Source organism: Capsicum annuum, chromosome 7 (genome assembly GCF_002878395.1).
Source record: "Capsicum annuum cultivar UCD-10X-F1 chromosome 7, UCD10Xv1.1, whole genome shotgun sequence".
NCBI classification, from domain to species: domain Eukaryota; kingdom Viridiplantae; phylum Streptophyta; class Magnoliopsida; order Solanales; family Solanaceae; genus Capsicum; species Capsicum annuum.
This window is the reverse complement of record NC_061117.1, coordinates 223,674,982-223,747,070: the sequence shown is the minus strand read 5'-3', so window position 1 is coordinate 223,747,070 and position 72,089 is coordinate 223,674,982. Positions and strand designations below refer to the sequence as shown.

The following is a 72,089-nucleotide window of genomic DNA, read 5'->3' as shown; positions in this document are numbered from 1 at the left end:
GCAAGTATTATATCATGACTGCTGGGTCTATAGAATGATAAAGTGTATCTCAGAAGATAGTATTATGTAATGCCCCGCATTTTGGGCTACAATATAGACCATGATTCCAATGCATTGATAATCCCGAAGACATAAATCCTATGCCAATATGGCATGTTAATTATTTGCGTAGTATGTGAATCCATTTAAGCTTGAATTTAGACCATAGAGGTCCTTCAACTTAAGGACGAGTTGAAACTATTTCAATCAATTAAGTTTTAGTGGACGTTATAATTTGTGTCAACTTCCATCGACCATAAATCTCTGTATATGTTGAATTAGAGAGCCTACTATGTGTCAAATGATAGGTCTTTGAGTTAGCTTTCCAACGATACCAATTTTGCTAAAATACAGCACCCAAGCAAGAAGTTATGGCCTTTCGAAGTAGTAGGCGGAGCCTATGTAAACATAGGCGATAGCATAGGCGGCGCCTATGTAAACATAGACGATAGCATAGGCGGCGCCTATGAACATAGGCGATAGCATAGGCAGCGCCTATATAAACATAGGTGATAGCATAGGCAATGCCTATGTAAAGGTTTCAAGTGACTTAAACACTTCATTTTTGGGGCAAAATGGTCCTTTTCCACCCTTACTTAGCCCTAAACACGAAATTCAGTTTCCAAAGACCCCAAAATACACCTTCATTAATCAAAATTGTTCAAGAACTCTCTCTAGGGTTTCAAAATAAAAATCCAAGCAACTCAAGATTGAACCGTGAGTTTTAGAAACTAATTGCATATTTGGAATCCTCTCAACGTAGGCTTCAAGAAGCACCTAATATTCGTAGCAATCGAGGTACGTGGGGTTATCCAAAAATATCAGGGGTGTAGTTTTATGAACATGCATGCTTTTAAATGGGGTTTTCAAAAAATACTAATAACTTGCTCTTATTATGATTTCTAAGTCATTTTTTTAAGTTCATGGGAATTGTTTCCTATATACTTCAATGGTTGAAACCATGCATATGAGATTTGATATTTTCCATGGAATTTTGATAAATATGAATGATAAATTGCTTTCAAATTCCCATGATAATGTTTCGATACCCCATATTATATTGCGACCAACAAAAGAGAGCATGAATTTGAAATAATTATTGTCCACTACTTGTAAATGATGAAATCATCTTGATTTTTACATGATTATGCATATGTTGATGTGATATTGATGACTTCCAAGTTGGGTATGACGATGCCCTACAAATAAGATATGTGATTGAATCAGATGAAATTTGAATGCATTGATTTTACATGAGATAGGTGAATGCCCAAAGAAGGCATTTGAGTGTAAGGGCTTATCGCTGGAAACCATGTTGGCCGACATGGGAATTTGGTACCCTGCTTTGTGATCTTGTGTACCTGACTTTATGTCATTCCCAAATTGGGACTATGGTTAGAAGCCCTTCTTTGTGATCTTGTGCACTACCATTGGGTCAAGACACCCTACTATGTGATCTTGTGTGTCTGCCCCTCACGTATACTCTAATCTCGGCGGCAACCGAGGTTTGACAGTTGGTGTAAATGTGATATGTACGGTATTCCACCTAGCTCAACTGCATTACATTGTTGTTGAAAACAATTACATTATTCCCATGTGTTTTCAAATGACTTGATGTGAAACTGCTTTATAATGGCTCTCAACTATATTTTGTAAAAATATTATGTTTTGTTTTGATATCTCTGCGTACCAGTACTTTTGTATTGACCCCCTTCCTTCCAGGTTCGGAGGCGCAGTCTAGGGGTCTAGAAAATCAGTAGATTCCTCGAAAAGATTTGCAGAGTCACTTGGTGAGCCTTCTATATTTTGGAAGGACTGATTATCTGGTAGTGTCATTTATCACTTATTAGTTTTGGGTCTACTGGGGGCCTTGTCCCAGTTCTTAGATAGACATTTGTTTCAATCATGTAGTAGAGATTTCGCAGACGTTATAGAGGTGTTGATTTGAGATTTTGGGACATTATTCTCTATTATTTCTTGCATATGACTCTTGATCATGTTTTTCATAATGTTATTATCTTCCGCATCTCTTTATCATTTGAATTATGTGCATGATTACCAGACAGATAGGGGTGTTTTGGGCATTCATGATTTTGAATACTCGTCATGGCCAGGGCCCCAGTTTGGGTCATGACAAACTTGATATCAGAGCATGGTTCATGGTCCCAGGGTGTCTGCGAAATCGCGTTGGGTAGAGTCTTATTTATGGGTATGTAGCGTGCCATACTTATAAGCAGGAGACTACAAGGCATTTAGGAATGTCTCTCTTTCTTCATGTTCTAGTTCGTGCAACAGATAATTCGTGCTATGGTGACGTCCATACTAAAGTAAAATCATCCCAAATTCTTTTCTTACTCGGATGTTCTCAGACCCTTCACATTCCTGGGGTGATTTAAGTCCAGAAGTTTATAGTCTAAATGGTATTGTCCCTTCGGATCGCATCATATAAGATCTTAAAATTGTGCAAGGACTTGAGAAGAGTCCATTATTGCTTCAGAGTGTATGGGTTCTAGTGTGAACCTTGATCTTGACAAAATCGTGCTTTTCAACCTTTTGTATTGAGTATATTCGGCCTTTTTCAGAAATTTATAATGAATATGTCATGCTTAAGGAAAAAGATGTGTAGTAGAAGTGTTGGAATTGTATTTCCATGCAAATAGTAGTATAAGTTAAAGTGTCAGTGTCATGACCTGTTGGTAACTAGTAGCGTGTGTGGATTGTATGATAATCTGTGAGGGAAATATTTGACTCAGATTTTTATCTATACAAAGTAAGATGTGTATTCTCAGCTTATGGAATATTGTGTGACAAGTTTCTATCTCTTGAAAATATTTTATCATTGTGTTGATGAAACTAAAAAGTCTAGTGAAGCCGTGTGGGGCTCTTTTGATTCACTAGCATAGTTGACTTTTCACTCATCCCATTTTCGTGTTCAAAAAAAAAATCAAAGTCTAGCGAAGCCGTGTGAGGCCTATTTCGATTCACTAGCAATTTGTCGTTCAATGTGTTGTTCTTGTGTTGGTTGAATATATGTATAGCTGAATCTTTTTGCATGAGATAGAGTTGGTAATGAAGTGATTCGTCCTTGGGTGTTATTAGTAGAAGGTAGAGAAGGAGTTGTTGGTCAGGGTGATTTGTTGGTTGCTTGAATGTGAAAATGGCTATATTAGCGAGTAAGTTATGATTATAGACTCATGGTTGTTTGAGGAATTTGAAGGTAGTGTAAATGTACGCTTGGGTAAGTAATTGTGATGTGAGAAAGCAGTATAAGTAGATACGATTGTACAGGGTTATAATATAAGGATAAGGTTGACCATGTCTATTATGAGGCTTTAACCCTCTTGACCCTCTTTTCATTGGTAGTTGTAAACTAGTGCTACTTATGAGAAGGTATGTAGTAGATTTTTGAGATATTTGGGTAGAATGTCCCAATTTGATGGATTAGTATATTTATATTATGTTGCATTCTTCATTGATGGTAAATGATTGATACTAAACTATAGTCTTTAATTTAAATGGTGTGGTGGTAAATAGTGGCAAGAGTTTGATGATGCATGTTTTGTGGGATTAAATTAGAAGGCTTGAAGTAATGAAATAGTACATGCTAATGGATTATGATAAGGAAAACTATTAGGTCATGATCGATTATTGTGGTTATGAAGTTCTAGTCCACTAGTGTTTTGTGATGTTTATTTATAGTTTCCAAGAGAAAATTTTGTGTAAGGTTGGGTTGTAAATCATGCATAGCACTAGATATTAAGTTTGAATAGTTGATGTCCATGAAGGTGGATGTGATGATTTCTTGGTTAATGATACTAGTTATATGGTAATGGAAGTGATCTAATAGGCTTGAACGGTGTATGAAATGGCTTAAGTTTAAGTTGATTCGTAATGAAGTATAACATTGTAAGTATGGTGGGTAAATATGCCCAAGGCGATATGGAGTTGTGGCATTTCTCTAAGACTATTACATGTTGCGTGACTAGTGGTAAAGTTGAGTTGCTAGTTGGAAAAAGACTAGTTAGATGGTATATGGTGTTCTAGATAGCCAAGTTAAGGAGCCTTGATGGATAGTGTTGAGCCTTTTAATGTGATCTTGATTCTCATAGTAGAGGGATATAAATTTGGAGTCGCAATAGTGGTAGGCTGTTTCGAAAGTGATATAGTTCATCAAAGGCTTGGTGATATCCATGTTAAGAGTTAGAATCTAAGTTTGAGTTTTGAAGGTTGAACCGATAGAAATAAGTGTGCAAGCATTATACTATGACTATTGGTGGCTATGGAAAGATAGAGTGTATCCCAGAAGGTAGTCATTCGGGTTAAGTTCTATGATATGCATACATTGTCATTTTTTTCAGACCCTAGAGCGCAGTAAGTATAGTTTAGTTAGAATCTAGTAAAGGATCTCCCAAACTTTAGATGATGACGTGAAGCTGAGGGGGAGATGATAGAACGAATGACCAAGTAAGGCTCTCAGATTATAGTAGTGATGCACTATGATTTAGAACATCAGAAAGTGAGGGTGGATCTTAACCCATTCCTACCTCAGTATTTTTTTTAGTTATCTGGATGCTTACTCATGCCTTACGATTCAGTTCTGTGATCATAGTTCATGATTCCGGTATATGATAGAGAGTCGCGTACTCTTCCAGTTCCAAGATAATGAGTTCTAGTTTATTCAAGTAGTCAGAATCACATTCATTATGTTATGAACTCTAGTTGAGGTCATGCAACTCATGATGCATGTACTCACTCTTTATAGTGTGCTCAGTCCCGTATAAAGATCTTTTCACGCTTGAGGGTCTTATGTTTTTACTTTTTAGTGACCCTTCCTATGCAATGATAGTGGTGATGATGTAAATGTTCTTGTTGATGGAAGATCATAGTATGCTTGTTTAGATAAGGCCATAAGTGTGAAGTAAGATTTAGGGTCAAGTTTTTGATACATGTGATGGTTAGTGGAAAAATTTTTGTACGTATGTCTTAGGGTAGCGCGTGGGAGTTATATTGACAATAGTTTAGAAACTATGTGAAGTATGTATTTATGGGTGGTTGCCTTGAAGTTAACATGTGGCTATAAATTAGTCTTGAATGACATTTTGGGATTGTAGTGGAAGGTCGCAATATGCATTAGCGACTTCATATTAAGAGTTCAGAGTAGTCTTTGAAGTGGTAAGGCATGTTATACTTAGGATGTGATCTTTAAAAGGAGATATAGAAGGTAGCATCATATGGTTTAGAATAATAGCGTGGTCTGGCATGCTGTATTTTTTTTTTTGACTTAGAGTTAGGCTTGATCACGGCGAAGGTATTAAGTTATTTCTGACATTAGTAGAAAGATTTGTCAATGCTCATATGAGAATTTTAAGCTGAGTTGAATGGATATGATATTTATAGGGAATAGTATAGTTAAGGGATATTCGGGAAGTGCTCTAAGCCTGAAAGTAAGAAGTTGTATTGCCAAAGGTCTAAAAATTCTATCCTAATTTAAGAGTTATATGTCTATATTCCAAATTGTAGAGTAGTGTCAATGTTGTGATTTCCTCAGTTGGATGTCTTGTGTAATCCATACCCAAGATTCATGGCTCCCTATTACCGCTAAAATTTCTTTAGAGAATTGTTCTGAAGAGATACTCCAGTTAAGTATGAGGATGTAGTATAATTCAGTCTATATGGCCAATAAGTCAGTTTAGTAGTCAGATTCGCATGACTTGTTTTCTCGTCTTTGCACTTATTCATGCTACTCGAAATCACAGACATGCTACTATTCCAAGATAGATTATACCAGTAGTTACGAGTATAGCCTAGTTTATGCATCGTGCATTAAATTCAGATTTTAGATGTTCAGTTATGATTCAATTCATAGGTGCCCTGCGCATCGCCTCAGTTTTCCGAGTGTCTTAGTGAATTGGGCATTCATAGAGGGACATAGGGTCCCAAGGGGGAGATACCCCATTCAGCTGCATGCATAGATTCTTATTACAAGCTCCGCACCAGTTATCATTGTGTATTAAGTCATACGTTCATACGTCAGTTCAGTCAGATATGCATGTATTAGAAATGTATGTCCAATAGAAAAAGTTCAGCTTAGCAATGTATTCAGTTCTGCGTTCATGAGAACAACTCAGTAACAAATCTATGCATCAGGTATGCATGTTCATTATGATAATTCAGCTTATGAGTAGCTTCAGTCGTGTATTCCATGCATCAGATCTGCATGTCTGGTATAAGAATTCGGAACATCAGTAGTTCCATCCATATGGTCATGTTTCAGATCAGTGTATTATTTATTAGAGGACATGTCATGTCCGCGTTATTCCATACCTCTAAGCTTCAATATGTTCCTACCCATCATTCGAGGACGAATGATCCCAAGGGGGAGATAATGTAATGCCCCGCATTTCGGGCTACAATATAGACCATGATTCCGATGCGTTGATAATCCCAAAGCCATAAATCCTATACCAATATGGCATGTTAATTATTTGCGTAGTATGTGAATCCATTCAAGCTTGAATTTAGACCATAGTGGTCCTTCAACTCAAGGACGAGTTGAAACTATTTCGATCGATTAAGTTTTAGTGAACGTTGTAATTTGTGTTAGCTTTCATCGACCATAACTCTCTGTATATGTCCAATTAGAGAGCCTACTATGTGTCAAATGATAGGTCTTTGAGTTATCTTTCCAACGATACCAATTTTGCTAAAATCTGGCACCTGAGCAAGAAGTTATGGCCTTTCAAATTAGTAGGCGGCGCCTATGTAAACATAGGCGATAGCGTAGGCGGCGCCTATGTAAACATAGGCGATAGCGTAGGCGGCGCCTACGTAAACATAGGCGATAGCATAGGCAACGCTATGTAAAGGTTTCAAGTGACTTAAACACTCTGTTTTTGGGGCAAAATGGTCCTTTTCCACCCTTACTTAGCCCTAAACACGAAATTCAGTTCCCAAAGACCCTAAAATACACCTTCATTCATCAAAATTGTTCAAGAACTCTCTCTAGGGTTTCAAAATAAAAACCCATGCAACTCAAAATTCAACTGTGGGTTTTAGAAACTAATTGCATATTTGGAATCCTCTCAACGTAGGCTTCAAGAAGCACCTAATGTTCGTAGCAATCGAGGTACGTGGGGTTATCCAAAAATCTCATAGGTGTAGTTTTATGAACATGCATGCTTTTAAATGGAGGTTTTCAATAAATACTAATAACTTGCTCTTATTATGATTTCTAAGTCATTTTTTTAAGGTCATGGGAATTGTTTGCCTATATACTTCAATGGTTGAAACCATGCATATGTGATTTGAGAATTTCCATGGAAGTTTGATAAATATGAATGATAAATTGCTTTCAAATTCCCATGATAATGTTTTGATACCCCATATTATATTGTGACCAATAAAAGAGAGCATGAATTTGAAATAATTATTGTCCACTACTTGTAAATGATGAAAACATCTTGATTTTTAAATGATTATGCATATGTTGATGTGATATTGATGACTTGCAAGTCGGGTATGACGATTCCCTACAAATAAGATATGTGATTGAATCAGATGAAATTTGAATGCATTGATTTTACATGAGATAGGTGGATGCCCGAAGAAGGCGTTTGAGTGTAAGGGCTTATCGCTGGAAACTGTGTTTGCCGATATGGGAATTTGGTACCCTGCTTTGTGATCTTGCGTACCTGACTTTATGTTATTCTCAAATTGGGACTATGGTTAGGAGCCCTACTTTGTGATCTTGTGCACTACCATTGGGTCAAGACACCCTACTATGTGATCTTGTGTGTCTGCCCCTCATGTATACTCTAATCTCGGCGGCAACCGAGGTTTGACAGTTGGTGTAAATGTGATATGTACGATATTCCACCTAGCTCAGCTGTATTACATTGTTGTTGAAAACAATTACATTATTCCCATGTGTTTTCAAATGACTTGATATGAAACTGCTTTATAATGGCTCTCAACTATATTTTGTAAAAATATTATGTTTTGTTTTGATATCTCTGCGTACCAGTACTTTTGTATTGACCCCCTTCCTTCCAGGTTCGGAGGCGCAGTCTAGGGGTCTAGAAAATCAGTAGATTCCTCGGAAAGATTTGCAGAGTCACTTGGTGAGCCTTCTATATTTCCGAAGGCCTGATTATTTGGAAGTGTCATTTATCACTTATTAGTTTTGGGTCTACTGGGGGCCTTGTCCCAATATTTAGATAAACTTTGTTTTAGTCATGTAGTAGAGATTTCGCAGACATTATAGAGGTGTTGATTTGAGATTTTGGGACATTATTCCCTATTATTACTTTCATATGACTCTTGACCATGTTTTCCATAATGTTATTGTCTTCCGCATCTCTTTATCTTTTGAATTATGCGTATGATTACCAGATAGATATGGGTGTTTCGGGCCTTCATGGTTTGGGATACTCGTCACGGCCAGGGACCCGGTTCGGGTCGTGACATATTAACAGTGGGTTTTCCACTTTCAGGTGTAGTCATTTGGGTTAAGTGCCATGATATGCGTGTATAGTAGTTTTCCAGACCCCAGAGTGCAGTGAGTGTACTTCAGTTTAGATTTTAGTAAGGGATCTCCCAAACTTAATATGATGGCTTGAAGCTAAGGGGGAGATGATAGAGCGAATAACCAAGTCAGGCTTTCAGATTCTAGCCGTGATGTCATGATGATATAGAACGTAAGAAAGTAAGGGTGAGACTCAACCCATTCTTATCTCAGTATTTTTTTCCAGTTATCCCAATATCTACTCATGCCTTACGCTTCAGTCCAATGATCAAAATTCATGTTCATTCTTATGATAGAGAACCATGTACTCTTCAAGTTCCAAAATGAGAAGTTTCAGTTCATTCAGTAGTCGGAATCCCATTCCATAAGTTATGAACTCCAAATTGAGGTTATGTAGCTCATGACTCATGTACTCACGCTTTATAGTATGCTTGTTTTAGATAAGACCATAAGTGTGAAGTAAGATCTGGGGCCAAGTTTTTGATATATGTGATGGTTAGTGAAAATTTGTGTGTGTATGTTCTTGGGGTAGCGCGTGGGAGTTATATTAATAGTGGTTTAGAGAATATGTGAAGTGTGTCTTCATGGGTGTTTGCCTTGAAGTTCATATGAGCTTGTAAAGATAGGCTTGAATGAAATGTTGGGATTGTAGTGAAGGGACGCAATATGCGCTAGTGAATCTATAGTAAGAGTTTAGAGTTAGTCATTAATATGGGAAGGCATGATATGCTTAGGGTGTGAACTTTAAAAAGATATGGAAGATTGAATCATATTGTTTAGACTAGTATCATGGTATGACATGTTGTATTTTTGTGACTTGGAGTTAGGCTTGATCGCAGTGAAAGGATTTAAGCTACTATAGACATTGTAGAAAGAGCTATCAATGCCCATATGAGAATTATAAGTTGAATGGTATGAATATGGTATTTAAGGGAAATAGTATAGTTAAGGGAGTACTAAAGAAGTGTGCTAAGCTTGAAAAACAAGAAGTTGCATTGTCCAAGATCTTTTGCTCCATAATGATACTAGAATTTCTTTAGACAGAGTGTTGAAGAGATACTCTCGTTGAATATAAGTATCATGCGTATGACCATCCCAAGAGATAATATATTTCATCCTAAGTTGCGAATTCAGTTCAGTCAAAGCATCATGTTTCAGATTCAGCTATTTAGTCGTGACTCAGTTCATAAGTGTTCAGTGCATAATCTCAAATACTTCCAAGTATTTTAGCCCAGTTAGTATAATACCCTGGTACGATCTAAGTCTTGATGCCTCATGATTCGTAATTGCATAAGTTATCACTTCTCAATTCAATATGTATTATTGGATCATGAACACTTCAAGGGAATCCTAAACTCTTAGCATGAATCAGCTTCTTGAAGCAAGTAAGGGCAAGTCAACTCAGAATTCAGTTTCGTGATAGAAGTTTAAATGTTTCAGATCAGTTATATACTTTCTTAGAAGACACATCATGTCAGCGTCATTCTATACCTTTGAGCTTCAACATTTCCAATCCATCATTCGGGGACGAATGATCCCAAGGAGGAGATAATGTAACACCCCGTAAAAGTCGTGTATGGATTAGCCTTTAATAGAGTGCTCTTAGACTTAAAACTTTGAAAAATTTTCCAAGTGTAATGGGGAATTAGAGTCATTTTAGCTGTCAATCTTCGGGATACAACTTTTCAACCTTTACGACCTCCATTTTTTTATTTTGAAGTTGCATTACGATCGGACAAGCTCATAGTACATCTCGGATAAGTTTCGAAATCTTTCGGAACGCATAAGGCTGCGTTTGGATTTCAAAACAGTAGCAAAACGCATAGCCTATTGCCAGTTTTCAGCATTTCAGGGTCAACTTCAAACGATCATAACACTCTGAATATAGTGAACTGGGAGAGATTCTACCTATCAAATGAAAGCCCTTTGAGTTTTATTTCCAATGCAACTAGTTTCATTTAAATGCAACATCTGAGTAAGGAGTTATACCCGTTTTACTTCAGCCTGTCAATTTGTCAACAGAGGGACAGTTTCAACTTTGTTTTCTTAGGGGCATTTTAGTCATTTCGACATAAGAAAGGCTGCCCATAGACAACCTGCTGAGGGTGTCGGCTACAACATTTGCTTTTCCCGAATGGTAATATAGGCTCGTATCATAGTCTTTCAAGAACTCCATCCAACGCCTCTGCCTGAGGTTCAATTCTTTCTGCGAGAAAACATACTGCAAACTCTTGTGGTCAGTAGAAATATCAATATGCACTCCATAGAGATAATGCCTCCAAATTCTGAATGCAAACACCACAGCTGCTAACTCCAAGTCATGAGTGGGGTAATTTCGCTTGTGCACCTTCAAATTCCTAGATGCATAAGCTATCACCTTACCACGCTGCATCAGTACACAACCAAGTCCCACATGGGACATATCACAGTAAACCATAAAACCATCTACACCCTCGGGAAGGGTCAAAATAGGAGTAGTAGTCAGCTTGTCTTTCAACTTCTCGAAACTATTTTCACACAGATCAGACCACACAAACTTTGCCTTTTTCTGGGTCAATTTAGTAAGCGGAGCAGCTATGGAGGAAAAACTCTCTATGAATCTTCTGTACTAACCTGCCAGGCCCAAGAAGCTTCGAATATCGGTTGGAGTCGTGGGTCTGGGCTATTTTCTCACTGCCTTAATCTTTTGGGGATCTACTTTAATACCGTCACTAGATATAATATGCCCAAAGAAGCAATAGCACTCATCCAGAATTCACATTTGGAGAACTTAGCATACAACTGACTATCCTTAAGGGTCTGAAGGATAATTCGGAGATGATTGGCATGGTCCTCCTCACTTTTGGAATAGATCAGAATATCATCAATGAACACTATGACGAACAAGTCTGGAAACTGACGGAACAACCTATTCATAAGATCCATGAAGGCTGCAAGGGCATTAGTCAACCCGAAGGACATAACTGAGAACTAATAGTGACCATATCGGGTTCGAAAGGCTGTTTTGGGAATGTCTAACTCCCTAACTTTCAACTGATGATAACCCGAACGAAGGTCTATTTTCGAAAAACACTTAGCACCCTGAAGCTGGTCAAAAAGATCATCAATCCTAGGAAGAGGATATTTGTTTTTAATAGTGACTTTATTCAACTGGCCGTAGTCTATGCACATACGAAGGGACCCACCCTTCTTTCGCACGAAAAGTACGGGTGCACCCCATGGGGAAACACTAGGACGAATAAAGCCTTTGTCTAGGAGGTCTGCGAGCTGTTCTTTTAACTCTTATAGTTCTGCGGGAGCCATTCTATATGGCAGAATGGAAATAGGATGAGTGTCTGGCAACACATCAATGCCAAAATCTATCTCCCTATCAGGGGGTATCCCTGGGAGATCTTCGGGAAAGACTTTTATAAACTCATTCACTACAGGGACTGACTGAAGAGGAAGATTTTCAACTCTTGAATCTTTTACTCGGATTAGATGGTACATATAGCCTTTGGAGATGAGTTTTTGAGCTCTAAGATAAGGGATAAAGTGACCTCTAGGTTCCACAGAACTCCCTACCCATACAATTGGTGTCTCATTCGGGAAACAAAAAGTAACCTTTCGGGTTCTGCAATCAAGTGTGGCATAGTACGAATGGAGCCAGTCCATCCCAAGGATAGCATTAAAATCTACCATATCAAGTTCTATAAGGTATGCCACAGTATCCCTACTAAGAATAGACACAACACAATTTCTATAAACCCTTCTAGCAATAATAGGATCACCTACAGGAGTGGAAACAGTGAAGGGTTCTACAATAACTTCGGGCTCAAACCCAAAACCAACAGCCACATAGGGGGTCGCATAAGATAAAGTAGACCCGGAATCAAGCAATACATAAACATCACGAAAAAAGATTCGTAACGTACCTTTGACAATATCTGGTGAAGCTTCCGCCTCCTGGCGTTTAGTCAAAGAATATAACCGATTAGGACCGCTCTCGGCAGCTGAAGGGGCACCCTTAGGAGGAGGAGCCATAGACGCAGCTTGGGGCTTAGTCCCCCCCCCCCTACACATTTCCTCCAGCAAAAGGGCAATCTTTCTGAAGGTGACCCACCTTGCCATATGTATAACAATTTTCTCCCCTCAAAATAACACCTTCCTGGGTGATTCTTTCCGTAAGTCTCGCACCGTGGATGGGTATGATGCTTCTGGGCCTCACTATCTTGTGACTGAGTATCTGGGGCTCTGGATCCATGATGAGTCTGAAAACTCTGAGATCGTCTGTCTGCCGGTGGTCTGGGTGCTGGGGCGCTGGCAGTAGACTGTGCATTACCCCAATTCTTCTTCTTCTGCCATTTATTTCCCCACTTACCATTTTGAGGATGGTTGTGACCCTGGTCGGCAGATTTTTCTCTTTTTTCCTATCTTTCTATCTCCCTAGCTTCAGAAATCTTCTTCTTTTTATCCTCTACCTGTTGCATATGAATGGCCAGCCTAGCAAACTCCTACTCCTTATTCAACATAGCTCCCTGGCACTCAAGTACCAAATTATCTGAAAGGCCGGATGTAAACTTCCTCATTCGGGCCCTCATACTACCCGTCATCTCAGGAGCATAACGGGCCAGCTGATTGAATTTTAAAGTGTACTCCTGCACGTTCATCTTACCCTGCTTGAGGTTTATGAACTCTTCTGCTTTAGCTTTCCTCAGCTCCAGAGGAAAAAAACTATCAAGGAAAGCTTCAACGAACTCGCCCCAAACCGCGGGCTCAGCACTATCACCCTTCGCATCTTCCCAATCGTTATACCACTGATTCGCCACCTCTTTCAGCTGGTAAGCTGCCAATTCTACCCCTTCTACCCCATTAACATGCATCACTTTGAAAATCTTTTCCATTTCATCTACGAATTTCTGCGGATCCTCTTCTACCTTAGTACCTGAGAATTTGGGAGGATTCATCCTCATGAATTGGCTCACCTGAGTAGCTCCAGAAGTAGCAGATGCAGACCCGGTATCCTCTGACCGTTGATTCTGTGCAGCCACCACTGTGTCAACATATGAATAGATTGCCTGAACTCTGCATTTGAAATATCTCTCTGATTAGTCGGGGAACGGTTAACATTTATCCATGGAACCCGAGGTGGATTGGTCGGGAATGGAGGGACTCCTGGAGTAGGGACGGGCTCTGGAGTGGGAACTCTGTTACGGGTCTGCATCCCATGGGTGGGACGGACCTCATCTGTCTGAGCATTCTGATCAATGTTGCGACGGGGAGGCATAACCGTGTTTCTGAAATGCAATAGATCATTGATTAGGGAACAATTCAGACTCTTAAGCACGAACTAAATCACAAAGAAGGGAAATATTTCCTAAATGCCCAGTAGCCTCCTACTTATAAGTGTGGCATGCTACACACCCATAAATAAGACTCTACGCGTTGCGATTTTGCAGACACCCTGGGACCATGAACTGTGCTTTAATACCAAGTTTGTCACGACCCGAACCGAGGCCCTGGCCGTGATGAGTATTCCGAACCATAAAGGCCTAAAGCACCCCTATCTTTCTGTAAATCATGCACATAATTCATATGATAAAAGAATTGCAGAAGATAAACAGTATTACGGAAACATGGTCAAAATTCACTGGAAAACAATAATGGGGAATAATGTTCCACAATCTCAATCAACATCTTAAAAACCGTCTGCAAAATCTCCACTACATGACTGAAACAATGTCTATCTGAAAACTGGGACAAGGCCCCCAGTAGACCCAAAACTAACAAATGATAAATGAAGTAGAAGACATCAGGCCTTCCGAAATATAGAAGGCTCACCACTTGATTCTGCGATCTGTCGGGAGCAATCTACTGGTTATCTGGACCCCTAGACTGTGCCTCCGAACCTGGGAGGGAAGGGGGTCAATACAAAAGTACTAGTACGCAGAGAAATCAAAACAAAATATAATATTTTTACCAAATATAGGTGAGAGCCATTATAAAAGCAGTTTCATATCAAATCATTTGAAAACACATGGGCATAATGTAATAGTTTTTCAACAACAATGTAATGCACCTGAGCTAGGTGGAATACCCTACATATCACATTTACACCAACTGTCGAACCTCGGTTGCCGCCGAGATTAGAGTATACGGGAAGGGAAGACACACAAGATCACACAGCAGGGTGTCTCGACCCAATGGTAGTGCACAAGATCACAAAGCAGGGCTCCTAACCATCGTCCCAACTTGGGAATGACATAAAGTCAGGTAAGCAAGATCACAAAGCAAGGTACCAAATTTCCATGTCGGCAAACACGGTTTCTAGCGATGAGCCCTTACACTCAAACGCCTTCTTCGGGCATCCACCTATCTCATGTAAAATCAATGCATTCAAATTTCATCTGATTCAATCACATATCATATTTTGTAGGGTATCATCATACCCGACTTGCAAGTCATCAATATCACATCATTTTTCTCATTTAACCATTGTATTCAACATGTTACAACATAATAGCCCTCTCGTTTTCAAGTCAAAATCATATCAATTATCACAACATTTTATGTCATGCTTTTCAAGATGTTTTCAATCAATTTACATCATATGAACATTTAAAACAAATTCACATCAAGAGAGGGATTCCATATAATTCATGCTCTCAAATTAACACTCTTTCGAAACACATGTGTATACATATATAATATGTCAAATCACTTCAGAAATAGGCCTGAAGACCAAATCAATATTATAGAAACGTTCAAAATATTATTGTATTCGTAGTTTCAAAACCCACATTGTAAAACATGAATTTAAAGGCCCATGAGATTTTAGGATAACCCCACGTACCTCTATATGAGAATATGATATGTGCTTCTTGAAGCCTACGTTCTGGGTATTCCAAATATGTAATTGGTTTCAAAAACCCACGGCTGAATCTTGAGTTGCTTGGGTTTTTATTTTGGAACCCTAAGGAGTGTTCTTGAGATAATTTGATGAATATGATAATATTTTGGTGTTTGAGGGATTAAATCCCGTGTTTAAGTTGATAGAGTAGGGGAAAATGACCAAAACACCCTCAAATGCTCGGAGGTTGAAAGCTGAAAACTGGGCATCCCCCGTGACTGGCAGGGCAGCGCCCTGCTTAGAGAGGCTCTCTAAGCTGGGCGGCGCCTCCTTATCACGGAGAGCTACTGTTTTGCCAACCTAAACACGACCTTAGGCTCGTCTAAAAATTCCAAAACTCCTCCGAGACGTATTACAACCTTGTTCCATCGCAACGCAATAAGAAAATCCAAAAACGGATGTCAGGAAGGGTGAAAAGTTGTATCCCGAATATTGCCAGCTAAAATGACTCTAAGTCATCATTACACTTAGAAAATTTCAAGTTTATTACTCTTAGCGCTAGCCATTGCAAGGTAACACACACACGGCTTTTACGGGGTGTTACAGTCAGACATTGGGATCTGCAGCTGAGCTCCTTACCTGAAGGTTGCACTAGTAAAGATCTGAAGAACTATGCAAAAACTAATCAAAAGAGAGTGTAAAGAGAAAATTGAAATAGCTATACCAAGCAACAACTCTGGAGCAAGTAAACTACATATAAGGAAAATAAACAGACAATAGAAATCGTACTAGGTTAAGTCTAGCATCTCGTGCGTGAGGCAGCTGATCTCTCGAGCTCACGAAGATAAAGTTCTATATCCTCTATAAACTCATCACAGATTGTTCTTTCCCCTCCTCCCTGCTCGACGACAACAAGATTGTGGACTGTACAGTTATTCTCAGTTCTATCGTGTTCACAGTCGGTGTGCTTCTCTGTTGAACCAGGAGGCGCAACATTGCGAGCTTCTGGTTGACAAACTTCCTTGGATGAATTCTCCTTGCCATATTCCACAATGCAGTTGGGAGGAACTACTCTGCTACTGTCATGTGCCTCAATGGATTTTTGAATTCCTTTTCCTGCATTATGCTTCTCCCTTAAACCAGGAGGCACAATGTCACAAGCCAGTGTTTGCGAAACCACCACAGACAAATTCTTCTTGTCATTTTTCCCACCAAACTTGGGAGGAAAACCAGGAGGAGCATCAGGGTACTTGGGAGGAAAACGAGGAGGAGCAGCAGGGTACTTTGGAGGAAAACCAGGAGGAGCATCAGGGTACTTGGGAGGAAAACCGGGAGGAGCATTAGGGTACTTTGGAGGAACATCAGTGTACTTTGGAGGTAAGCCAGGAGGAACCTCAGGGTAATTCTCCACTTGTTTCAGTTGACAGTCAGTGGATAGACTAGGAGAATCACAATGGTTAGAAAGCAGCTTCAATGTTGTTTTACTCCTTTGTTCCTTCGACAAGCCTTCGAATGCATCAACTAGCGGTAATACTTCTTTTCTCCACCATTTCAAATACTTGGTAGACACATGCGGCTCAAACAACCTAGATGGATAGCATAACCTCAAATCAGAATCAGAGGGTCTGCTATAGTTGTTCCATGAAAGTTGAGGAATTGAAGGCGAGCGAGGAATCCATTTTGGGAAGTCCTGATCAAATCCAAACTGCATTGCTACATGATTTGGTCGATAGGGCTCTTGACAATCAATACCTACAAGCTCCGACACCCGCAAGCATCGAATGTAGGACTCCAATTCTTGGTCAGAATTTTTCCCTTCAACTATCATCCACTCTTCTGTTTCCTTGTAAAATTTTGGCGCTGACCAACTTTCCACAGCCAAGGCATATGGCCTCCACTGAAACGTCTCTGCAGACGAGTCGATCGCAGCCCTCACATTAATAACACCTGATCTTTTCACATCGTGCCTTCGTCCTATTCTCACCTCACCAACCATATTGTAATTTCCAGCCTGCTTTGGACGCAAAGCTACCAACCTTTCCCAAGCCCAAACTTGAATAAAGAACAATAGCGACAAAAGACTAAATCCTAGAATTTGAAATCTGTTCCTGTCGTCTTCATTACTACTTGACGTAGCGATTGTCATGGCCTCCCTTAACAAGATAAAAGCCCTATATATGCTTGAAAGAACAGCAGGAGCAAGCGCAAGTCATTTTCCTCTAGCAAGATTAATGGCTACACGGAAAACATGCGAACCGATTTTATCATACTGCTCACCTGGAAACACAAATCTTGAAAGCCAAAGATAAAGAAAAGCTTCATGTTCATAATCCCTTCCACTGTTCATGAAAAAATTCAACCGCCTGTTGTGATTATCAGCCTTCAATCCGATAAGCTCCATTCGTGCTTTTTCAAGATGCTGTTCAATTTCTACCATCTCAGGGGATTGAAGAGGGAACGAAACGGGGCCACCCAAAACGTAGAACCCTCCCAAAATCATGATATCTTCAAGAGTGACAGTAGCTTCACCCCACGGAAAAACAAAAGTGTTCGTATCACAACACCATCTTTCGGCCAACCCAAAGATCAAATTTTTATCTGTATGGACTTTATATACAGAACCCTTAATAGCATCATAAACACCAGCAGCCTTCCATACAGAGTGGTGGACAGATTCCATGGCTTCAACCCATTTCTTCCATTTGATCTGCTGATGCCTACAACCATCGAAGGAAACTCTGAATGGCCATTCAGATTCGGATGAAAAGTAAAGTGAAGGTGGCTTCAAATTCGGACCTTCAATAGAAGAAGCAATGGGATTCAAGAAATGGGCTTTTCTTAGATGCGGGATTCCACCAGAAGGTGAAACTATCAACTCTTCTCTTTCAACAAAGATTGAATTTTCCTTTGATTCTTGAAAATGGAAATTGTAGAAAGAGAGTGAGTTCACTGTTGGGACAGGTAAAAGTACAAGAAAAGACTTTCGATATGTCTGATGAAAAACTTTACTAGTAATGTGAATGTCTGTTGCAAATGGTTTATGCTGAGTGTGTATTGCCTGAAACATTTTTGTCTTTTATAGTAAGTATCAGCACAAGATTACAGCTTTCAATTGCTTGTTTGACCAATAAATTGTAACATAAAAAATCAGTCAGTCAAAGCAATTAATATTTAACACTATGAGATCATCTACAAGATTACTACAAGACTAACTTCTTCAAAATGTGTTATTTGAAATCTTGAAAAATTAATGTGATTTAAGGCGCCGCCACCAATGATGATGTTTAGTAAGAAAATTGCAGTATGCTATCTGCTATAATCGGTAACCTTTTTGGCCCAGACACCAATGCCATCCACTACCTATGGTTTCTTCCCCTATGCAAATAAAATGTGCATCTTCTTCTAGAGGCGCTTTCCAATATTTTTGTATGTAAAATGAGCCAGCCGCCATCTTCGTGTTGAAATTACCATTAATAAAACTCGGCACATTAGTACTTTCCTCACGAAAGTTCAGATCCTCATCTCTATCCATCTAGTCTATAACATCTATCTCGTTTGTAGCCATTTAAGAATATTCCTATTCAAAAATTGGCAGAGCCGAAAATTTATATAAGGGGATTCAAAAAAATTACTAGAGTACTATCGCGCTAAGAATTTGAACTGTAACCTATAGCAATTATTGAGTTTCCTTTATAGCAACAACCAAATTTTGACGTTTTCTTCATCTCAGGGGATTCACCAGTTCAAATATATCGGAAAAAATAAATCATATTTCATATTTGCATAAAACGCCAAGCAATTTTATCGAAACTCTTAATAACACCTAGAGAAACCAGGTAAAGTAGTATGTATAAAACAAGTTAATTTATTTATATGGACATAACATACTCCTACAATATTTTGGATTTCTTTACATGTTAGGGAATCAAATACTTTCTAGGTTAGGAAATATAATAGAACTTCTTTTCTTCAAGGTCACTAGTTCAAGCCGGTCCTTCCGTTTTTCATCTGGTATATGGAACCCACTAGCTCGACTTATCCAAACTTGGTAGCATAGGAATCATTAAAAGGGAGTGCGCTGCCTAGGATCGAAAGTTTATCCATTCTCATAGCACGAAACCGATACTTCTAGTTAAGGGTGGTGGGATGGATTTGGAATCCCGTCCATCGATTCCACATTATAATCCCCTCCCCGTTTCCCATTTAATTTTTTTTTAAAAAGGAATTTTTCCCAATAAGATTGTACTTAAAAAGATCAACAGAAAAACAAAATATAACATGTGGGGTTCAAATTTTAGACATGTCTCTATGCTCATTAGCGCTAAACCTATTACAAGTAATTAAGCAACAAGAGAATGAGGCATTCATTTACACCAGTGACGAAACAAGAATTCTTTAATTTGATCTTTACAAAGGACTCATAAAACTTTTGATAAGTATGCAGCAGCAGTGCAGAAAATCCTTACTGCAAAAACTAGAAATAGAGTATTCAAGTAGCGAATACGAAAACTAAACAAAAGAGAGGGTAAATATAAAATTGAAAAACAACTCTCAGCAAGCAAACTATATCTAGCATCTCTTCCGTGAAGCAACTTGTCTCTCGAGCCTGCTAAGGCGAGCTTCCGTAACCTTTATAAGATCATCACAGCTAGTTCTTTCCCATCTTTTCTGCTCGTTGATCACAAGTTTTCGGGCTGTGCTACTTTTACTCTCATTTCTGGCACGTTCACCGTCAATATGGTTCTCCATTGAACCAGGAGGCACAAAGTCACAAGCCACTGTTTGACAAATCCCCATAGATAAATTCACCGTGTCATATTCCACAACACACTTGGACGGAACTACACTGCTAGTCTCATTACTGTAATGTGCATCAATGGATGTGTAAGCACTTTTCCCCGCATTATGTTTCTCCATTAAACCAGGAGGCACAATGTCACAAGCCACTGTTTGGCAACCCTCCATAGATATATTCTCCTTGTCATTTTCCCCAATGCGCTTGGGAGGAACTACACTGCTACTCTCATTGCTGTCATGTGAATCAGTGGACGTGTAAACGCTTTCTCCTTCACTATGCTTCTCCATTAAGCCGAGAGGCACAACGTCACAAGCCATTTTTTGTGAAAACCCCGTAGACAAATTCTTCTTGTCATTTTCCCCATACCATTTGGGAGGAAACCCAGGAGGAACATCAGGGTAATCCCCCACTTGTTTCAGTTGACATTCAGTCGGTAGATCAGGAAGAACATCACAAACATCCCAAGGTGTTTCTACTTTCACCAGCTTTAACTTGGGAGCAAAAACAGAAGAATCATGAAAGTTAGAAATCCGTTTTAATTTTCTTTTAGTCATTCGTCCATCGTACAATCCTTTGAATGCATCACCTGGAAATAATATTGCTTGTTCAAAGTCAGTTTGCTTCTCCGCTGAACCAGGAGGCACAACGTCGCAAGCCACCGTTTGACAAACACCCATAGATAGATTCTCCTTGTCATTTTCCCCATTGCACTTGGGTAGAACTACACTTCTACTCTCATTGCTGTCATGTGCATCAGTAGATGTGTGAACGTTTTCTCCTGCATTATGTTTCACCACAAAACCAGGAGGCACAATGTCGCAAGCCACTGTTTGACATACCATAGACAAATTCCTCTTGTCATTTTCCCCGCAACACCTGGGAGGAAAACCAGGAGGAACATCAGGGTAATTATCCACGTGTTTTGGTTGACATTCGGTCGGTGGATCCGGAGGAGCATCACAAACATCCCAAGGAATTTCTTGTCACGACCTGAACCGGGGCCTGGCCGTGACGAGCATTTCGAACCATGAAGGCCCGAAACACCCCTATCTATCTGGTAATCATGCACAACATTCATATAATAAAAGATAATGCGAAAATAGAAATCTGAAACGGAAACATGGTCAATCTGAATAAGATCATAATTCTAAAAATGAAAATGTATCTGAATAATAATATCTGACTCAGTCTGCGAAATCTCTACTCCGAACAAAACAAGCTGTCTGAAAACTGGGACAAGGCTCCCAGTAGACCAAAACATAACCAATAATAAAAGTAGGACATGACTAGGCATTCTAACTAATAGAAGGCTCACCACTGCAAGATCCGGTCTGCAATTTGAAAATATCTACTGATTAGCTGGACCCCTAGACTGTGCCTCAGAACCTGGAAGGAGGTAGGGTCAGTACAAAAGTACTGGCACGCGAAGCAGTCCAAAATAGAGTATTTGAACATATATATATATTATGAGAGCAAAGTTTTCATTAAACATCATGCATAAGGTATTTTCTAAAAACACATGGGCACTTTCTGAAAACATGTAACCTATTTGTAAAACTAAAATTCTGATCTGCTAATTACTTCTGAGTTAGGTGGTATCCCCTACAAATCTGATATTCCACGAGCGGTTTGGAATCCGCCATTGACTCGGCGGGGAAGCCTCCAACCCGAGTGTGCCGCAAGGGTTGGAGTTCCTGAATCTGATACGCCACAAGGCTCTAAGCCAGCATAATATATAAATCCGGATCTTCAAATCACGGTTTTGGGCAATCAGTTGTCTGAACTCATGCCTTCTTCAGGGAACCACCTAAGCTCTCTTTATGCTCAATTTTTATCCTGTTCTGAATCATGCATGTTTCTAATTTTTAACATCTGTAAGGTCTGTTTTCAAACATGCATTAAATTTGTTCTGAATTATCATGGCAAAATCTGAATTGGTGTCGTCACACCAAGACTTGCAAGTCCTATTTCTGAGCCATAATGCATCGTGCATAATTCTTTTATTAAAACATAGTTCAGACTACCCAAACATGCAAATAGTATAAGAGATTTCATGTTCCGAAAGCATAAGTCAAAACTATGCAAGAACTCTTCAAACATAAGGTGGTCATGTGCTTTTGGCAAAATCCATGCACTCTTTCATTATATGTATTTTCAACATTTTTTCAATACAAACAACCCTCTCTTTGGAATTCAAGATTCATAACCAAATCATTCATAATTTAAGACACTTCATAACATGCTTTTCAAGATACATTTCAAAATAATCCATATCATATGATAAGTAAGGAAATCATAATAAGAGAGGGGTTTTCACATGAATCATGCTCTCAATTAAATCATCAACATTAAAACCTGTACATATATATACATATATCAATTTAAATAAATTTAGGGAAGGCCTAAAGACCAAAACAATTCCATCAAGTATTCTAAAACATGATTATATTTATAAATCTAAAAACCCTTTCTAAAATCATGATTTCTATGCCCATGAGAATTTAGGAAAACCTCGCGTACCTCGAAATTAGAAAACAATGGGTAGGCTTCTTGAAGCCTACGTTCTGGGGATTCAAAATATGCAATTAGTTTCAAAAACCCACGGCTGAATCTTGAGTTGCTTGGGTTTTTATTTTGAAACCCTAAGGAGTGTTCTTGAGATAATTTGGTGAATGTTTTAATATTTTGGTGTTTGAGGGATTAAATCCCGTGTTTAAGTTGATAGAGCAGGGGAAAATGACTAAAACACCCTCAAATGTTCGGAGGTTGAAAGCTGAAAATTGGGCACCCCGGGACTCGTAGGGCGGCGCCCTGCTCTGAGAGGCTCTCTAACCAGGGCGGCGCCTTCTTAGAGAGGCTCTCTAAGCTGGGCAGCGCCCCCTTGTCGAGGAGAGCTATTGTTTTTTCAACCCAAACACGACCTTAGGCTCGTCTAAAAATTCCAAAACTCCTCCGAGACGTACTACAACCTTGTTCCATCACAACGCAATAAGAAAATCTAAAAACGGATGTCGGGAAGGTTGAAAAGTTGTATCCCGAAGATTTTCAGCTAAGAATGAGTCTAAGTCTTCCAACACTTAGAAAAATTTTCATACTTTTCAAGAATGAGTGCACTCTACTAGAGGCTAATACACGCACGACTTTCTACGGGGTGTTACATTATCTCCCCCTTGGGATCATTCGTCCTCGAATGATGGGTAGGAACTTGTTAAAGCCTTAAAGGTATGGAATAACGCGGACATGACATGTCCTCTAATAAAGAATACACTAATCTAAATCATGACCATATGGCTGGAACTACTGATATTCTGAATTCTTATATCGGACATGCATATCTAATGCATGGAATACATGACTGAAGCTACTCATAAGCTGAGTTCTCATAATGAACATGCACATCTAATGCATGGATTTGTTACTGAGTTGTTCTCATGAATGCAAAACTGAATACACTGATAAGCTGAACTTTTTCTATTGGACATGCATATCTAATGCATGCATATCTGACTGAACTGACGTACGAACGTATGACTGAATACACAATGATAACTGGTGCGAAGCTTGTAATAAGAATCTATGCATGCAACTGAATGGGGTATCTCCCTCTTGGGACACTATGTGCCTCTATGAATGCTCAATTCACTAAGATAATCGGGGAACTGACAGGGCACCTACGAATTGATTCATAACTGAACACCCGGAAATTGAATCTAATGCATGACGCGTGAACTAAGCTATACTCATAATTTCTAGTATACTATATCTTGGAATAGTATCATGTCTGAGATTTCAGGTAGCATGAATAAATGAAAAGACGAGAAAACAAGTCATGCCAATCTGACTGCTAAACTGACTTACTGGCTATACAGACTGAATTATGCTGGACCTTCATACTTAACTAGAGAATCTCTTCAATGCTCTCTCTAAAGAATCTCTAATTGTAATAGGGAGCCACAAATCTTGGGTATGGATTACACAAGACATCCAACTGAGGAAATCACAAAATTGACACTACTCTGCAGTCTGGAATATAGACATATAACTCCTAAATTAGGATAGAATTACCAGACCTTTAGCAATACAACTTCTTACTTTCAAGCTTAGCACACTTCTCAAATATCCCTTAACTATACTATTCCCTATAAATATCATATTTATTCAATTCAGCTTAAAATTCTCATATGAGCATTGACAAATTTTTCTACTAATGTCTAAAATAGCCTAATCCTTACACCGCGATCAAGCCTAACTCTAAGTCACAAAAATGCAACATACTACCCCACGCTATTATTCTAAACCATATGATGCCACCTTCTATACCTCTTTTAAAGATCACATCCTAAGCATGACATGCCTTACCACTTCAATGACTACTCTGAACTCTTAATATGAAGTCGCTAATGCATATTGCGACCTTCCACTACCATCCCAAAACATCATTCAAGCCTATTTTATAACCACATGTTAAATTCAAGGCAACCACCAATAAAATACATACTTCACATAGTTTCTAAACTATTGTCAATACAACTCCCACGCGCTACCCTAAAAACATATACACACAAACTTTTCCACTAACCATCACATGTATCAAAGACTTGGCCCCAAATCTCACTTCATACTTATGGCCTTATCTAAACAAGCATACTATGATCTTCCACCAACAAGAAAATTTACATCATCACCACTATCATTGCATAGGAAGGGTCACTAAAAGGTTAAAACATAAGACCCTGAAGCCTGAAAAGATCTTTATACGGGAGTGAGCACACTATAAAGAGTGAGTACATGTGTCATGAGTTGCATAACCTCAACTAGAGTTCATAACATAAGGAATGTGATTCCGATAACTTGAATGAACTAGAACTCATTACCTTGGAACTGGAAGAGTACGCGACTCTCTATCATATACAGTAATCATGAACTATGATCACAAAACTGAATCGTAAGGCATGAGTAAACATCCGGATAACTGAAAAAAATACTGAGGTAGGAATGGGTTGAGATTCACCCTCACTTTCTGATGTTCTAGATCATACTGTATCACTACTAAAATCTGAGAGCCTTACTTGGTCATTCGTTCTATCATCTCCCCCTTAGCTTCAAGTCATCATTTAAAGTTTGGGAGATCCTTTACAAGATTTTAACTGAACTACACTTACTGCACTCTAGGGTCTAAAAAAAATGACAATACATGCATATCATAGAACATAACCCGAATGACTACCTTCCGGGATACACTCTATCTTTCCCTAGCTACCAATAGTCATAGTATAATGCTTGCACACTTATTCTATCGGTTCAACCTTCAAAAGTCAAGCTTAGATGCTAACACTTAACACGGATATCACCAAGCCTTTGATGAACCATATCTCTTTCAACATAGCCTACCACTATTGCGACTCCAAATTTATATTCCTCTACTATGAGAATCAAGATCAACGCAAAAGGCACAACACTATAAATCAAAACACCTTAGCATGGCTATTTAGATCACCATATACCATCTAACTAGTCTTTATCCACTTAACAATTCAATGGTACCACTAGCCACGCACAACAAGTAATAGTCTTAGAAAGAATGCCGCAACTTCATGTCACCTTAGGCATACTTCTACATCATACATACAATATCATATATCACTATGAATCAAAAAAAACCTAATCTCCTGCGTACACCTTTCAAGCCTATTAGATCACTTCTATAAAACCGGTATCATTGCCCAATCAATCATCACAACTATCTTAATGGGCATCAACTGTTCAAACTTAGTGTCTAGTGCTGAATGTAAACATGATTTACAACCCAACCTTACGCACAATGTCACTTGAAAACTATGAAAAAAAACACTAGTACACTAGAACTCCATAGCCACAAAAAAAATCGATCGTGACCTTACGGTTTTCCTCATCATAATCTATTAGCACGTACTATTTCAACACATCAAGCCTACTAATTAATCCCACAAAACATACATCATCAATCTCTTGCCACTATTTACCACCACACTATTTAAATTCAAGCCTATATTCTAGCATCAATCACTTACCATCAATGAGGAATACAACATAAAATAAATATACTAATCCATTAAATTGGGACATTCTACCCAAATGCTTCGAAAATCTACTACATACCCTCTCGCAAGTAGTACTAGTGTATGACTACCAATGAAAAGAAGGTCAAGGGGGTAAAGTCACGTAATAGACATGGTCAACCTTAATCATATATTATAACCCCACACCATCTCCTCTACTTATTCTATTTTCTCACATCATTCTTACTTACCCCAACAGGCATGAGTCTATAATTATAACTTACTGGCTAGTATAGCCATTTTCATACTTCAAGCAACCAACAAATCACCCTGACTAACAACTCCTTCTCTACCTACTACTAAACTAACACACAAGGACGAATCACCTCTTTACCAACTCAATCTCATGCAAGCAGATTCAGCTATACATATACTAAACCAACACAAGAACAACAAGTTAGACAAAAAGTTGCTAGTGAATCGAAATAGGCCTCACACGGCTTCACTAGACTTTGATTTTTGTACTTTGAACAAGAAAATGAGATGAATGACAAGGCAACTATGCTAGTGAATCGAAAGAGCCCCACACGGCTTCACTAGACTTTTTAGTTTTATCAACAAAATGATAAAATATTTTCAAGAGACAGAAACTTGACACACAATAGTCCATAATCTGAGAATACACATCTTACTTTGTATAGATAAAAATCTGAGTCGAATATTTCCCCCCACAAATTATCATACAATCCACACACGATACTAGCTACCAATGGTTCATGACACCGACACTTTAACTTATACTACTATTCGGGTGGAAATACAATTCCAACACTTCTACTATACATCTTCTCTCTTAAGCACGACATCTGTAACATAAGTTTTTGAAAAGGGTCGAATATTCTCCATACAGCAGGCTGAAAAGCATGATCTCATCAAGATCAAGGTTCGCACTAGAACCAATACACTTTGAAGCACTATGGACTCTTCTCAAGTCCTTGCACAATATTCAAAATCTTATATGATTCAATCAGAAAGAACCATACCATTTAGACTCTAAACTTTTGTACCTGAATCAACCCAATAATGAGACATGTCTAAGAACATTAGAGTAAGGAAAGAATTAGGATGACTTTACACTCATATAGGCAACACCATAGTACGAATTAGAGTATGGAAGAGGGACATTCTGAATCTATTGCACGAACTAGAACATGAAGAAAGGGAAACATTCCTAAACGCCTAGTAGCCTCTTGCTTATAAGTGTGGCGCGCTACATACCCATAAACAAGACTCTACATGACGCGATTTTGCAGACACCCTGGGACCATGAACCTAGCTCTGATACCAAGTTTGTCACGACCCGAACCGGGGCCCTGGCCGTGATGAGCATTCCGAATTATGAAGGCCCGAAACACCCTTATTTATCTGGTAATCATGCACAACATTCATATAATAAAAGATAATACAAAAATAGAAATCTGAAATAGAAACATGGTCAATCTGAATAAGATCATAATTCTAAAACTAAAAATGTATCTGAATAATAATATCTGACTCAGTCTGCAAAATCTCTACTCTGAACAAAACAAGTTGTCTGAAAACTGGGACAAGGCCCCCAGTAGACCAAAACATAACCAATAATAAAAGTAGGACATGAATAGGCATTCTGAATAATAGAAGGCTCACCTTGCAAGATCCGGTCTGCAATATGAAAATATCGACTGATTAGCTAGACCCCTAGACTGTGCCTCAGAACCTGGAAGGAGGAGGGGTCAGCACAAAAGTACTGGCACGCGAAGTAGTCCAAAATAGAGTATTTGAACATATATATAATATGAGAGCAAAGTTTTCATTAAACATCATGCATAAAGTATTTTCTAAAAACACATCGGCACTTTCTGAAAACATGTAACCTATTTGTAAAACTAAAATTCTGATCTGCTAATTACTTCTGAGTTAGGTGGTATCCCCTACAAATCTGATATTCCACGGGCAGTATGGAATCCGCCATTGACTCGGCGGGGAAGCCTCTAACCCGAGTGTGCCGCAAGGGTTGGAGTTCCTGAATCTGATATGCCACAGGGCTCTAGGACAGCGTAATATATAAACCCAGATCGACAAATCACGGTTTGGGGCAATGAGTTGTCTGAACTCATGCCTTCTTCAGGGAACCACCTAAGCTCTCTTTATGTGCAATTTTTATCCTATTATAAATCATGCATGTTTCTAATTTTTAACATCTGTAAGGTCTATTTTCAAACATGCTGTCACAACCCAAATCGAGGCCCTAGTCGTGACGAGCATTTTCGAACCCGAAGGCCCAGAACGCCCTATGTCTATCTGGTAATCATGCACATAATTCATATGATCAAAGTAATACGAAATAGATACAATAATACGAAAACATGGTCAACAATTTAAAATAGTTAAAGGCCTGAAAACATGCCCAACAATATTTAATAAACATTTGCAATAGTCTGCAAAATCTCTACTGACATACTATCTGAATAACTAGGACAAGGCCCCCAGCAGACCAAAAGCCATACTAAAATAAATACCTAAATGACTAGGCCTTCTGAAGAAAAGAAGGCTCACCAACTGAACTCTGAGACAACCCTGTCTGTAGACTCTACTGAGGATCTAGACCCCTAGACTGCACCTCAGTACCTAGGAGGAAGGGGGGGTCAGCACAATTGTACTGGCACACGAAGCAATCCAAAATAGAGTAATTAAACATATATATATATATATATATATAATACGTGAGAGCAAATGTTCATAAAACATTATGCATAAAACAGTTTCTGAAAAACACATGGGCACCTTCTGAAAATATGTAACCTGTCTGTAAATCTCAAACTCTGATCTGTGTATTACTTCTGAGTTAGGTGGTATTCCCTACAAGTCTGATATTCCACAGGCAATATGGAATCCGCCATTGACTCGGTGGTGAAGCCTCCAACCCGAGTATGCCGCAAGGGTTGGAGTTTCTGAATCTGATACGCCACACTACACTTAAGTCAACGTATAATAATATACCCGGGCTGGCAACCACAGTTTTAGGCAATGAGTTGCTTAAACTCAAGCCCTCTTCAGGGAACCACCTAATATCTATGTATGCCCATTTTTAACCTTTTCTGTACATACAACATTCTGAATGTCTAAAATCATGATAGTCTGAAATGTCTATTAGTCTGAGTCTGATATGGCATTGGTCTGAATTGGTATCGTCATACCAACACTTGAAAGTCATGATTTCTGAGCCATAATACATTAAGTTAAATCTTTCATTTAAATCATAATTTAGACCATCAAAACCATGCAACTGATAGAGAAGATTTCGTGTTTCGGAACTCAAGTCAAAATTATGCAAAAACCTCATCAACATATGGTGGTCTAGTGCCTTTAGCAAATCCATGCACTCTTTCATTACATGCATTATGAACATTAAACATTCATGCTAGATTCCCTCTTTAGTGATTTAAAACCACCTTAAAATTATAAAAAGAGTTCAATCATTTCATATAGTGCTTTTCAGGGATGCATTGCAAAATAATTCATATGCTATGAGAAATCTGAAAAATTCACTAAAGAGGGAATTCACCGAAAATCATGCTCTCAACAAAAATTCATTCTTAAATACATGGTTTCATACATTAATATTCTCAAATCACTTTGGGGAAGGTCAAAAGACCAAAACGATAATGTTAAAACATTTAATACATGAATATATACATAGATTCAAAAACTCCATTCTAAAACATGATTTTTCTATGCCCATGAAATTTAGGAAAACCCCACGTACCTCTATTTCAGAAAATAATGTGTTCTTCTTGACCTGTGGATTGGGGATTCCGAATCTCTAATCAATTTTAAAAACCCACGGTTAAATCTTGATTTATTTGGGTTTTTAGTTTGAAACCCTTGGGAGTGTTCTTAAGAATTTTTTAGATGAATGTAGATGTATTTTGGAGAATTGGGGACTGAATTTCGGGTTTATGGCTGAATAAGGGTGGAAAAAGGACCATTTTACCCCAAAAATGGAGTGTTTAAGTCACTTGAAACCATAAGATATGCGTCGCATATGATATCGCATATGTTTACATAGGCGCCGGATATGATGTCGCATATATTTACATAGGCTCCGCATATGATATCGCCTATATTTACATAGGCGCCGCATATGATATCGCCTATATTTACATAGGCGCCGCATATGCTATCACATATGCTTTTCAGTGTCCATGTGCGATTGGTTAGACGACGCATACTACTTTGAAAGGTCATAACTTCTTGCTCAGGTGTCGGATTTTAGCAAAATTGGTATCGTTGGAAAGTTAACTCAAAGACCTATCATTTGACATATATTAGGCTCTCTAATTCGACATATACAGAGAGTTATGTCGATGGAAGCTGACACAAATTGCAACGTCCACTAAAACTTAATCAATCGAAATAGTTTCAACTCGTTCTTTAGTTGAAGGACCTCTATGGTCTAAATTCATGCTCAAATGGATTCACATACTACATAAATATGCCAAATTGGCATAGGATTTAAGGCTCTAGGATTATCAACGCATCAGATTCATGGTTTTTATTCTAGCCCGAAATGCGGGGTGTTACATTATCTCCCCCTTGGGATCATTCGTCCCCGAATGATGGATAGAATGTCGAAGTCTAAAGGGTATGGGATAATGCGGACATGATATGTTCCCTAAGAAAGAATACACTGATTGGAAACATGACTATAAGATTGGAACTACTGATGTTTTAAATGCTTATACCGGACATGCATATCCGATGCATGGAATACACAACTAAAGCTACTCATAGGCTGAATTCTCATAATGAATCATACATATCTGATGCATGGATCTGTGACCGAGTTGTTCTCATGAATGCAGGACTGAATACACTGATAAGCTAAACTTTTCTATTGAACATGTATTCCTAACGCATGCATATCTGACTGAACTAACATATGAACGTATGGCTAAATACGCAATAATAACTGATGTGAAGATTGTAATAAGAATCTATGCATGCAACTGAATGGGGTATCTCCCCCTTGGTACCCTATGTCCCTCTATGAATGCTCAATTAACTAAGATACTCGAAAAACTGAGGCAATGCACAGGGCACCTACGAATTGAATCATAACTGAACATTTGGAATCTAAATTTAATGAATGATGCATGAAATGGGCTATACTCGTAACTACTGGTATACTCTATCTTGGAATAGTAGCATGTCTGAGATTTCGAGTAGCATGAATAAGTGCAAAGACAAGAAAACAAGTCATGCGGATCTAACTGCTAAACTGACTTATTGGCCATATAGACTGAATTATACTACACCCTCGTACTTAACTGGAGTATCTCTTCATCACCATTCTCTAAAGAAATTCTAGCAGTAATAGGGAGCCATGAATCTTGGGTATGGGTTACACAAGACATCCAACTGAGGAATCACCACATTGACACTACTCTGCAGTCTAGAACATAAGCATATAACTCCTGAATTAGGATAGAATTACCAGGCCTTTGGCATTACAACTTCTTACTTTCAAGCTTAGCACGCTTCTCGAATATCACTTAACTAAACTATTCTCCTTAAATATCATATTCATTCAACTCAGCTTAAAATTCTCATATTAGCATTGACAAATCTTTCTACTAATGTTGGAAATAACTTAATCCCTTCGCCGTGATCAAGCCTAACTCTAAGTCACAAAAATACAACATGCCAGACCACGCTATTATTCTAAACCATATGATACAATCTTCTATATCTCCTTTAAAGATCACATCCTAAGCATAACATGCCTTACCACTTCAATGACTACTCTAAACTCTTATTATGAAGTCACTAGCGCATATAGCGTTCCTTTACAACAATCTCAACATGTCATTCAAGCCTATCTTTATAACCACATATGAACTTCAAAGAAAACACTCATAAAGGCATACTTCACATATACTATAAACCACTGTCAATATCACTCCCACGAGCTACCCCAAGAACATACGTATACAAAATTCCACTAACCATCACATAAATAAAAACTTGGCCCCAAATCTTACTTCATACTTATGGCCTTATCTAACAAGCATACTATGATCTTCCATCAACAAGGAATAATTACTCACCACCACTATCATAGTATAAGGAGGAGTCACAAAAAGGTTAGAACATAAGATCTAGAGGCATGGAATGATACTATATGAAGCTTGATACTCATCTGAGGCCAGAGGAATAGCAAAACAACAACAGGGACTCACTAAAGCGCTATGAATTTAGGGTATTCATGGCTATAAGCTGAATCTCACCAATCATTTGGCGTAAAACATGAGCTATGGAAACGGAGCACATTATAAAGCGTGAGTACATGACTCTTTATCATATGTATGAATGTGAACTGATCATGGAACTAAATCGTAAAGCATGAGTAGGTATTAGGATCACTGAGAAATACTGAGATAGGAATGGGTTGAGATTCACCCTTACTTTTTGATGTTCTATATCATCATGACATCGCTACAAGAATCTGAGAGTCTTACTTGGTTATTCGTTTAGTCATCTCCTCCTTAGCTTCAAGCCATCATCTTAAGTTTTTGGGAGATACCTTACTAGACTTTAAACTTAACTGCACTCACTGCAATCTGGGTTCTGAAATATGACAATACACAAAATTAATAAAACTTAACCTGAAAGACCACATATGAGAGTTGAACACCCACTGCTAATACTACCTCCTGAGGCACACTTTATTATTCTGAAACCCCAATAGTCATCATCTATTACTCGAACACTTACTAACTTCGAATGTTCATAAGTATCCCTAAAGTTAAAGTGCACACCCTCTAGTGCCTCTACTCTTATTTCTATTAGCACGACTTTCAAGGACTCGAGCTTAGATTATAACACCTAACATGGGTATCACTAAGTCTTCAATGAGCCACTCTATTTCTATCGTAGTCTACCAACATAGCAACTTCAAACTTATTTTTCTCTACTATGAGAGTCAAGTTCATATCAAAAGGTTCAACGCTATCAATCAAAGGTCCTTAACTTGGCTATTTAGAAAACCATATACCATCTAGCTAGTCTTTTTCCACCTAGCAACTCAACGGTACCAGTAGCCACACACAACATGTAATAGCCTTAGAAGAATAATACAGCTTTATACCACCTTGGGCATACTTCTACATCACATATACAACGTCATACTTCATTACGAATCAAATAAACTTAGGCACTTGCATACACTGTTCAAGCCTATAGATCACTTCCATATAACTAGTATCATTAACCAAGAAATCATCACATCCACCTCCGTGGCCATCAATTGTTTCAAACTCAATGTCTAGCGCTAAACATGATTTACAACAAACCTTACACACAATCGTCACTTAGAAATTATGAGATAAACATCAAGAAACACTAGTACACTAGAAATTCATAACCATAATAATCGATCATGACCTTACGGTTTTCCTTGTCATAATCCATTAGCACATACTATTTCAACACATCAAGCTTACAAATCTAATCCCACAAAACATGTATCATCAATCTCTTACCACTATTCACCACCACACCATTTAAATTCAAGCCTATAGTCTAGCATCAATCATTTACAACCAATGAAGAATGCAACATAATATAAATATACTAATCCTTCAAATTGGGATATTCTACCCAAATACTTCAAAAAATACTACATACTTTCTCATAAGTAGTATTAGTTTACAACTACCAATGAAAAGAAGGTTAAGGGGTAAGGTCACATAATAGACATGATCAAACTTAAGCTTATATTATAACTATACAATCTTATCTACTTATACGGCTTTCTCACATCACACTTACTTACCCCAATGGGCATTTAAACTACCTTCAGATACCCCATATGACAATGAGTCTATACTTACAACCTACTGGCTAATCTAGGCATTTTCATTCATAGCCTATAAGGGGTTTCTATAACCACCTTAAGTATCCACTCTGGGCTCTTTTTCTATTTTGAAAGGAAGAAAACAAATAACATTCTGAGTCAACACTTCCTCCATGGACTACCATACAATTCATAAATGGTACCAACACATTAGTCTACCACCACGAAAGGGTAAATCATTCTTAATCAACGGTTATTCAACTATAAATATTTAATCACAAAAGTCACCCTCACTCTGACCTCTAACCTTATGACTTCATATCATAAACTTCTTGGTCTAATTTTACTACCAATAGGTCATGACACCGATACTATAAATTATACTACTACTCGGGTGGAAATACAGTTCCAACAAACACAAGAACAACAAGATGAACAGCAAGTTGCTAGTGAATCGAAATAGACCTCACACGGCTTCACTAGACTTTTGTTTTCAACAACACAATGATATCAAGATTACAAGAGATAGAAGCTTGATACACAATATTCAATGACTCAAGAATACACATCTTACTCTTGTCTTAACTGAACACCTCATAAGAACGAGGACACAATTTTACACTAGGGAACTCTTCTCCCGTCCTTTGTGGGACTTCTGAAATTTCTGCTAGATAATCGGAGAATATCTGGAAACACCAGAGTGAGGAAGAAATTAGGATAAATTTTCTTTTCGTATGGGTGACACCATAGCACAAATTAGAGTATGAAGGAGGAACATTCTGACTCTATAGCACGAACTAGAACATGAAGAAAGAGAGACACTCCTAAATGTCTTGTAGCCTCCTGCTTATAAGTGTGGCACGCTACACACCCATAAACAAGACTCTACCCGATGCGATTTCGCAGACACCCTAGGACCATGAATCGTGCTTTGATACCAAGTTTATCACGACCCAAACTGGGGCCCTAGCCGTGATGAGCATTCCTGAACTCGAAGGCCCGGAACGCCCTCTGTCTATCTAGTAATCATGCACACAATTCATATGATCAAAGTAATACGGAATAGACACAATAATACGGAAACATGGTCAACTATTTAAAACAGTTAAAGGCCTAAAAAATGCCCAACAATATTTAATAAACATCTGTAACAGTCTGCGAAATCTCTACTAACATACTATCTGAATAACTAGGACAAGGCCCCCAGCGACCAAAAGCCATACTGAAATAAGTACCTAAATGACTAGGCCTTCCGAAGCAAAGAAGGCTCACCACCTAATGTCTGAAGACTCTACTGAGGATCTGGACCCCTAGACTGCGCCTCAGTACCTGGGAGGAAGGGGGTCAGCACAATTGTACTGGCACACAAAGCAATCCAAAATAGAGTAATTGAACACACACACACACACACATATATATAATACATGAGAGCAAATGTTCATCAAATATTATGCATAAAATAGTTTCTGAAAAAACACATGGGCACCTTCTGAAAACATGTAACCTGTCTGTAAATCTCAAACTCTGATCTGTGTATTACTTCTAAGTTAGGTGGTATCCCCTACAAGTCTGATATTCCACAGGCGATATGGAATCCACCATTGAATCGGTGGGGAAGCCTCCAATCCGAGTATGCTGCAAGGGTTGGAATTCCTGAATCTGATACGTCACACGACACTTAAGTCAGCGTATAATAATATATCTGGGTCGGCAAACCACGGTTTTAGGCAATGAGTTGCTTAAACTTAAGCCCTCTTCAAGGAACCACCTAACATCTCTGTATGCCCATTTTTTAACCTTTTCTGTGCATGCAACATTCTGAATGTCTAAAATCATGATAGTCTGAAATGTCTATTAGTCTGAGTCTGATATAGCATTGGTCTGAATTGGTATCATCATACCAAGACTTGAAAATCATGATTTCTGAGCCATAATACATTAAGCTAAATATTTAATTTAAAGAATAATTTATACCACCAAAAACATGCAACTGATAGAGAAGATTTCGTGTTTCGAAACTCAAGTCAAAATCATGCAAAAACTTCATCAACATATGGTGGTCTAGTGCCTTTAGCAAATCCATGCACTCTTTCATTACATGCATTATTAACATTAAACATTCATGCTAGATTCCCTCTTTAGTGATTTAAAACCACCTTAAAATCATAACAAGAGTTCAATCATTTCACATAGTGCTTTTCAGGGATGCATTGCAAAAGAATTCATATGCTATGAGAAATCTGAAAAATTCACTAAATAGGGAATTCACCAAAAATCATGCTCTCAACAAGAATTCATTCTTAAATACATAATTTCATACATTCATGTTCTCAAATCACTTTGGGAAGGTCAAAAGACCAAAACAATGATGTTAAAACATTTAATACATGAATATATACATAGATTCAAAAACCCCATTTTAAAACATGATTTTTCTATGCCCATGAGAATTTAGGAAAACTCCGCGTATCTCTATTTCAGAAAATAATGTGTTCTTCTTGACCTGTGGATTGGGGATTCCGAATCTATAATCAATTTTGAAAACCCACGGATAAATCTTGATTTATTTGGGTTTTTAGTTTGAAACCCTTTGGAGTATTCTTGAGAATTTTTTAGATGAATGTGGATGTATTTTGGAGAATTGGGGACTGAATTTTGGGTTTATGGCTAAATAAGGGTGGAAAAAAGACCATTTTGCCCCAAAAACGGAGTGTTTAAGTCACTTGAAACCATAAGATATGCACCACATATGATATCGCATAGATTTACATAGGCGCCGCATATGATATCGCCTATATTTACATAGGCGCCGCAAATGATATATATTTACATAGCATATGCTTTCCAGTGGCCATGTGCGATTGGTTAGGTGACGCATACTACTTTGAAAAGCCATAACTTCTTAATCGGGTGTCGGATTTTAACAAAATTGGTATCGTTGGAAAGTTAACTCGAAGACCTATCATTTGACACATATTAGGCTCTCTAATTCGACATATACAGAGAGTTATGGTCAATGGAAGCTGACACAAATTACAACGTCCACTAAAACTTAATCGATCGAAATAGTTTCAACTCGTCCTTGAGTTGAAGGACCTCTATGGTCTAAATTCATGCTCAAATGGATTCACATACTACATAAACATGCCAAATTAGCATAGGATTTAAGGTTCTGGGATTATCAATGCATCAGAGTCATGGTTTTTATTCTATCCCAAAATACGGGGTGTTACACATGCATTAAATTTGTTCTGAATTATCATGGCAAAATCTGAATTAGTGTTGTCACACCAAGACTTGCAAGTCCTATTTCTGAGCCATAATGTATCATGCATAATTCTTTTATTAAAACATAGTTCAGACTACCCAAACATGCAAATAGTATAAGAGATTTCATGTTCCGAAGCATAAGTCAAAACTATGCAAGAACTCTTCAAACATAAGGTGGTCATGTGCTTTTGGCAAAATCCATGCACTCTTTCATTATATGTATTTTTAACATTTTTTCAATACAAACAACCTTCTCTTTGGAATTCAAGATTCATAACCAAATCATTCATAATTTAAGACACTTCATAACATGCTTTTCAAGATGCATTTCAAAACAATCCATATCATATGATAAGTAAGAAAATCATAACAAGAGAGGGGTTTTCACATGAATCATGCATCAACATTAAAACCTGTACATATATATACATATATCAATTTAAATAAATTTGGGGAAGGCCTAAAGACCAAAACAATTCCATCAAGTATTCTAAAACATGGTTATATTCATAAATCTGAAAACCCTTTCTAAAATCATGATTTCTATGCCCATGAGAATTTAGGAAAACCCCGCATACCTTGAAATTAGAAAATAATGGGTCCTTCTTGAAGCCTACGTTCTGGGAATTCCAAATATGCAATTAGTTTCAAAAACCCATGGTTGAATCTTGAGTTGCTTGGGTTTTTATTTTGAAACCCTAAGGAGTGTTCTTGAGATAATTTGGTGAATGTGTTAATATTTTGGTGTTTGAGGGATTAAATACCGTGTTTAAGTTAATCCCGTATTTAAGTTGATAGAGTAGGGGAAAATGACTAAAACACCCTCAAATGTTCGGAGGTTGAAAGCTGAAAATTGGGCACCCCCGGGACTGGCAGGGCAGCGCCTTGCTTAGAGAGGCTCTCTAAGTTGGGCGGCGCCTACACGACCTTAGGTTCTTCTAGAAATTCCGAAACTCCTCCGAGACGTACTACAACCTTGCCCCATCACAATGCAATAAGAAAATCTAAAAACGGATGTCGGGAAGGTTGAAAAGTTGTATTCCAAAGGTTGTCAGCTAAGAATGAGTCTAAGTCTTCCAACACTTAGAAAAATTTTCATACTTTTCAAGACTGAGTGCACTCTATTAGAGGCCAACACACGCACGACTTTCTACGGGGTGTTACATTTCTACTTTCACCTGCTTTAGCTTGGGAACAAAAACAGGAGAATCATAAAGGCTAGAAATTCGTTTTAGCCTTCTTTTACTCCTTCGTCCCTGAGACAATCCTTTGAATGCATAAGCTAGATATAATATATCTCTTCTCCACCATTTCAAATACTGTATAGTTACATCCGGTTCAAACAGCCTAGACGGATAGTATAACCTAAAATCAGAATCAATTGGTCTGCTATAGTTGTACCAGGCAAGTTCTGGACTTGAAGATGAGCGAGGAATCCACTTAAGGAAGTCTTGATCATATCCAAACTGCAATGCTACACGATTTGGTCGATATGTTCTTGACAGTCTAAACCAACAAGCTCAGACACCCTCAAAAATCGAACAAAAGACTCCAATTCTTGGTCCGCATTTTGCCCTTCAACTATTGTCCACTCTTCGTTTTCCTTGTAGAACTTGGGAATTAACCAACCTTCCACAGCCAAGGTGTATGGCCTCCACTGAAACGTCTCTGCAGACGAGTCAATAGTAATCCTCACATTAACCATCACATTGTGCCATCGTCCTATTCTCATCCCACTAACCATATTGTAATTCCCAACCTGTTCTGGCTGCAAAGTTACCAACCTCTCCCAGGCCCAAACTTGAACAAAGAACAATGGCACCCAAAGACTAAATTCAAGAATGTTAAATCCGTCTCCATCGTCTCCATTACTACTTGGATCATTTGATGAGGCCATTATCATAGTCTGTTTCAACAAGCTCAAGTCCCTATATATGCTAGCAAGAATAGCTGGAGCAAGCGCCAGTCGCGTACCTCTAGCAAGATTAACAGCTATAGGGAAAACATGTCTGCCTATTTTATCATATTCATTACCCGGAAACACAAATCTTGATAATCAAAGAGCAAGAAAAGCTTCATGCTCAATATCCCTTCCACTGTCCATGAAAAAATTCAACCACCTGTTATGATTATCAGCTTTCAATCGGACAAGGTCCCTTCGCGCTTTTTCAAGATTTTCTTCAATTTCTACCAACCCCGGGGACTGAAGAGTGAACAATACAGGGCCACCCAAGACAGAGAACCCTCCCAAAATCATCATATCTTCAAGAGTAACAGTAGCTTCACCCCACGGAAAGACAAAAGTGTTAGTCTCACAACACCACCTTTCTACCAACCCAAAAATCAAATCTTTATCTACATGGACTTTATACAAAGAACCCATAATAGCATCATAAATACCAGCAGCTTTCCACACAGAATGATGGACAGACTCCATGGTTTCAACCCATTTCTTCCATTTGTTCTGCTGATGCCTACAACCATTGAAGGAACCTTTCAATGGCCATTCAGATTCAGATGAAAAGGGTAGTGAAGGAAGCTTCAAATTTGGACCTTCAATGGAAGAAACAATGGGTTTCAAGAAATGGGCTTTTCTTAGCTGTGGGACTCCACCTAATGGTGAAACCGTTAACTCTTCTCTTTCATCAAAGATTGAATCTTTCATTGATTCTTGAAAATGGAAATTTCATCGAAAGAGTGTGTTTGTTTTTCTATTGGAATAAGAAGAAACTTTGTACGGAAAAAAGACAAAAAACTTGTGAAAAAAACAAAAAGACTTTCGGAATGTCTGTTGAGTGAAATGGATTTTAGTACTACTTGGCTTGGTTGCTAAAAAATTTAGTTTGAAAATAGTTTACATGTTTAAAGAATTAAGAAAGAATTGAATATTTTTTTCCAACTTTACCCTTAATAATTTAATGGAACAGTTGCTAACTTCAACAAGTAATGATAATAATTAATGTGAGTTTAATAATGTCATATTAATCAATCTATATCCCTTATTAATTTCTCCTTAAGAGTTGTGTAAAAGGCTAGCATGTAAGTAATACTCCCTTCGTCCCATTTTACTCGTCTCAAATTGGAATGGCACAGCTATTAAGAAAAATAATAAATAACATGGCTAGTTTACTATAGTACCCCTATTAAATGATGTTTACATTTTAATTTAAAGATAAAGTAATTAATGCAAAGGGTAAAATATGAAAAAAAAAAAATCTTGTCTTGATAAATAAAAAAGGACAAGTAAAATGAGACACCAAATTAAGAAATTTGAGACGGAAGGAGTATGAGACAAAGGGAGTAGTAATAAGCATTAATTGGTATTAAGGTAATGCAAGGTGACATTGTGAATGATATATCCTTATGATTTGTTTTTTTTAAATGACCAGGCATATAGTGGAAGTTTTAGTGCACCAGGCTATGTTGCTCGGACTTGTCAAAAATGTCAATAGGTGCATGTCGAATTCGTCAAATTAGTATATTTTTGACGAATCCGACACCAATACAGCATCAAAAATGAAGAGTCCGCTCAAGTTAAGCACCAGGTTGTCCTTTCTTTTTGTCTATAAGGAAATTCCGGAGCAACAGAAATTTTGTTTTCATATGATTTTTGGTACTTACATTAGAGTAGACGGACTATACCACATTCTTCCCTAGACTTGCTAACACTGAATATTTTGTGCATTCAAAAGCCCTTTTAAATTTTTTGTCTAAAGGTTTAGCATTTTCTGGCTTTGTGACTTTTTAAATAGGCTCATATTACTTGGCTAATGTTTGTTTGTCACAATCTTTGAGAAAGCTTTTAATTTATTGGGGGCATATTTTAGTAAACTAATTTTATTAATTATACTTTAAAACTCTAAATTTAATTACTATTTTACTATATAGTAATTTAATATTGATGATAAAAAGGAAAAAAATAAAATATTTAACACCATCATATTTAACACTTTATTTCAAAAAGAATGTTTATTTCTTTTTTCGACAATCTTTTTGTTTTCACTTTTAACGTGACATGTTAATATCATCCGAATAAAAGTTATTTGGATACATTCAATATATCTTTAATTTAAGATCATATGATTCAAGATTCTTTCTTTACTTTCTAAAACTCCGTGTCAAATAAAAAACAAATAAACAAATTAAAACAGGATAATATATGATACTACAACAAACTTTCTTAATAAATATTTGAGTTGGATTAGAATTTTGAAAATTTATCTCAAGTCAGATTTTGGGTGGGTTATGAATAAAAGAGAGATTGATTTTTTTCTTTTTTTAAATGGGTGTTATAATCTTTTTAGAACAAGATTTTAAATATTATTGGTGTCTTTCACTTTCTTATAGTAGAATTTTCTTTTGGCAGTTTAATGCAGCAACGTGATTATTGTTTGCCTATAAATGGAATTCTAAGCTGACATGTCCGCACTGAAAAATAGCGGACAGACCAAAACAACCAAAAACTTTTCAGTGCATTTGTCCTAATCCCTCAGGTCAAATTTATGTTGTTCGGTTAGATTTTTGAGAATCCAACGAATTTTTTTGTTAGTCGTAATTTTTTCATATGTCCTTTTAGTATTTTGACTTGTTAATAATTAGTGACTTATAGTAGTACTTCATACGAAGTTTTCAAATATGTAATTTTGAGATAAGCATCTTGTATTCCTCGAATTATGGTCAAAGTTGCTACGACACACATTCAGAGGCGGAGCCAGCCCTCTTTAAGGGGTTCATCCGAACCCCCTTGATGGAAAAATATACTATTTATACATGATTAAAATTATTTTTTATGTGATTATAGTACGTGTTGAACCCCCTTCGACTTAGTTTTCTTTGAATATTGAACCCCCTTACTTGAAATTCTGGCTCCGCCTCTGCACACACTCCAACTTCACATGAGTCCTATTATCCTCCTGAACTCAATTTGACCATATTTTTGTCACACTTTTGTCCTGATATAGCATCTTTATTATATAAAAATGAGACTCATATCAAAGGTGTCACGTCAACTAAAAAGAGGGTGATAAAAATATACTAAAATTGAGTTTATGAGGATAGTAGGACCCTTGTGAAGTTGGAGTGTGGTGTAGCAAATTTAGTCATAATTCAGGAGATACCAGATGTTTTACTCTCTAATTTTAGTTAAAAAAAAAAATAAACTTAAAGATTCCACGTTAGGAAATTTCACTCGAAAAATTCAAACGGTGCTGTAACAAATTGAGACAAGGTGAACACTCCCATTTTCTCAATTTTTGTGGCATAGTACAAATTTCGAGAGTCGAATCTCACGATTTTTAGACTGTTTTTTGTTTTGAGCTGGGGTCTACCGAAAACAGCTTCTTTACCTCATCTTTGAGGTAGAGGTACAATCTGCATACATTCTATACTCTCCGGACACCACTTTATGCGACTACACTGGTTACATCGTTGTCGTTGAATTTTACAGTTTTGACAGTGATTTCAAATAAAGTTTCTATTTTTGGAAACTACGTAAGAAGTGCTATAAGCCACTATTGGCAGTGACAGTGTATCAGTGCAAAGGCAAGCAAGGTGCAGAACTACTACTATCTTTTTATTGGTTTATATATAAAATTTTGTCCTGCTATGTAACATTCTTGAAACCCTTATACATAAAAATAGTAAAAACAAAGAGCTAATAGCATAGTACTCAACAATGGTGGATCCATCACAAGAATATGCACTCATGGAAGAAAGAGAGGAGCTAATGGTTTCACTTGTTGATGAACAAGTAATGCCCATTTTTAGAGTTGCCCATTTTCTCAAACCAACAATACCATCTGCCCCAAAACTCCCTTTTCTCCCTTCAAGATCCAAACTTTGTTCTTCTTCATTAAAGGTTAAGTTTGGGGGTGGGGTTGCGTACATGAGGGGGTGGTCTAAATGGGTTGATAAGTTAAAGCCTTTATACCAAGATACATGGAAAAAAGCTGGAATCTTTGAAGCTATTTTAGCTTCAACATTCAAGATTCATCTTCACAATGATTTGATTATCGCGCTTGCTGAGAGATGGTGTGTGGAGACTAATACGTTCATTTTTCCATGGGGAGAAGGGACGGTTACTTTGGAAGATATGGTAGTTTTGGGTGGTTTCTCTATTTTAGGCCGTAATGTGTTGAGACCTGTTAAGACCAAAGAGTGTGTTGAAATGGAAAGAAGTATTAGGGAACTTTATAAAGTTGTTAGTGTTTATCACCATGCGTGGATGGAGTATTTTGAAGGAAAAAGTTGTAGTGACCATTTGGAGCATGTTGCATTTTTGACCCTTTGGTTGTCTAGGTTTGTGTTTCCCCCTAAAGGTTCACAGAATGTGCACCAAGCTGTTATCCCTATCGCAATTCATCTTTCTCGAGGTAACTCAATGGCACTTGCCCCTGCTGTTCTTGCTAGTATTTATAGAGATTTGAACTTGCTTAACCAATTGATTGTATCTTCAGCTAAGCACACTGAACATAGTAGTAATTCTCGATGTGTTGAGGATGAGTCGGAACTTATCCTTCGCTCTCCTCTTCATTTTGTTCAGCTATGGGCTTGGGAGAGATTTCCCGGTTTGCAGCCTAAGCCTGGTGTTATTTACTGTGGAGAGCCAAGAGTGGCTAGATGGCATAAGGTGAAAAAACTAGAACGTGTAGATCCTAGGTGTAACACCCCACATTTTTCGGGCTAGAAATCGAAGCGTTGTTCCTACGCGTATAAACCTGAACTAGATGATTCCTTACTAATATATGTGGTGATAAATCCTACAGTGTGGGAATATCTTTGGATATGAATTGAGGTCACAAAAATCCCCTAACTCAAAGGCGAGTTGAAAACAATTCCATCGATTTAGTTTTAGTGGACACTTCTTGGGACAATTTTCGTTGAGTATAACTTATGTTATATAGCGAACTGGGTGACCTACTATATATCAAATGAAAGGTCTTCGAAGTAGCTTTCCAACGATACCAATTTTACCTAAGTCCGTCAATCGAGCAAAAAGTTATGGCCATTTTCATGAGAGGCAGTAGTGTATTTTTCTGCACTCAGCTCCACGTTTTCCAGGGGCATTTGGGTCAATTCCACCCCTATTAATTCAGTCTAAACACTGAATTTCAACCCCAAAACACCACATTACTCATATTTCTCTCAATTTTCTTCAAGAACACTCCCTAGGGTTTCAAACAAGATTCTCAAATAACTCAAGATTCAACCATGGGTTTTAGAAGATAATTAGAGATTTGGAATCCCCAATCCGTAAGCTTTAGGAATCATTCATTATTTTCTGAAATAGAGGTACGTAGGGTTTATCCTAAAAATTACATGGTCTTAAAACCATTAGAGCATGATTTTAAGGTTTTGATGCATGTATTTTATGGGGGTTTTGAAAACTATATTATTGATTATGTAATTTGAAAGTTTCAATGTTGTTATTGTTTTGACCTTGTGGTCTTATCCCCTAAATTGATTTACATGTATACGTATATGTATGGAATTCGAGATTTAAGATTGTTTGAGAGCATAAATTATGAACTCCCTCTCGTATATCGAATTAAGGATTATGGTTTTGTAATTTGAAAGATGTTTTCGCAATATTATTGCATTTGATCATGATTTGAAATTGTGAGAGGGTGGTTCTTGATATATATATGTGTGTGTGTGTGTGTGTGTGTTCTTGTGTTTCAAAGAAAGAATTGCATGTGAATTGAGAACTTTGGCATGACCACCTTGTACTGTACTATTGAAATGCTTGACAAAGATGAGTTCCTTGCATGCGTTTTACATAAGGTTTGAGAAAGAGTTTCTTGAATTGAATTATTGAAATGGTGGTCCCAAAACTTGTGTTTTGAAAACAGAGATTTATGACAAACTAATTATGGCTCAGAGATGTGACTTGCAAGTCAATGGTATGACGATACCATATGTATTTATGCCATAACAGATTATGTTTTCAGAGTATGTTTTCAAAGCATGTTTTCAAAGTATGTTTTCAGAGCATGTTTTCAAAAACTGCATGTTTTGATAGAGTTTTAAAAAGGGGCTTAAAGAGGGTTAGGTGGTTACCCGAAGAAGGCGCGAGTTAAAGCAACTCTTAGCCTGAAACTGTATTTGCCGATACGGGTAGATTATTATTGTACGCTGGTGACGGCCGTGTGGCGTAGTAGAGTCAGAGACTCCGACCCTTGTGGCACACTTGGGTTGGGGGCTTCGCTATCGAGTTAATGGCAGTTTCCATATAGCCCATGGAATTTTTTAGAGTTGTAGAGTATACCACCTAACGCAGATGTAATACAGATTTTTCAGAGTCATGATGATTTTCACAGTCTTTTAAAATGCCCATGTGATTTCTTACTGTATAACATGTTTATGAACTGTTTTAAACTGCTCTCATATATGTTAATTATAAATGATTATTTTGGATTTACTCTGCGTACCAGTACATCTGTATTGACCCCCTCTCCTCCCTCCAGGTTCTAAGGTTCAGTCTAGGGGTTCAGATAAGCAATAGATATTTCTGACAAGTGATCAGATTGTGCAGTGGTGAGCCTTCTCTATTCCAGAAGGCCTGTCTTTTCATATCATGACAATTATTTCAGTTTTGGTATACTGGGGGCCTTGTCCCAGCTTTAGACCGTCGTCAGATTTTCATATAGTAGAGATTTCGCAGATTGAGTCAGATGGTTTTTAGATATTGTTGGAGTTTTCCTTCATTGTTAAATTAATTTCAGAGTATGACCATGTTTCCGTATTCGATGTATAATTCCGCATTTTCTTTTTGTATACGAATATTGTGCAAGATTACCAGATAGAGAAGGGCGTTCCGGGCCTTCCTGGTTCGGGATGTCCGTCACGGCCTGGCCCTAGTTCGGGTCGTGACACTAGGTGTGAAATTGATTCAGCAGCGGAATGGTTTCTGTGGCGTCCTTATGCCATTGATACTGTGAAGAATCGGGACATCGACAAATTCTACAAGGGAGGAATATGTGGTGGTTGGACCAAATATGGGAAGAGAAATCTTGATATTTGCTCGACTTGTTCGAGCTTCTGAACTAGTTGGGATGGATTGTGAAGAACTGTACAACCCACAGAGTATCAATGCAATTTGGACTCGATCAAGATGTGCCTGGTTGTGTGAATCATATTTGGAGAAACTATGACAGACCAATTGAAGATGTCAACATCTATATACCTTCCAGGCTCTTCGAGTCAGATGTTAGCAAACGATACTTGGAAAAGTGGAAGAACCAAAACGTTGCACCAGAGGAAGCAGTTAAGCGTGTAACCAACGGACAGGGGTACAAAACTCATGGAAGGATACCAAGACTGTCGGGAGGACACAAGGAAAAACTAAATGCCTCAGTGTGTTGTGAATTTGCACCGAGAAGTGATGAGGTTAGAACAGATGGCAATTATATTCGGGGTTGTGAAACGAAAGTTGTAGAATCACCACATTATGATGAAGATGACTATTTAACGATTTCAGAATTTTTATGCAGGAGGAGGCTCCTAAAAGAAGGAATTACTGTACCTGGTAATCAAGAACTCCTACCTAGCATCCACAACCAATCTTCTTCAGCTTTCAATGATGGAGCTAGAACTCCCACGGAAAGGGAGGCCTTAACGGAATCAAAACCACTAAACGGAACACTTGAGACTTCAAAGGTAAAATCGGAGGAATTAGATGCAGATGAGGCATATGTAGTTAACCAGATGGTGCAACTAGAGAGCAAGGACAACAATGACAAAGGTGTCTGTAAGCTCAATTTGCCAGATAGTTTAGAACTTGCAAGTGAGGGTCCAAACGCAACTAGGAACGATGGTAGATTTGCAAAAATTTCAGGTACTGATACCGCTAAAATGAGTTTGCAGATTAGCAATGATTCAGTGGAAGCACGTAAGGTAACTACAAATATGCTGATCAACAGGACTGAAGGAAATATGCAGATGCAGAAAATTGAAATGATCGATATTCCGAAACTTGAGAAGAGGTTTAATAACCTTGAAAATATCATTGCTGGAAAGGTTCCAAGGCGCAGGACAAGATGAAAACAACCAAAGCTAAACTATAATGTTGATGCTTATATCTTAGTTTCTTTTTTTTATTTTTTGTTCAAGAAGCTGTGTAGTTCTTCTCTATTACCTAGTTATCGAAAACAGTTAGATAGTGTTAGTGTCTCATTCTTCTCTTGCTACGGCAATGTTATTGAACTAATGGAATGAATTATAGTTATCTCAGCTAATGTAGTGAAAGTTTTATACTTGTAATATGCTTCCAGTTCACTAGTTTAGTTGTTTTATTCTGTTCCTTCTCACTTTTCTCCTATGCATTCATCACTGGATTTTACCTGTAAAAAGATTGCCACTGGCAACTTCCCATTCCCCACCTAAGACCGAGTAACAATGTTTCTCGTTACTTGGGAGTTTGGGCTCCAATTCATACTATGGTCGCGAGCCCTTCCATTTTTTCTGGTATAACCATCTGGTATCCGGAACCGACTAGCTCAACTAATTCAGATTTGCATAGCGTAGGGATCATTATAGGGAGAAGCGCTCCTAGGACCGTGAGTTTCGAGAATTTTCTCCATTCTCGAAGCTGAGACTTAAAGGGACATAAGAAGATTATGAACATCAATAGCATGAATCCTAAGAAAGTTCATTAGAATTCATCTGTTAGCCAATTTGATCAGGCATAGTTTACATCATACATTCACACATACACATACAAAAAAAAAAAGAAGTTTTTACAGCTAATTAACACATTCTTTGTTGTTACAACAATAATGTATCTAATTAATCAAGCACAGATCATAAACTTAATTCTTGTGCCACACTTGGATCATCAGAATCATCACCATTTCCGAACTGAAAGGGACAACTGAATCCTTTTTGCTGAATTTCCGATTTGTAAATGATTACCCCCGTCTCTTATAACAACAAACCCGCTATCGCCAACATTGACTGGGTTTACAATATCGCGCTTTAAAGTCAAAATACAAGCTGTTGACGAACCTTGACATTTCGTGCTACACTAACCTTCATAGAGTACTTCCATTGAATCAAATTTTTTCCCCTTTGTTCTTTCAGGCTGGGTAGAGGTAGGCCGAAGAAATACTGGAGTGATTAGACATGACATAGAGCCATTACAGCTTATTGAGTACATGACCCTAGATAGGAAAGTGTGGAGAACACGAATTAGGTTAGTAGGTTAGTGCGTGTGGGCGAGTCGTAGCCTAGGGGTGCTCTCGGGTAGTCTGCTAGCAGTTGTAGGACTTTGCTCATAGGATGGAGTCTCTAGTTAGGTGGGTTGGGGGAGGTGGATGCTGGCGATTTGTTAGTGTATCATACTACTTTATGGGTGCCTTATTTCTGTTTTTTTCATCTTTTCTTATGTTTTATTACGATCTTATTTACTGTCTCTGAATCGGGGGTCTATCGGAAACAGCCCCTTTACTTCTTTGGAGGTAGTGGTATGGACTACATACATTTTACCCTCCCCACATCCCACTAGGTGGGAATTCACTGGGCATGTAGTTGTTGTTGTTCTTTTTGCTTGTGAACCAATAATTTGGAGAATCTAACCATCGGTCACGCCATCCTCGTGTTGAAATTCATATATGTAAAATAATCATTTTTCACATTTGCGTAAAAGGACAAACCATTTTATCAAGACCTGAATAACCAAGTACTATCTATATCTATATCTATAATCTATATCTATATCTATAATCTATAATCTATAATGGAAAAAGGCTCAAATATGTCACTGAACTATCAAAAATGACTCATTTATGTCATCTGTTAAAAGTTGGGCTCATTCATGCTATCGTCGTACCAAAATTGGCCCATCCATGCCATTAATTTTAACAGTTGCTTTTTAGAAAACAGCTTTGCCACGTGGCAGCATATTAGAGGTCCACATCATTTTTTATTTTTTTATTTTTTTTAGATTTTTTTTTATCCATTAAAAAGAATTCACCCAACTTTTTGATCCATTAAAAATTAGTTTGATTTATGACGATTAGCTTAATAGTAGAGTCAAAATTTTCATTAAAAATTTTCAAAATAACATAAAAATATATATGAAGAAATAAATGAACATATATATATATATATACATTAATTTATTTTATACTCCCACACAAATATATACTCCCATGTTGATACGGGACAAACAAGAGGAACATGAAACAGCCATAAAACAGTCCAACACACCCTCCAAAACAGTCCACAAATCACAACAAACGTGGACCAAATGGAGACCTCACTCGGATTCGACAAATATAACAAGAATATAAGAAACAAAGGTGTATTTGACACCCAAAACAGCCACAAAACACAACAAAAACGTGATGAACAATATGACAACAAAAACAACCAGATTTGGATTCCACAATAACAAGATACAAAAAGGATAGTAAATTGACATACAATATTCACAAATCTAAGAACCCTAACAATGAGAAAGGACCCTAAGACAAATGAATAGAAACATCAAGTTCTTACTTAGACCAAGAGGGACTCATGAACCTCAAGACCTAAGTTTCCAAGCAAACAAACAACAAAAGTGATTCCACCCTCTTGTTGTTACCTAGTTCCAAGTTTCAGATTTGTCTCAAGGAAAGAGGACTTTGTCTTTCTATGTTATAAAATATTCATATTCATCAAAATATAATGAATGAATCCCTAGAAGGTTGTATTTATAGTGTATTACAAGAATAGTGTGAAATGTCCAAAATGACCCCTTAGTCAAAGTCTTCAAGTGGGCTCCCTTGGAGTGCATTGTATGGACTGATTTTGGAGCCTAGTTAGGCCTTCCTTTGCACTTCACGTGTACACTCCAAGTCTCGAATTCATTCACTCTCGCACTCACCCACCTCCGTGGTCGTACCCGTATCACATGTTATCTAACTTATCAAAAATATATTGGATTTACCTTTGTTTTTATATATGTCAACTGGCCTCAGACTATATTATACAAATTTCATGTCATTTTTATTTTGTTCTTTCTTCTTAGATATTTTATTTCATTAAAGTGAAAAGAACAATAAAATTTTGGAATTAATCAATTCATTGAATTAAGTATATAATGAAATGATAAAGACTATACATACATAATACTTGTGAGTTGTAACTTGCATGCATGACTTATATATTATTTTTATTCAATTTTTAATTAGGATTGGGCCACTAAAAATTAATTATATAAGGATATAAAACTATGACGTCTCACCAATTTTTATGTAACTATATCATTAAATCAAATTATAATTTAAGAAAAACATAATTGTAATTTAGAAAAATATTCTACCTCCAATGATTAATGTTGATTGTTAAATAATTAGTCTTAATATATGATTGTGTCAAAACACTAAATGACATATTAAAAAAGATGAAAGGGAGCAGTATAGTGAGTGTTTGAGAGAACAGTGTCCCACGTGAAAAGTAAAAAAGAAATGAAATTATTTATAAAATATCGGATATTTAAGGTCTCTTGAAAAAAAAATGTCAATTTGATTCAAAGCAAATGATATCTTACAATATTAAAAGTATTTTATCGTAATTAATTAGCACAATAATTAATATCAACGCCGTTGTACTGAAATTTTTGCAGGATGGGTATGAGGATGATAGAGTGACGGCATGTGTAACGTCCCGTAAAAGCCGTACATGTGTTACTTTACAATGGCTAGCACTAAGAGTAAGAAACTTGAAATTTTCTAAGTGTAATGAGGGCTTAGAGTCATTTTAGCTGGCAACCTTCGGGATACAACTTTTCAACCTTTCTGACGTTCGTTTTTAGATTTTCTTGTTGCGTTGCGATGGGGCAAGGTTGTAGAACATCTCAGGGGAGTTTCAAAATTTTTGGACATCGTTCAGGGCATGTTTGATTTCCAAAACAATAGCATCATGCGATAAGCATGCGCCGCATGCTCCATCGCATGGTGGCAGCATGTGATATAGCATGCATCGCATACTCCACTGTGGTGGGAAATAGCATGCGAAGCATGGTCTGCTGCACGCCTGGGGATTTTTCAGCTTTTAAGTTCCGTCTCATTAAGGGTGTTTTGGTAATTTTTCACTCTCCTATCAACGTAAACACGGGATTAAACTCCCAAAAACCCATATCATTCATATTTTCATCAAAATTTCTCAAGAACCCTCATAAGGATTTCAAAATAAAAATCCAAACAGATCAAGATTCGACCGTGGGTTTCCAAAACTGATTTCATATTCAGAATCCCCAGATCGTGGGCTTCAATAAACATTTTTTTTCTTCCAAAACAGAGGTACGTGGGGTTATCTCAAAAATCTCATGGGCTTTAAAATTCATGTTTTCAAAATGGGGGGTTTTGAAATTATGAATACGATTTTGTTTTAAACGTTTTATGATATTGATTTGGTCTTTAGACCTATTCTCAAAGTGTTTTGATATATGATATATGTATATGCATGTATTCCAAAAAGGATGTTAACTTGAGAGCATGAATTATATGAAATCCCTCTCTTGATATGATTTTGTTTTATATTTTCATATGATGTGAACTGTTTGAAATCATATTGAAAGGCATGACATAAAATGTTTTGAGCATTGTTATGATTTGGGCATGATTTTGACTTATCATGAGAGGACAGTAAATTGAAATATGTTGAATAAAATGGTTGCATGAGAGAATGATATGACATTGATGGCTTGCAAGTCGGGTATGACGATACCCTACAGAATATGACATGTGATTGAATCAGATGAAAGTTGAGTGCATTGATTTTTCATAAGATAGGTGGATGCCCGAAGAAGGCGTTTGAGTGTAAGGGCTCATTGCTAGAAACCATGTTTGCCGACATGGGAATTTGGTACCCTGCTTTGTGATCTTGCGTACCTGACTTTATGTCATTCCCAAATTGTGATTATGGTTAGGAGCCCAGCTTTGTGATCCTGTGCACTACCATTGGGTCGAGACACGCTGCTGTGTGATCTTGTGTGTCTTTCCCTCACTTATACTCTAATCTCGACGACAACCGAGGTTTGACAGTTAGTGTAAATGTTATATGTAGGGTATTCCACCTAGCTCAGCTGCATTACATTGATGTTGAAAACAATTACACTGCGCCCATGTGTTTTCAAATGATTTGGTATGAAACTGTTTATAATGGCTCTCAACTATATTTTGTAAGAATATTATATTTTGTTTTGATATCTCTGCGTACCAGCATTTTTGTATTGATCCCCTTCCTCCCAGGTTCAGAGGCGAAGTCTAGGGGTCCAGAAAATCAGTAGATTCCTCAAACAGAGTTGCAGAGTCACGTGGTGAGCCTTCGATATTTTGGAAGGCCTGATATCTGGCAGTTTCATTTATCATTTATTAGTTTTGGATCTACTGGGGGCCTTGTCCCGGTTTTCAGATAGACATTTGTTTCAGTCATGTAGTAGAGATTTCGAAGAAGTTATAGAGATGTTGTTTGATATTGTGGGACATTATTCCCTATTATTGCTTTCATATGACTCTTGACCATGTTTTCGTAATATTATTTTATCTTCCGCATTTCTTTATCATGTGAATTATGTGCATGATTACCAGACAGATAGGGGTGTTTCGAGCCTTCATGGTTTGGGATACTCGTCATAGTCAGGGCCCCGGTTCCGGTCGTGACAGCATGAGACGTATTGTCTTATTGTCTTTGCTTGTCTATGGATCAATTTACTATATTTGACCATAATTTTAAGCCGCATACAACCAAAAAAAAATCGATGAGCTTGGTAACTCTAAATACTCGGATGATATGAGGCAATACACAAATAATCTCAAAATTAACTTATTAACAGTAATTAATCAAGTAAAACTTAGTTCAAAGGGAGATGATCATATTATTGATCCGTATTGTGAACAGAGTCACACGTGAAAGCCAGAAAAGAAAAAAAAAACTATTGATATGGGGCAATCTACAAATAATCTCAAATTTTAAAAGCATAGATCAAACTAATTTTTAATGGATCAAAAAGTTGGGTGGATTCTTTTTAATGCATCAAAAAAAAAGTTTAAAAAAAATTTTTTAAATGATGTGGACCTCTAATATGCCGCCACGTGGCAAAGCTATTTTCTAAAAATCACCTGTTAAAAGTAATGGCATGGATGAGCCAGTTTTGTAACAGCGATGACATGAATGAGCCGAACTTTTAACGGATGACATAAATGAGTCATTTCTGTTAGTTCAGTGGCATATTTGAGCTTTTTCCCATCTATAATCTTTATCTATATCTATATCTATAATCTATAATCTATAATATATTAAAAGTGTGAAGGGTATTAGAAATGTTGTTTGAACTTTTTGTCCTTCATTAAAATTTTTTGACTTTAGACAAAATTGTCTTATCACTATTTTTTTTAATATTTAAGAATTAAAAATTATTTAAATAATATATTTATAGTAAAACCTTTTCTTATTAGAAGTCATCATAATTTTACTACTTTATACTAATTTAAGAGTAGAAAATTAATTGAATATATTTATGGTAAAGCATTTCCCTATTAGAAATCATCAAAATTAATGACAACTAATACTTTTTCCATTAGTTTAAAGATTTCGAATCAACTAAATTTGATTTTAAGAAGATTTGAAAAATCTAGAAATAAATATAAAACCACTAAAATAAGAAAAGTTTAACAAATACCATATTTTTAAAAGTTTAAGTACGTAAAAAGAATGTAATCAATGATTTAGTAATAAAAATGTAATCAATGATTTTGTAAAGATTTAACTTTAAAAATAAAGAAAGAATTTAAATATAAACAAAAAGAAAAATAATCATAACACAAATATAATTCAAATTGATATGTCTGTTTTAGCATGTGGCAACAAGCTAAAGTGATGTTCAATCAACCATTTGGAACTTCTTGTGGTAAATATATATGGACCCTGAAAGTACGTCCGGATTAGTCGAGGCTCTAATGCGGGCACCGGACATCGGATGGGAAATCGAAAAAAATATATGCGTATATGTTTATATTTACATTATTATATTAAAGTGTGAAAGATTTTTGAAAAGTGATTTGAACTTTTACGCTTTATTAAAATCTCGCAATCGATAAAATCATTTAATTTTAAATAATCAAGTGTTACATGTGCGGTTAGACTAGTATTATAAAACACGTTAATTTATTTACATGGATATAATCTACTCCTACAATATTTTGAATTTCTTTTACTCGTTAGGGAATCAATCCTCTTTAGTAACCAAAATCCCTATTGGTTTTAAAAAAAAAAAAAAAAAATTCATTGTCCTAATAAATTTGGAAAAGAAAAATATATTGTCCTACGACTGGGAAAACGTTGTTCTTCTAAGTTAGGTACTATTCTATTTATTCGTAAAGCATTGTACGCACTCTCTCTCCGTCTCAATAAAATTAGTGATCTAAAGCCAAATTTTAATATGAGGCCTTAAATATATGCACATAACAAAAGTATTATCAATAATTTAGAGTTTTTTTTTTTAATTCTTATGTACTACTTTTTTTAGTGTAGTATTCTTAGAACAAAGTAATATTATTATTTATAAAAGTAATGACTAATTTTAATTAATAAGATATTAGGCATTTGTTTGCAATACATTACCTTGAATATTATTGTAAAAACTTTATTTATTAATATCAAGATTTGATAAAAAGTTCTAAAATACCTATATAATATATTAAAAGTGTGAAGACCTTTAGAAAAGTGATTTGAACTTTTTGTTCTTCATTAGAAAACTCCACAATAGACAAAACTATCATTTACCATTTTCCTAAATTATTATTTAATTATTTTGTAATACTTTAGGTGTCCTATTAAAAATTGGTTATTAATCTTTCTTTATTTAAACCTACTTAAAAATACTATTGATTTTTAATTATTAATTCACCTTCCTTATTTTTTAATGTTAGCATCCAAGTAATTGTATGAATCCGTCTCTTTACTTTTCTATTTAATTTCTATTTTATTTTCTTTGCACTTTAAAATTCTTTTTATCAGCTATTGATTGTTCGTTGCTTTTAAATGTTGGTTTGATTGTCTAAATATGTGATTTTTAACACGTGCTTTGTCATATTTTGAGATTCTATCCTTAATTTTTGAGATTCTATCATAATTTATGTTTGATAGGCTGTGACTTGTGACCTCGCCCGAAGAATGTGGTAAGGATAAAAATTTCAATTCAAACTCTAAGCTTCAAAAGAACAAAGATAATTGAGGTATAACTTCTATCTTCTTCTTCATTTTTTTTAAGAGAATTTTTGGTTTTATTAATTAAAAAAACAGCATCACAAGGGCCAATTGGCCCAACTATACAACTAATAAAGAAAAGAGTAACTTACATAAATCCCGGATAGTTTCATCAATATTACATAAAATCCCGGATAGTTTGCTAATTACATCTTATCCGGAATTTAGAATTGTGATACATATGTTAAGCAGTGATACATATGGACTAGTGATACATATTTATATGTATCACTAGTATATACATATGTATACAGTAGTGATACATATAGCATATGTATCACTAGTAAATATGAATCCGGGATTTTATGTAATTTTTAAAACATTAAGGGATATTGTGTAATGTGGTGTCTTAAATATGGGATTTGTGTAATTTTTCCTAAAGAAAAAGTGAAACTGGCAGCCCAATTCTGCCCCAAACCCGTCCCATCTATTCTTATTACATGTAGATATTGAAAAACTGAAGCATCCGCCTCATCTGCCCCTTCATCCCTTAATTGATGAAACTTTTAAATATGGGCTCTGTAATTTGTCGCTGTTAATGATCTTTCTTCCTTGTGATTCCATGTTGTTGAAGCTTGCATATGAACAATCTCCTGAATTTATTGCATGATTAGCTAAGTAATCTGCCAATTTGTTCCCTTCCCTGTATATGTGCTGAAAGATTGTACGTATCCCTTGAATGTTATTCTTTATCTCCTCCACAATATGAATTATGTTCCATGGGCATTTCCATTCACCTAACGACACCTTCTTAAGAAATAAAGAATCTGTTTGGAAAATAACTTGCTCAAAACCTGAGTGCTTTCAATGTTTAGTTGCATGTAAGATTGCTAAAAGTTCCGCCATTGTGTTTGTTGTATCTTCTATATTAGCTGCTTCAGCATAAACTAGATCTCCATCTTCATCCCTGAGAGTAAAAGCATAGGAGCTTAAACCCGGATTTCCCCTAGAGGAGCCTTTAGTATTATACTTCAGCCAACCTCTCGGGGGAAATTAGTTCCCGTATGACCCTTTTTATCCTTATACCTACTCTGTAACTTTCCTATTGCTGTAATACATCTGGCCAGCTTCCTTTAAATTTACATTTTGGATTTCTGACCTTCAGAAGCATATGTAATGTATGCATCACATTGTGAATGACCCTCTGGATGCTTGTAGTCTTGCCATCATGCTTACTCTTGTTCCTTCTTCTCCACAATTCCCAAACTATAATGCTTGGTAGTGCCTTACAGTAAGGTTTGAGCTGGCTTTTAACTTGTGCTCCCCTCCAAAACATTAATTAATAACTTGTCTCAGTGAAAGTCCTGCTATATTCAGACCTGCAAAGGAACACAAGTAGGACCAAGTCCCGTTAGCGGTATAACTTTTCAGGAAGACATGAGTCATGGTCTCCTGATGGGGGTTATGACAGCACCAACATCTCGAGGGTCCTTCAAATCCCCATCTCCGCACCCTATCATCCACTGCAATCTTAAATTTCCATAATCTCCACATCAAAAGAGATATTTTGAAAGGGAGTACTTGAATCCACATCCCTTTATAAATTCTATTATTCTCCTCTTTGTATCGCACATACTCCCATGCTGATTTAACAGTAAATTCCCCTTTAGCATGAATCAGCCAGTATGGTGTATCAGTGAAAAAACCCGCTGCTGATGGTTTAATGTTACATATGATTTATTATTTTTGAAAGTTAGATGATCTATCTACATTTATTATTTAGGAGGAATAATTTTTTTGATCAATCATATGTGGGTCAATTGATTAGTCACAAAGAAATTAAGGTTAAATGCTTTTTATATGCATCATGATGTTATTGTAAGTGTATCATTAAATATTTAAATTTAATTATGTACGTTCTTTTATTAAGGAAATATACAATATTGATTTTGAGTAATTGAAGAAAGTAAAAAGTTTGTCCATGTACGATCATTAGCTGTAGCAAGGTAAAGGAGTGTTGTTGTACAAAATCAAAAGATAATAATATATTCTTACAAAGTATTTTTTTAATTTGTGTTTTCTTTGTTTTATGATTTTTCTCTCCCTTTCTATTATATTTTATATTATGAATATTAGTCTCAACCCAAAATTGGTTCGTAGATTACTAATAATATTTACATTTTAATTTAATATGACGTATATGTACAACAATGCTCCTTTGTGGCTTAATTTTCCTCTAAATCTTTTTCTTTGATGAGCAAAAAATTTTTAATTCATTAAATTTTTTATTTTATGTATAGTTTTATTGATTAAGATGAAACACTTTTAGTGTCAAATTATATCTTTTAAATAGATACAACATTTATTGCAACTTAATTGCTATTTTTTAATAATTTTATTCCTTTATATATAATTATATTTATCAACACGAGACACGCGTGCAAAACACGTATACTTGACTAGTTTTTAATAAACAATAGATAGTTGTTCTTTCTTTTTTCATTAGTTTAAAGTTGTACCTTTTATATTTTTCAATCTTTAATATTATTTGGAGTGAAATTAAAATCATAAAATTTATATTAAATTTTTTGGACCTCAAAATTTTGGGAGCCTAAAGCAAATTTACTAGAGCCACCCCTGTGACCATAAATAATCCTATTGGTTTTTCTAAAAAAGAAAAAAATAAATCATTGTCCTATTAGTTTTTTAAAAAAATAAAAATAAATCATTGTCCTAATAAATTTGGAAAAGAAAAATTTATTGTCCTTGTACTACTGGGAGAAGTTATTCTACTACTAGTGGGAGAAGTTATTCTACTATTTGGAAATCTATAAATTGGGGGATTTGTAGGGGGTGGGACGCACTCTCTCCTTCTTCTTGGAGAATTAGACTTGTTCTGGTTAAGAGTGGTGGGTTTGGGCCTTGGTCCATCCCACCAAAATCCTCGATATGGGAAGAGCAAAAATCAACATGGAGCTTATTCAAGATCATAAGAATAGGAAGTCAACTTTCGTGATGCGAAAGGCTAGCTTAATCAAGAAAATCTCAGAGCTAGCGATACTTTGTGGCATCAAAGCCTGCATGATCATATACGGCGGAATTGATGATCAAGTTGTTCCTCAACACGATCAAATATGGCCGAATGATCCAAAAGAAGTTGAAGAGCTAATAAATCTCTACAAAAATCAACCACTCGAAGGCCGGAGCAAAAGGGCTAAGTCCTTGTCCAACTTCTTTGAAAATCAAAAGAAGAAAAAAGCTGAGATCAAAGAGGAGAAGTACCCTACTTGGTATTCAAGATTCGACTATTTATCGGAAAAAGAATTGCGAAATCTTGCTCGCGTTCTTGAGAAAAGGATAGATGATGCAAAAGGAAAAGTCGAATTCTTGAAGAGCGCGAATATTGGAAGCTCCTCGTTACTTTCGCATCAAGAAATACAGGACTACACCGAGCTCATGAACAACAACTACTACAACTTGATGAACCAAACTACTTATCCGTGGCCTTCTATCAACTACAAGAACTTTTTTCAAGAAAATATTCCAAGTGGTGTGATTTCAATGGGCGCGAAGATGGAGATTCAACCTCTTACTATTGATGATTATCAATTTGACGATGCAGATTATTCTATGAAGATTGAGGCAGAAAACTGGTTAGCGAATAATGGAATTGGTACAAGTTCTACAATAATGGTATACCCTATAATATACAATGCCTCTACATGACATGCCTTATGAATTCCAGTAGATCATCATATTAGAAACTCATTTTTGCATGTAACGTAGGAATTCTTCTTTTTTTTTTTACAAATAAATTGCTCGTTTAATTATAATTCAGCCCAACCCGCTCATTTATTGCCTATACTTGTGGATTCACGATTTTAACTTTTTTTTAAAAAACATGTGTGTAAAAAATTGTTTTACTACTGTAGGGAGGGCATTGATTTTAACTTAAAAGTGTGTTATGAGGATTAAAGTGTGTGAACAAGCTTAGTCCTTACAAGTTGGTTAGATTCTTCATGTGTGCTTTCAAAAGATCCCAAGTGTAGGATGAGTGACCGTTGAGGAGCGTATTACTAGGAAGGTTGGAACTTATCCGCTATCCTTAACTAGAGTCTCGAGTTCAAGTCCTGAAAATATAGATGGAACCTTCTTGGTAAGTAGTGTTTTATCCCGCCTTAGTGCAACTAGCTGGCGTGAATCCAGATCCGTTTAGCCAGTGTGTTAGGGATATCGGATAGCTAAATCAAAAATAAAAATTGTGTTGGAGTAGTATGCTCCTGTTTACTGTTTCTCCTATAATCAACACTAATTCTTGGCACAAATAGTCTGCAATCTTTTCATTAACAATTACTCTATCTACAGTCGTCCTAGTTGCATTACAACTGTTATGGTTGTCGAATGGTCCTCCTCTCCACCTAGGCCAAAGATAGGGCGTCGCGTCAGGCAAGCCCGATTGGATTTTTCACTGAATTATATTATGTAATGGTTTCTTCCATATTCCAAAATCACCTATCAAGAATATCTTCAAGTGGAAAATAATTTTATGAGTGAATCTTGAAATGGAGCATTTTAATCTCTGACTCAATTTCAAACAAGTTGGAGTCGGCTATATGAATTCGAACGACCATGTTTCTCCATTTAAATTCTCAGGCTATGCCAAATGATCCTGCAAAGTAGCTCCATACATAAAGTGTTTTTTTTTTTTGGTCGAGGCTGTCTGCAATAAGTACACTTTGAGACAAGGCCAGAATTCAATATTATCTCATCTGCTGGCTAGGAGATGTGCGCATTATTCACATGAGTTGTACTATTCGACAAATTAAGTTGGTTCTTGGGAGAGTTCCTTGCGATTAAACTAATTACTTGACCTTCACGATCATAGCAAGTTGAGCCACTAGTAATATAGCAGGATTTGAATTTCAAATGGAAACAAAATTGTGACAGATGAACTCGCAGGAGGACACTGTAACCTTAACATTGCGTTCACAACAGACACAAACAAAAGACTTAGCTAGAGAAGCATCAGAAATATAGTTTAGCTTTATCTTGTTTTCACCTTGTCCTAAATCTTGGAATTGATGTTTTCAAGGTTTCTGATCCTCATCTCAAGTTTATGAATATCGATCATTCCAAATCGCCTGCTCCCTTTCTCATGCTTGTTAATGTTTCCATCAGTTGTGCTGGTACAGATTGCTGTCACCTTTGGTGCTTCGGCTGAAGCTTTGCTCTTTTGCAAAGTTTTAGCAGGACTAGTACTCAAAAATTCTGCATTGGGACCATCACATGCATGTTCGATTCTATCAGGCAAGTTGAGCTTGCAGCTACCTTTGTCATTGTTATTCTTCCTCTCTAGTGGCACCATTTCCTTAACTGCATATGGCCCATCTCCATCTTCATCTGGCTTTCCATTTGAACCGTCAGTGTTTTCGCTTATTGGATTGGATTCCGTTAGAGTCTCCCTTTCTCTGGCAGTTCCAACATTAGAAGTTGAAGAAGCTTGGCTTTGGTTGCTAGGTATAGTAATTTCTTTCTTCATGAGCTTCCTCCTGCATAAAGATTCTGCAATCAGTATATTGTCGTCGTCATCTGATGATTCTAAAACTCTCATTTCACAATCTGGACTATTACCATCTTCTCTAACCTTATCACATTTCTGCAAAAATTCACAGGATACAAAGGCGTTCATCTTATCATGAGTTCTAGACAGCTTTCCCTTTACTACATGCTGATCTGCATCCTCAGGTGCAACATTTTGGTCCTTCCACCAATCCAAGTATCGTCTGCTGACATCTGACTCTATGAACCTAGAAGGTATATAGAGCTTGACATCTTTAATTGGTCTGTTATAATTGGTCCAAGCAATTTTTGGGGTATGATCACCAGCAAGATTCACACAACCGGGCGCATCTTGATCAAATCCGAACTGCATTGATACTCTATGTGGATTATACTGTTCAACACAATCCATTCCAACAGTTCAGAAGCTCGAACAAGTCGAGCAAAAATCAAGATTTCACTTCCCATCTTTTGTCCAACCACCACATATTCATCTCTTTCCTTGTAAAATTTGTTGATGTCCCAATTCTTCACAATATCAACAGCATAAGGACGCCACAGAAAATGTTCTGATGCAGAATCTATTTCGCTCCTCGGATCCACACAATTTAGCTTTTTCACCTTATGCCATCTAGCTACCCTTGGCTCCCCGGTGTAGATGACAGTACTAGGCTTAGGCTGCAAACTGGTAAATCTCTCCCAAGCCCATAGCTGAACAAAATGAAGTGGAGCACGAAGGATAAGATCCGAATCATCTTCTACACATCTAGAATAACTACTTTTTTCAGCGTTCTTAGACGAAGATACAATCAGCTGTTTAAGCAAGTTGAGATCCCTATTAATACTAGCAAGAACAGCAGGGGAAAGTGCTATTGGAACTCCTTGAGATAGAAAAATTGCAATAGGGAAAAGAGCTCTGTCAACACACTGATAAATTCTACAAGGAAGCACATACCTTGACAACCAAAGGGTCAAAAATGCAACATGCTCCAAATTGTCACCTCTTCCTGCAAAATGTTCCATCCAGGGATGGGGAGATACGTTCTTATCACTCTCCTTAACAACTTTGTAAGCCTCACAAAGATTTTTTTCAACTTCAACAGAATCATTGTTCTTAACAGGTTCCAACACACATTGTCCCAAAACAGAATAACCACCCAAAACTACTATATCCTACAAAGAAACAGTCCCTTCTCCCCATGGAAAAATGAATGTATTAGTCTCCATACACCATCTCTCAGTTAAAGCAAAAATCAAATCATTGTGCCTATAAATCTTGAATGTTGAAGCTATAATAGCTTCAAAGACTCCAGCTTTCTTCCATACCTCTTGGTGTAAAGGCTTTAACTCACTCACCCATTTAGACCATCCCCTCATGTATGAAGGACCACCCCTAAACTTAACCTTTAGTGAAGAACAAGAAGAAAGTTTGGATCTTGAAGGGAGAAAAGGGAGTTTCTTGGTAGAGGGTATTGTTGGTTTAAAAAAATGGGCAACTCTAAAAATGGGTTTTACTTGTTCATCAACAAGTGAAACCATTAGCTCCTCTCTTTCTTCCATGATGTTTGAATCATCTAAAGCATCCACCATTCTTGACAAGTATCAAGTTCTTGAAAAAAAAAATTCTTTCTGTTTTCAAGAATGTAGTAAAACAAAACAACCCAAATAAGAAAAGATAGTGTTAAGAATTCGTGCCCAACTGATTTTCTTATTTTCGCCTAACTTTTGCTTATCGATGGAACGTGTTGCCTGACGTGTTTCAAGGAAGCAGTAAACAGAAAGTAAAGAACACAATGATTTTTACGTGGAAAACACCCGGCTCAAAAGGTGTAAAAAACCACGACCTGCACCTCTACAGGATTTAACCCCAACTTCACTAAAAAACTCTGAGCCTCAACAACGACTGATTACAAAACTCTTGTAACCAACAAATAGGAATTATAAACTCTAATCCCTATAACTCAACAACTAGGAATTATAAACTCTAATTCCTAACTACACACACCTCCCAAGGTATGTGTTCCCAAAGTCTCTGAGTTTTATCCAACTCGAATACTAGCTCCTAATTCAGTTTATAACACACTGAAATTAATATTACATAAATAGGTCAAACACAATGAACAACTCTAAAAATCAACGCTAAAACTCTTAGCTGGATTCTGTACTGAGGACCAGGTTCTTCAATGTGTTTCTTCAGTGATTGAGTAGCACTTCGTGAAGTCAATCTGTCGATTGAGCTTTTCTACTTTTTTAAGTGCATGAATTATTCTGACTGCTGCATCTTTTATTTAAGCATAGCTCTCCAAAGAGTCATTCTTTATTTCAAACTCCTCCTCTAATCAAAACTCTCATTGCATAGAGTTTTACTTCAAGTGAGATTCCTTCTTCAATTCCAACTCTTGTCTCCTTGGTGTTGTAGTCAAATTCCAATTCTTTAAATAAGCACATATTAATTTATCAGAATCGTTCTCCTCCCACACATAGGACTCCTTTTTCAACTCAACTTGTTTTCCCTTATCATCAAGTGTTTGAAGCAAATTCAACTTATTCTATTCCCCATATGATCAGTAAGTTAAAGTTTCTAGTTGCATTGAATTAACTCATATCAACTTGTTTCATTCATATTGTCATTCATCAAAACTTCAAGGTTCCAACAAATTCTCCATTTTTTATGATGACAAACCTCTTGTCTTTGTGCATTCAAATATCTTCACCTGTAGGCACTAAAGTATAAAACACTAGAATGAAACAAGTTAGTCAATGGGTTATAAACATTACATAACCCTCTTATCTTCCCCCTTTTGGCATCATCGAAAAATCATTTCAATGCAATAATATACTAGCCAAAGTGATTTGTTATGCTATTCATGGCCACTGGGGCTATCACCAAAACAATCAGACAAAGACTTTAACCAACCTAGTAATATATTAAAGAGAGCAAAAATGTAAGTCAATTTAGAAAAGATAACCATTTCATTTAACTGACAGAGCATGTTCCACATTAAACCTAAGCTAGTACTGAACAAAGCAAAACAATTGAGCATTAAAAAAATTCGATATAAAAGTGGGACATGGCTAAGGATACAAATAGTGAGGAGCTGCTGAGGATGGTGGAACAGGTGATATCAAATGTGTCAATTGATGAATGAATTCAACATTTTCATCCCTCTATCAATCAAGGTCAAGCTTCAAAGTCATGATCCTAACCTTAAAGACCTCTTATTCAACTTCATGACTGTCTTATGCAGCTTTTAGTTTAGATTTTTTTTCTCAAATGAGTCGTAGCCCTCCTTATTGAAACGGGTAGAGCAACATGATTCATCTATTCAAGAACATCTTTTTTATTTATAAGTCAAACCTGATTCAGGACTGAGAAGCCCAAAAAAAATTATCAATTAGGAACTAAAAGAGAAAGCATGGCCCTTTTCGTTCTTCAGAAACATATGTTGCATGTGATTGATGATCAAGCTTGGCAAATTCATGGTACACAACTGATATTTTGGTTGAGAAAGAAAAGGAATTTCTGGTATAGGATTAACACACTTGTGCACACCCATTTGGAGAGAATCAAAGAAAGTTTGGTCAATAATTCATTAGCTTTATTAGACAATGAGAGGATGAAGTATGTAGAATTGAACAGGTGTGCTCAACTGTTTCAACTTAGATAGCCTATGCTTATGTCAGTGTAGAACATACCTGATAAGAAAAACTTTGTGGTCACAATTGCTTGCTTGTACCTATTTTTCTGCACAATCTAATACAAAATTAGGTTAAAAAGGTCAAAAATCTGGAATTGGGACACACAACTAAATGTGCAAGACTAAATAGAATAGCTTTTTAGCTAATAAGATTAAAAAAAAATGATTATTCTAGTCAATCATTGAGGGGAGTTCATGCAATTTTAATCATCCCCAAGTCTAACCTATTCCTTTCAAAATGCTCTCTACTTAGTGCCTTTGGTGCTTCTCCAGTCAATTAAGTAACCCACATAGTCAACATTTTTATAGCCCCCAAGAGTGAAATTGTTTTCCTTTGGATATCATAGTCTCAAGCCATTGATTCCCATGAGATATCTCAAGATTCTTTTGACAACACCAATTTTTATGAACTACTAACATAATTATCAGCAACTTGTGTTGGTTTTATTGATGCATCCATTTCTTTATTTGTTGTTCCCTCTATCAATATGCCCTCAGTCTGTACAACAGTTGAACCAGGTGGTACAACATGTTCCCCCTGTCAATATGCCCTCAGTCTGTACAACAGTTGAACCAGGTGGTACAACATGTTCCTGTGCATGCACATCAGTTTCACAGTCATCCTCTTTTTTCATTTTTTTAAACCTCCCTTGCTTCCCCCTTACACGAGCACTACAAATCTGGCCATCTTTCAAATGATCCATTCCCCTTTTAAATGTGGTGAGTGAAAGAAATTTTATTTTCTTCTAGTCTTATGCCTTGAGCAAGCCTTACCCATGTACAAATTTTGCTTGCCTCCTTTCACTCTCACCTGCAAAATAAATTAGGGGTTAAATTTAGGCACCCAGATAAGCTTGGGTCCTTTCTTATGAGTAAATGGATGAATCAGATTTCTTCTAGCCCATGCAGGAAACAGGTTACGTGACCTGCTTCTCTGACCAGGTTTACTTATCCTTTTCTTGGTCTGAGATAGTTTATTTGCCAGATTTAGACTGCTAGATCTGTTTTTGGCAGAAACTGAATATTCAGTGGTTGGATGTCTAAGGTTACCACAAATATAACATAAATCTTTAGGAACATCAAAATTTTTGTGGAATCCTAATCCTGCCTTTTCACTGTAATTTCTTTCCCCCAATTTGTGAACAATTCTTGAGGAGTTTGTCCATCTATTTGCCCTTTCAAGATCTAGTTTTAGTTTAGAAACTTCTTGACTCAACTTATTCATTTTTTCAGTTAGATCATGACATTCTTGTTTATATCTAACTAGATCAAGTTCAACATTTTCTTGATCTTTACTCATGGCCTTTTTTTCCTTTTCAGAGAATGTCAATTTTAGAACTTCAGACTTAAGATCATTGTTTGAAGAATCAAATTGCTCAACCTGTTTCTTGAGAGTGCAGTTTTCCTGTTCGACAATGTTCTTGCAAGCTTCTAAATCAATAAAATCAAATTTGATGCTTGCAAGACTGTTGAACAGCTCATCCCTATCAGAAGTTGATTCTTGAAAGTCATCAATTAGTGCACTCATTAATGAAATAAGTTTTGTTTTAGAAAACAAATGCAACTTTTCTTTAAGTTCAAGTATACTTACCTCTGAAGCATCATCTTCTTCCTCCAAGCCTGAATCTCCAAGAACCATGAGTGTTGCTTCATCAACTTCATCATCATCTGAGTCAAATCCCCAAGCTGCTACCATTGCATATTCCTCCCTTTTTTTGGTATTTTCTTTCAATTCCTTTTCAGCCATTTTCTTTCTCTATCCTATTTCCCAGACTGGACAATCTTTGATCATGTGATCTATTTTCTCACACTTGAAGCAACCACCTTGAGACTTATCATTGAAACAACACCTTCTACTTGTTCCTTTCTTGTCCTGACACTTGTCTTTCTTAAATTGTTTTTTAAAGTTCTTGACAAGCTTTTTATCATCCATATCTGATTCTTCTTTGTCAGACGTCTTTAATGCTAGTAACTTATCCTTGGTTCCCTCGTTCTTTTTTAAGTTCTCCATATTCTTCTCATATCTATCCACAAGAGTATCCCAAATTTGTTTTGCGGAGGTACAACCTGAGATCCTATTGTATTCATCTATTCCAAGTCCACAAGTAAGAATATACTTGGCTTTAGCATTCTTTCCAAGCATCTTAAAGTCAGCCTCATCATACTCGTTTTTATCCTTTAATACTTCCTTCTTTTCAACATCCTTCTTCATGAGGTATTGAGGTCCGTCGAAAATTATATTCCATAGTTCGTAGTCCACAGCCTGAAGGAAATCTTTCATCCTTTCTTTCCATCCTAAGTAGTATTGTCCCTTGAATAACTGAGGCCTATTTATGTCTTGTCCTTCGTAGTATCCAATAGGTGGTGTAGAATTCATCTTGTATCTTATCTTAAGGTGTTAGCCTTCACAAGATAACCCCCTCTGATACCACTTGCTAAGAATTCGTGCTCTACTGATTTTCTTATTTTCGCCTAACTTTTGCTTATCGATGGAACGTGCTGCCTGACGTGTTCCACTGACTTGTTTCAAGGAAGCAGTAAACAAAAAGTAAAGAACACAATGATTTTTACGTGGAAAACACCCGGCTCAAAAAGTGTAAAAAACCACGACCTGCACCTCTACAGGATTTAACCCAAACTTCACTAAAAAACTCTGAGCCTCTACAATGACTGATTACAAAACTCTTGTAACCAACAAATAGGAATTATAAACTCTAATTCCTATAACTCAACAACTAGGAATTATAAACTCTAATCCCTATAACTCAACAACTAGGAATTATAAACTCTAATTCCTAACTACACACACCTCCCAAGGTATGTGTTCCCAAAGTCTCTGAGTTTTCCCCAACTCGAAGACTAGCTCCTAATTCAGTTTATGATACACTGAAACTAATATTACATGAATAGCTCAAACACAATGAACAACTCTAAAAATCAACGCTAAAACTCTTAGCTGGATTTTGTACTGAGGACCATGTTCTTCAATGTGTTTCTTCAGTGATTGAGTAGCACTTCGTGAAGTCAATCTGTCGATTGATCTTTTCTGCTTTTTTAAGTGCGTGAATTATTCTGACTGCTGCATCTTCTATTTAAGCACAGCTCTCCAAAGAGTCATTCTTTATTTCAAACTCCTCCTCTAATCAAAACTCTCATTGCATAGAGTTTTACCTCAAGTGATACTCCTTCTTCAATTCCAACTCCTGTCTCCTTGGTGTTGTAGTCAAATTCCAATTCTTTAAATCAGCACATATTAATTTATCAGAATCGTTCTCCTCCCACACATAGGACTCCTTTTTCAACTCAACTTGTTTTTCCTTATCATCATCAAGTGTTTGAATCAAATTCAACTTGTTCTATTCCCCATGTGATCAGTAAGTTGAAGTTTCCAGTTGCATTGAATTAACTCATATCAACTTGTTTCATTCATATTGTCATTCATCAAAACTTCAAGGTTCCAACAGATAGCTGTATTGAAACATTGTCCCAAAAAAAAACAAATGTTTTTGGTCTGAAAATGTATGAGACAAAGTTTCTAGTTCTTTTAAGATTGTATTATTTTTTTTCACTACTATGGAATACAATCAAATGTGATCAGTTGTGAGCAAAGAATCATGTTGGTGCATCTGTTACTTTTAGCTGGACATTGCCAAAAGTGGAAATTAAACAAGCAAAGGAACACAGTAAGCCACATGTTATTTTATAACAGAAAAGTGTTACTCACTCGTCTCAATTTATGTGATACTATTTGACAAGACGAAGAGTTTAAGAAATAAGAGAAACGTCATTTTCATACTATTTTTTGATTAACTTTTCTTGTTAAGTGGGACCTAATAAGAACAAAATCGGGATGGTACCATTAAATAGTTATCAAATAAGGAAAGATGTCAATCTTTCTGGGATGCACTAAAAAGAAAAAGACGGAAGGAGTAAAGTTATTAACACATGAAGTTGTCTTGACTTTGACTCATGTTTTTTCTACTTTTGTAATAAAATAGTTGCAATATGGTAACTTAGATAATTTGAAGTGGAGAGAAGCATTCAGTAACTTAGATAATTTTAGCGTATTTTTGTCATTTTTTTTTTGCTGACGTGGAACCTTTATTATATAAAGTCCATGTTAAAGGTGCCACATCAATTAAAAAGGTTAACAAAAAGTGTCACATCAACTAAAAAGGTTGACAAAAATACACTAAAATTCAGTTCGGGGGTAATAGAATTCCTATGAAGTTGGAGTGTGTTATAGCAAAGTTGGAGTGTGTCAAGGGGTACTAGATGTTTTACTCTTTAAAATGGAATCAGTATGTTAGTAACGAAGTTTATTCTTAGGTTCACCTGATTTTAGGGGCACATCAACTGGTTCGGTTTAATTTTATGAATTATCGATTCAACTTATCGATTGATTGATTTTTTTTCTTTAACCATAAGTCATTCACTAGTGAAATAATGATACAAAATCAGAATAGAAGACAATCCTCTAATTTTCAATTGCTCAGAAAGTTTTTATGTCTGTGTGATGTACCAATAAAATATTTGCATGAAAATGGATGGGTCAAAGTTTCTGATTTTTATCAGGCTTGTACTATTTTTTGCAGTATTATGGAAAACAAGAAAATAGGGTCAGTATCAAAATTCTATTTTTAAATATTGGTGCATTTGTAGCTTTTATCTGGACATGCCAAAAGTGGAAAACAAACCAGCAAAGGGACATAAGTTGTAAGCCACAATTTCAGTCATATAACAGAAGAGTGTTATTTAAAAACAAAAAGGAGAAAATGTTCTGTTTCCATCCTGAACTACACACGAAATTGTTGAGACACATCCGAATTTTAGGAGGGTCCTATTACCTCCTGCACTAATTAAAACCGTATTTTTGGCAACCTTAGTGCCTACGTGGCACATACGTGTCCCTACGTAAGGTTGCCAAAAATACGATGTTAATTAGTCCAGAGGTAATAGCACCCTCCTAAAGTTCGGGTATCCTCAACAATTTCGTGTATAGTTCAGGATGAAAACAGAACATTTTCCCTTTAAAAAATGAATTTGACTTTGGACTCATATCATGACTTGACTTAAAGGTTCTTGTTTTATACTCCTTCCTCTGTTACAATTTATGTGGCACTTTTAGAGTTTGAGAACAAACAATTAAGTTTATCTTTGATCGGTATTTTCTCATATATATTTTAGATAATTTCAAAAAAATTAAAAATTTTATGTCCAAATTCACAATTAAACTTAAACTATTTGACTCTCGAAAAACGAAAAGTGTCACATAAAATGAGATGGGGAGAAAAAAAATAATCTTTCACTCTCAAAAATTATTTTGGTGGAAAAGAATTATATAGCTGCATTAATTGCCTCATTTTTTTGAACATGACAAAAAGAATTACTAACTATAGTAAAATTTCTCCTTTTTCTTTCCCCTTCTCCCTTATTATCCTAAGTGGGGGTTTATCGGAAACAGCCTCTCTACTTATTCGAAGGTAGTGGTATGCACTGCGTACATTTTAACCTCTCTAAATCCATTATGTGGGAATATATTGGGTTTGTTTTTGTTGGTTTCCTTCTGCCTTATCATCTCAAGAATTAAAAGCGCAAAAAATTAATAATCTATTTTTGGTAGTCTTAATTTTTCGTTCATAGCTATAGTTTACGAAATGCAACAATAATTTATATTTGTGAGCAACTGAAATATATCCACTTGCATAATAATAGTGAAACACATTATATCCGCGCACATAATAAATGATCTACAGATATACAATATCTTTATAGCGAAATATATTGTATTTTCACGAATTGATAATAATGAAATGCATTATATTCGTGTACATACTTTATCTCTAGCTAATTATATCCACCTGAATAATATGTATATTCCCTACATATTTGTTATTAAAAGCTCAAACTATCACCATGTTATATAATGTTTGAATTACTGCTATTTCTAATAAACTATAGCCTTAATTTGTTTTGTCACGTAGTTTTTCCTTAATTGTATTAGTGTTGGAGTTGTTTAACATTTAATATTAACTACTAAGAAATTTGTAGAATTAAAAAAAAAAAACTCCTTCCAAAATTCCAAGGAAGTTTTAATGTAGCATATTGCTATAATATAGTATTTCATGTAATTGGTCTACGGTCAGCACGATTAAATATATCACTATAAATTTTAGCTGACATATGACAGATAAAATATCTAATGTATCAAAATAAATAGTGCAAGATATATATTTATAAGAAAATAAATATATAATTTTCTCCTTTTTCTTCGCTAATCCAACCACCATCGTCCGTCTCCACATCTCCACCCACCATCGGTTATTTAATACTAACACCAAAACAACCCCTAAACCTAATAATTTTCTTACTCCCTCAGCCGCCAGCCTGTCTGATACCTTGAATATCCTCTTTCTTCTCTCTTTCAACCACCATTGCCCGCCTCCACATCTCCACCCACCATAGATTATTTTATACTTACCCCAAAACAACCCCTAAACGTAATGATTTTCTTACTCCCTCAGCCACCACCCTCTTTGATCCCTTGATATCATCTTTCTTCTCTATTTCAACCACCATTTCCCGCCTCCACATCTCCGCCCACCATCAATTATTTTATACTTACGCCAAAACAACCCCTAAACGTAATAATTTTCTTACTCCTCAGCCACCACCCTCTTTGATCCCTTGATCTCCTCTCTTCTCTCTTTCAACCACAAATTTCCCGCCTCCACATCTCCGCCCACCATCGATTATTTTACACTTATACCACAATAACCCCTAAACCTAATAATTTTCTCACTCCCTCAGCCGCCACCCTCTCCTTTGATCTCCTCTTTCTTCTCTCTTTCAACCACCAGCGCTCGCCTCCACATCCCCACCATCAATTATTTTACACTTTCACCAAAACAACCCCTAAATCTAATAATTTTCTTTACTCCCTCAGCCACCACCTTCCCCCTTGATCTCCTCTTTCTTCTCTCTTTCAGCCACCATCGCCCGCTTCCACATTCCGCCCACCATCGATTATTTTATACTTACACCAAAACTGTTGGGATGCAAATCAATCCCACATCGAAAAAATAGAGGAAGAATGTCAACTATTTAAGGTGTCACCCAACTCCACTAGTATGAGTCCTTTTGGAAGGTGCCCAAAAAAAAATCTGTGAGGGCTTGGCCCAAAGCGGACAATATCATACTAATGAGGAGTTTGGGTGTGGTTGCATGCGGTCCTAACAAAAACAACCC

General features: G+C 36.7%; 4 protein-coding genes and 1 pseudogene across 6 annotated transcripts; 3 read left to right on the top strand and 2 right to left on the bottom strand.

Moving 5' to 3' along the window:
- Positions 1 to 19,961: 19,961 nt before the first annotated feature.
- Positions 19,962 to 40,060, bottom strand: LOC124885918 (annotated as a pseudogene).
- A 3,009-nt stretch (positions 40,061 to 43,069) lies between these two features.
- On the top strand, positions 43,070 to 44,080 carry LOC107856292. Its single transcript, XM_016701278.1, has one exon. It carries the CDS (start codon positions 43,070 to 43,072, stop codon positions 44,078 to 44,080), a length of 1,011 nt encoding a protein of 336 aa, XP_016556764.1.
- Positions 44,081 to 44,509: 429 nt separating this feature from the next.
- LOC107856377 lies at positions 44,510 to 47,690 on the top strand. 3 transcript variants are annotated; one of them, XM_047393327.1, is made up of 3 exons: positions 44,510 to 44,685; positions 45,861 to 46,782; positions 46,887 to 47,690. In XM_047393327.1, the coding sequence occupies exons 2-3, from the start codon at positions 46,742 to 46,744 to the stop codon at positions 47,434 to 47,436; spliced, it is 591 nt and encodes a 196-aa protein (XP_047249283.1). In that variant the 5' UTR covers positions 44,510 to 44,685; positions 45,861 to 46,741; the 3' UTR covers positions 47,437 to 47,690. The 3 variants fall into 3 exon arrangements, with proteins under 3 accessions (XP_047249283.1, XP_016556885.1, XP_016556886.1); XM_016701399.2 differs by having other exon boundaries at positions 45,861 to 47,690; XM_016701400.2 differs by having other exon boundaries at positions 44,511 to 46,782.
- Positions 47,691 to 58,346: 10,656 nt separating this feature from the next.
- LOC107856365 (agamous-like MADS-box protein AGL82) lies at positions 58,347 to 62,838 on the top strand. The gene is made up of 3 exons (XM_047393326.1): positions 58,347 to 59,277; positions 60,763 to 61,101; positions 61,257 to 62,838. Exons 1-2 carry the CDS (start codon positions 58,534 to 58,536, stop codon positions 60,829 to 60,831), a joined length of 813 nt encoding a protein of 270 aa, XP_047249282.1. The 5' UTR covers positions 58,347 to 58,533; the 3' UTR covers positions 60,832 to 61,101; positions 61,257 to 62,838.
- LOC124885917 lies at positions 60,844 to 62,733 on the bottom strand. Its single transcript, XM_047394181.1, has 4 exons — positions 62,659 to 62,733; positions 61,579 to 62,316; positions 60,947 to 61,537; positions 60,844 to 60,852 (listed from the first exon to the last, which is right to left on the bottom strand). Exons 1-4 carry the CDS (start codon positions 62,731 to 62,733, stop codon positions 60,844 to 60,846), a joined length of 1,413 nt encoding a protein of 470 aa, XP_047250137.1.
- Positions 62,839 to 72,089: the final 9,251 nt, after the last annotated feature.

Excerpts from the sequence above, each read along its gene's own strand:
- LOC107856292 (XM_016701278.1), top strand. The coding sequence starts at position 43,070 with ATGGTGGATCCATCACAAGAATATGCACTCATGGAAGAAAGAGAGGAG.
- LOC107856377 (XM_016701399.2), top strand. The coding sequence starts at position 46,486 with ATGCAATTTGGACTCGATCAAGATGTGCCTGGTTGTGTGAATCATATT.
- LOC107856365 (XM_047393326.1), top strand. The coding sequence starts at position 58,534 with ATGGGAAGAGCAAAAATCAACATGGAGCTTATTCAAGATCATAAGAAT. Across the intron at positions 59,278-60,762 it reads GTACAAGTTCTACAATAATG|TTGTGCTGGTACAGATTGCT; the intron begins GTATACCCTATA and ends TGTTTCCATCAG.
- LOC124885917 (XM_047394181.1), bottom strand. The coding sequence starts at position 62,733 with ATGGTGGATGCTTTAGATGATTCAAACATCATGGAAGAAAGAGAGGAG. Across the intron at positions 62,317-62,658 it reads TTTCACTTGTTGATGAACAA|GATATAGTAGTTTTGGGTGG; the intron begins GTAAAACCCATT and ends GTTTCTTTGTAG. Across the intron at positions 61,538-61,578 it reads TCTTGATTTTTGCTCGACTT|TATAATCCACATAGAGTATC; the intron begins GTTCGAGCTTCT and ends TGTGTTGAACAG.